The 60,262-nt window shown below is 46.0% G+C and overlaps 1 protein-coding gene across 1 annotated transcript; it reads right to left on the bottom strand.

The window, feature by feature from the left end:
* Positions 1–14,978: 14,978 nt before the first annotated feature.
* Positions 14,979–53,248, bottom strand: SLC6A12 (solute carrier family 6 member 12). The gene is made up of 15 exons (XM_021535073.3): positions 52,985–53,248; positions 45,098–45,294; positions 41,359–41,493; positions 39,891–40,031; positions 38,420–38,507; positions 36,718–36,850; positions 33,719–33,853; positions 32,249–32,352; positions 30,664–30,788; positions 30,333–30,445; positions 29,483–29,620; positions 28,078–28,180; positions 21,848–21,948; positions 20,613–20,783; positions 14,979–18,006 (listed from the first exon to the last, which is right to left on the bottom strand). The coding sequence occupies exons 2-15, from the start codon at positions 45,288–45,290 to the stop codon at positions 17,860–17,862; spliced, it is 1,827 nt and encodes a 608-aa protein (XP_021390748.1). The 5' UTR covers positions 45,291–45,294; positions 52,985–53,248; the 3' UTR covers positions 14,979–17,859.
* Between the last annotated feature and the right edge of the window lie 7,014 nt (positions 53,249–60,262).

Raw genomic sequence — 60,262 nt, forward strand, 5'->3', positions numbered from 1 at the left:
GTGCCACTGCAGTCACCTAACATTTCATGTCCTTTCCCCTGAAGACAGATGATTGCTTGGTTGGAGAAGTCAGCACTCACAGAGGATGTGAGAAAAAAGTAAATTACATCTCCTAGGTGATGCAGCTTCTGAGTGGCCTGCAGTTCCACCCCCTTTCCATCTTCTTGCATATGATTTGGGTTGCTGATACCTGGGTCTGACCTGCAGCTGCTCTCCAATATGCCTCTTCCACCAGCAGCCCACATCACTCTTAATAATGTGGCAGGTGAGGTTGGCACAACACCACAACTTTATCCAGATGAGAAGAAGGGGCAATCGGGGCATGAGCCGCATTTCATAAACCATGTGACTTTCACATGAAGCAAGGACACATCTTTCAACCCCCAGCTATGATCCCAGGAGGGCTATGTGAGTACCTTACAGCCCTTGAAAAGTTTTTGGAGCTGCTGGGACTGACTGCATCCTGCCATGCCATTGCTTTGCCATGGGGCACCTTCATTTTTGTGTTATACATGCAGGAGGAATGCAGCCAACTATTGCAACAACCTGTCTTCAGATGCCCACTTGAATTTCCTCTGGCTCCTCACCCCACAGGGGAAGGCAAGGTTAGGTCCTGCTCCTGGCCACAGGCTGTGCTTCACTCACCACTTCTGCCATCACCTTAACACTGTCCCTAAGGAAAGCAGGGGTTCATGCCTTTTTCAGAAAATGCAAATGATGCAGCCTCTGAACCATTTAATTCTCTCACTTAAAACTCATCCTGATCCCTGAGAAGCTTCTTCAGGAAGCAGAGAGATGGCAGGACTCTTTTTTGGTCCTATCAGACTGTCCTGACCCAGTCTGAGCCACCACAGTACCACAAGGATCAAGGCCAGGCCACATCCTGCTCCCTTATGGCAGCATCTGAGCAGACTGCACATTTCCAAATAGGGAGGCATCCCTGTCTCCATCCTCCTCAGTGACAGTACAGCATTAAAAAGATTAAAGGCCTATTTCTGCTTATTTTAAATGTCTTGATTAAATTTAAAAGTGGTTTTCTTTTCTTCTATAGTGCAACCTGTTACGCTGGGGTGCCAGTTTCATGACATTGGTAGTTTTTGATGCATTACTCCTTTGCCCTGCCTGAAGAAACACGGACATTTTTAGCCCAGCTTTATTCTGCAAAGACCCATCTGTCTGATTCCAACCCCAGTTACTTTTTTGGTTCACTGTCGACTTTCACCTGTGCATGCAAAAAGAGCACAGTTCTCACAGAAGTTCCTTAGGAAGTAGGGAATGGAGGGAAAGAAGAGCTGCAGGTTAGTGCTCCTCCAGAAGAAGGGTGTTGGGGTGACTTGCTTTGTTCCTTGGTAAGGCACAGTCCCATTCCAGAGAGGCTGATGGAAAAAACCTTCCCAGAGCCTTCAATGAGAACATCAGTGGGGCAGAAATGCCTAGAATGGACACAGAGAAGGCAGTTTCAGATGGAATTTCTCGCTTGCTTTATACCTCCTGTGCCTGTTCGTGACAGCCCAGAGTGGTGTCCAGGCACGGCCACCAGAATGTGGACAGGCATCCACATTGATCCCTTCTCTCTTTTCTCCAGAGAGGTTGCACGGTCACAGCTTGGTCAATGGGGCCTGAGTTACTGTTCACTGGCTACTACCTCACCAAAACTCTGCCTCTGAGCCAAGATTTTAGCTTAAATCCTGATCTGAAGCAACATCCTGGGTGAGACTTTGGCATTCCCAGGGGTAAACTGACCTGTCTTACAAGGACTCATCAGTGCTGTGCAAAAGCCATGGCTGTGCAGTGCATGAGGGGGAAGAAATCATAACTTCATACACATAAAGCTGGATTTGATGCAGCTCCAGAGATACTGCAAGTGATGTCAGTGGTTATTTGCTGTATTTGTCTTAGTATGCTTTGGGGGTTTTTTGTGTCTTTTTGTTGTTTGGTTGGTTGTTTTTTTTGGGGGGGGGTTGGTTTGTTTGTTTGTTGTTTGGGGTTTTTTGTTTGTTTGGGTTTTATTTAGTTTTTGCTCCTTTTTTTAAATGAAGTCATTGAACAAAGCAGATTGGGCAAAATTTTGTTGCAAAGAAAAGTAATGGCAGACACACTAAAGTCACCTTGGACTTCATTGCCACAATTTAATAAAGATAAAATTGAATAAGGAAAAGAATTGTGCAGGAAAGATCGGAAACAAGCATGACAGTGATCCAGGGTCTGCTTTAAGTTGCCAGGGAGCAATCTCTTCTCACCTTGTGTGGCAGAAGAGTAAAGGACTGGCTGTCCCTGGGGCTGAGAAGCTCAGACTGGGAAATGACCCATCCACATGGCACAGACAAGTTCAGCCTGCTCCACACTGACCAGCACCTGCTGGCCTTGGAGTAAGGCAAGCAGGGCAGGTGAAAACCCTGCACTGCCCCAACAAATTTCTGCTACTGCATTCAGATGACAGCACAAGAAGGAAGGTAGATAGGAAAAGAATGAGAAAATCTAAGACCTTCCCCCTGCTCCTTCTGGGCAGGGTCACAGCAGCTACCAAGCATCTCATTCAGAACATGGCACCTGTGAATGTGCCTGTCACGACTCTGGCACAAGTATACCACTCCAAAAAGACTAGAGCCTCACCATGGAGACCACAACATTGTTTGCCTGCTGCAGCATGGCCAAGCAAGAGAAAATCTGTGTTCATTCTCAGATGCCAAACTCTTTGTTCTTCTCATGAAACCAGAGAGATAATCATGCTCCAGAACCCTCAGGCTGCTACAAGGCTCCCTTTGATCACATGGCTTCTTTGGGGGTGAAAAATAGAGAACAGCAGTGCCAACTGCCTTAGCAGGAGCCTTGCAAGAGCATTGGTAGCCTCCAGGTCCTTGGCTGAGGTTTTCCTCAAAACAACCTGGAGAACATGCTCATTACCCAGAGCACCATCCCCTGCTCTCCAGGATCAACCTGCAACTAGCTGGGCATTATCTCTACCAATTTAACATTCAGATCTTCTCCTAGCCTCACTTCTTTTGTTAAGCTCCATAGAGCAGTGGAAAAGGAGCAGCTCTTCTGCCAGGACTTGTGATCAGGAGATAAAGTGGAGGAAGGAAAGGTTGTTGTCCCTGTCCCTGTTGCCTTGGCTGAAGACTCAAGTCACATCCCACACAGCCAGACCATACCAGGATGCAGACCCTGGCCCTCCAGCACCAGGAACAGCCACATGAGCATCTCCACAGGGGCCAGACACAACACCCACTTGCTCTATCCCCAGCAAACAGGACTCAGTGTCGTAGGGGTGTTCACCTGCAGTATAAGGACATTAGTTGCTTGTTCCATGTGCCCATTAAGTTTCTTCATAAGAAGATGCATTTCCAGCTGCATGTCTTCAACCTGGCTTTTGTTCTCCACACAACAAAATCCCAAACTCTTGCAGAGCTTCTCTTGGAGGGGAGAGAACCAAAATTAAATGTACTGGAGGTCTCTACCAGGTGCTGGCAGAATCACAGCAAGGTCACCAGCAAACTGAGGAGACTTTGGTATCCAGACTGCAGCTGAAGAAGTACTTATGGGAGATAGGGAGCAGGGAGAGTGTAGGAGAAGAGGGAGGAAGGGATGGGTGAGTTTGTCCAGGTCTCCAGTGCTGTGGAGACAGAGGAGAGATAGGAGGGCTTCACTGAAGGAGTGAGTTACCTCCTACAGAGTCTCTTGCAGATAAATAGGAAGGAAGGGCATGGACATAGGTCCCAGAAACATCCCAGCAGCTATACAGGCAAGGCAGCTGAGCTCCACTGCCACAGACCATCAGAGCTTGCAGGACCTTTGTGAAGGGTCACAGAGAACTTAGAACACTGTGCATCATATCTTGATCCTTGGGGCTGAAACATATAAGGCTGGGGAGGGCTAACCCACCCCCAGGGAGGGGCAGCTGAGCCCATGCCTCTTGTGTGCATATCACCTAACCCATTCCCAGAGTTCTGCCCACTGGAGACCCTCCCCAGAGAATCTTGCCCAAGGTTTTCACATAAGTGATGATACAGCATTTTTACGGAGCAATCGTTTGCACTCACTACATTTTTTTCCCAGCCCACAGGCACTGTGAGAAGCTTCCCAATATTAGGGACCCCAGTACCATTTTCAGGTCATGCTCTGGGACAGTCATCTCCCCTCATGCTCTGACAGCTCCCTGGATGGAAGCAGGGGGTTGCTCATGCAGCAGGGCAGGGAGCAGCACCTGCAGGTCCTTCCCAGGCACCCCCACTGCAGCACAGGGGAGAGATGGTTCATGCCCCGCCTCTCTACTGCAGCAGAAAGAACTTCTTCAGCCCAGGATTTTGCTCAGTGAACAGGTTTTGGAGGCTGGTTGCTGCAGCTGCCTGTTAACACCAATGGGAATCTAGTTAGCTCTGCATGGGAGTGACAGATGGGAAAGTTGCTGCCTTCTCAGCAACTGGTGTCTTTCTTGACCAAGGGGACATTGCAATGGCAACTGACAGAAGAAATTTAGGCATTGTGGTGGTGCAGCTGTAGGTAAAGCTGGACAAAACCTGCTCCACTTCATACTGCTCCAGTTGAGCACCAGGCAGGGCTGTCCTCATTTGCTCAGCCCTCCATCACCTTTTGGAAGACAGGAACAATCCTACAACCTGCCATGTCCTCAGGGTGCTGTGCCACTCAGCCTGACATCCAACCCATTATGGATGGAGGAGAGCCCAGTACCTGCACCACTCTTTCCCAGGGATGCTAGTGCCACCACTGCTTTGACATTCCTTTCTCTGCCCCCAGTCCTCACACCCCAAAACCAGACACTGCTGACCCAATGGACTCACCTGCCTCTCGGTGCCAGCCGGTGGCGGGTCCCTTGGGCACGCAGAGCTGCTCACCAGCCCAGGGATGCACATACAGACCTGCTCCCACACGCAGAGGGGAGCTGTGAGCCCCTCCTGTCACAGGGCCCTTCTCCCTCTGCCTCACCCCACACTGCTTCTCATTGCACTATCGACAAGTCCTTAATGAGCTTTGCGCTCATGTCCAGTCAAATCAACACCCTGCATGTCGCGGGTGTCAGGGGGGGTCCCACAGCCACTGGAAAATCACAGTCATTGAGAGAGAAGAGGCTCCAAGGTCATGGGCATGAGGGAGGACAAAGCAAAAAGGCCTGATGCCAAAGAACAGGGGAGCCATCAAGCAAGTGGTTTGCAAGGGGTTAGTTGAACCCATATTGCTGCAGCAGTTCCTGCAAGGATGAATTGCATTCCTGACTATAGGTCAGGCTTTTGGGATGGAGGGGCCATCTGCAGGAAAATGGATACTTTCATTTGAAGTGGCAGGTACCAACCATCATCCAAGGAAAGGAGCCATGTATGAATAACCAGTTGTTAAGTGCGTAAATCTTGTCATTGTCTCTAAAACAACTTGTGTGGAACCTTTCTTTTCTTTCTTCTTGGACCTTTCTGGGACCCAAGATAATTTCCATCCACTGGGATTAGAGAGAAGTCGCTCTCAAAAGTACCATGGGAGAGCTGCTGATGCTGTGAGCATCACCTTGTAAGAGGCAGCATTGACAGAGTGGCAGGGGAAGGAACCCAAGTGAGCTAAAAAATAATTCTCCCCAGAGATGACACCTTAGTACTTCACCAGCTCTTCTCTTTGTGTTAAAACAGAGGTAGGGACACTTAAAATGACAGAACTACATTTAGCAACTTTCAGTGCTGAGGAGACAACACTCAGGGTGACTTGTCTCCCCTCCTGCCCCCACATGCAAACAAAGGCTGGCTTCATCCCATTCATGACAATGCACCAGCTCCATGGAGGCTCAGGTGGGCTGAAGGCATCAAGGTAATACTACAGTTTTTATTCCTTGCTATCAAAACTCTCCTTCTTTAAAGGTCCCCCCTGCCCCCTTGGATCAGGCAATAGCCCATCCAATAACCCAAAACCTGACACAGCTCATGAGCCAAAGCCCTTGCCTCATAGGGGTGGGAGGGAAAACCTGCTGTCTTGTAGCTTTGCTGAGGCTGCTGCTTGTGCTGCCACCTACATCTGTGCTATTATCCTGCCAACAGACTATGTTTAAAGATCACATTTCTGACTAAATGGTCACTAGAGGAGCATGGAGTAGGCAGTAAGACTCCCATCAGATTTTTTTTGGCCCTTAAAGGAGAAAGACAGTTGTCCTAGGAAGGCTGGCAGGAGGGAAATTGGAGAAAGAAAAACATTTTCACTGGGTAAACCCAAGGGGCTTTGAGAGCTGAGTGGCTCTCCAGCACACACGCTGGAGGCATCCCGACAAAAAGGCATCCTCTCTGACCTGATGCAAAGTGCAGTGAGTGGCAATCCCTTCTGGAAGAAAGCTATGGGTCTGACAGAGCACTCCCATCCCTCTCATTCTCAGGGAGTCTGTGCCCCCCACTACTCTGGGAGCTTGAGTACCTCTTATCTAGCAGCTTATGGAGTTAAAAGAGAAATAAACCACATCTGTCTCAGAAATCTTTCCTTTAGGCTCTTAGCCAGGATAAAAAATTAGTGAATATGTGCTGCCTTTGCTCCATTCTGTGTTTCTGCAGTTGAACACTGCTTTCACTGGCCAGACCTGCAAGCACAGAGAGCATGTAGTGCAGAACAGGGAAATCATTATTGCCCACCATGCCATGGAACACTGCTGGGATTGCTGCCAGCTCAGCCCCACAGGTACAAGATCAAAGCACTTCTTGGTGAACTAAGGTTCACATTGTCTTGGAGAGCTTTTTCTGTGGTGGTGGGGTTGGAACCAGAAGACCTTTAAGACCTTTCCAGCCCAAACCATTCTATGATTCTATGAAGCAACTCTTGGTGAAAGCAGAGCTGGCAGAGGCATGTTTCCCTGTCTCCTGGGAAGCGTGCAGGCAAAGCCCTGCATGTTCTGGGCCATGTAGTAGGCTCAGCTCTCCCTCGTCTGCCCAGCTTGCATTGCAGTTCCCACAGAACTTAAGCAGGTTGGGAACTTTTTCAGTTTAATCCTGTGTTACTGGGAGATAGAGATTTGCTTCGGCCAAACCAACCAAATAAAAGTAGGTACCTATAGGTAGTTTCAGAGGGCACCCAGCAGCAAAGCCCCTGGCCCCCTTTTGTCAGAAAGAGTGAAGCTTCAGCTATCAAGATATCATAGCTCACTCTTTCCTGATGCATTAGTCCATCCATCACTGCTCTCTCTCAGTCTTCAATCTCTCCTCAAGACCAACTGCTGATGTGACATCTCCTAAAATAAAAAGATAGAGACAGACAGTAGCAATTTACTTGCAGAGCAGGTGAGCTCTCAGGTCTGAGGGAACCAGCCTGTGATATGTGTTTTAACAGCTCTCCACAGAGTCCTGGCTGAGGAACAGCTGAGAACTGCAGTGGGTCCATTGGAAACACCAGTTTCCACCACAGGCAGACTCCCTTCAAAGGAAGCACAGCAAACCACCTCCCTGCGTCACACACTTCTAGTCTGGAAAGAAAACAGGACAGAAAGTGATCTTTCCACTGAAGGGTAAAAACTAAATTTGAAAGCCACAAGTGTTTTCTGTATCACATTTGTTGTGCGAGTTATAGGCAGAAGAAGGCTGTTGAGTATAAAAGGTGCTGGAGAGAAATAATCTCTCTCAGCACCACTCTGAGCAACCCCTGCTTTTCCAGAAAAAAATGGAAGTTGGACCACAAAAAGAAGATAGCACATGGATATTTCATACTTGGCAAGAGCTAGGCACAGATTGGTAAACCCAAATTAATTTGGGAACATGCCTTAGAAGAGAAGCAGACTTCATTTGAAAGGATGGGATTTGGAGCTGTTCTCTTGGTTGTTTTCCATAAATGTTCATGAGATTAAATTTTGATTCACCAGTGTGTTCCCAGAAAATGAGAGCTTGGCAGATACTCAGACAAATACTCACTGGCTTCAGTACTTGTGTTCAAAGCACTTGGGCTGCCACCTCCAAAGCTTTTGGTGTTTTGGGAAATATCCAGCAAAAGAGCCCAATCCCACTGTATAATCTGTGTGAGTAAACACAAGTGCAAAGAGTGTTTTCTAAATAACAGCTATTGGATGTGATGACAGTGGTGAAAGCAGCCAAATAATCAGGCTAGACATCTCTTGGTTTAAAATTCATTTGCAAAAATCATTAACACAATCATTGCAAAATAAGCAAAAGTATAATCATTCAGGGATAATTTGCAGAGGAATAGGGCTATACTCACTGAAAAGAGCTGTTATGAGATATGAGGCTGCCTGGCTCTGGTGACTAAACCCACCAAGTCCACCACCTCCAAAGGGAAGCAAAGCTGGCCAGCAGAGCAGAGCTGGCAGGCACTGCTTTTTAGAGCCCAGTCTAAAGCATGGCCTCCTCCTCAGCAACCCTGCCAACCTGCAGTGGGGGCCAAGCTGGCTGGCCCCCTTCCTCCCTGAGCAGGCTCAGAGCTCAGGTCTGCTCTGACTCCTAATACCCAAGCCATCCTATCCTAAAAGGTGGCCAGTAGGGAATAGACAGGGAAAAGGTGTGAGACCAGGGCAGGTAATTCCTGTGCTCAATCCTCCCAGCTTCCACTCACTCTGTGTGATTGGTACACTATGTGACTCCCATCCCAGGCGGCCTTTTGAAGACTCTCCTCATGGTGTCCAGAGTTGCTTTGTCACCAGTGGCTGGACTGTTAATACCTGGTAATATAATCACCTGCCATCCTCACTGACCCCTTCTCCCCAGGAAAACTGCTAGAATCTACACTCCTCATCTTGGGCATTCCCGGTCAAGCTGGGATGAGCTAGTCCTACAGCACAGGGAAAGGTCTTGCCTCACGTATTTATAGCTCTCCACAGGCTGCCAGTCATGTTTCCAGGGTACACAGCTTCTTTGAAATATTATTCATCTGGAAACCTGTCCAATACTTTTCACAGAGAGTACTTTTATATACAATTACCTTCAGCCACTGGCATTAAATCTGTATTTATGCCACTTGTCCCTGCAGCTGCTAGGAGCCCTTAGGAACAATTTCATCTGTAGATGACTGGCTTCAAAGTCTGGGCATTTTTAAATCTCTCCTGCTGTCAACAGCACAAACAAACAAAACAGAACACGGTGAAGGAATGTAAAAGAAATATGGCAAGAACAAAACTGAAAATAAATACAAGGAAAAAAAAGGAATTTCCACCACTGGAGGAGAATAAAAGTGACCTGTCAATGAAAAATAGATTGGGTTGGAGTGCTTTATTTCGGTGTATGCCTATTCATTTTCTTTCCTCTGGAGACAGGGAGAACTAGTGAGATAATGTCACTGGATATTCTGGCAGTATGATTTTGTCAGGTGTGAAACAGCCAAGTTCTGTTAAGCTCAGTATTCCTTGTGTTGTTTGTCCTATGCACCTTACCATAACTCATGTGGTTGAGAAACACCTGGGAGAAAAACTTCCTCTGCTAAAGATTTATCAGCACTGAGCTTTCAGTCAGCAAGTAAGACCTGAAGGACCAGGAGTCCCCCAGCACAAAATTAAGATCAATATAAGTCCTGAGATGTCTTATGGGAGGAGAGAGATATAGGTAGAAAAAAAAGAAAAGGCCACTAAAATAAAATCCATACATTTAAAGATGTCTCTATGGCATTTTCTGTATTCTTTCTTTCAATGAAGAGCCTTCACTTCCAGTTTGTGTGGGTAAAGCATTTCTAGATGTGTAACCATTTTTTCCACTTGATTGAAATAAATAAGGATGTACATGGATGTTTCTGAGAGAAGAGAAGCGCACTGCTACTCACGTTATCATGTCTGTGGCTTTTGTCAACAGCCACAGCACAGTGAAAGCTCAGCCCTCTGCACCATCACATCTCCCTCCCCAGGCACAGCACAGCTAGTGTTGGTTCCTGTGGCTAACCCAGCCCACTCTTCTGGTGGGGCTGACACCTGCAGCCTCTCACTGTGACACAGATTCAGTTTCCTGGTGGGCAAAGCCAGACCTGAGTTGCCCTTCCAAAGCATGAGGTTTAATTACCAGTACCTGCCTCCCAGCAGCAGCCAGCAAGCTCCCAAGCTGGTTGCTGGTTAGTCCCTAAGCTCTGGTGAGAGTAAAGCACCTGCTTTCAGCTTTCTCCAGACATGCTCCAAGGGCTGTAGTCCTCAGAGTGCCAGCATGCCTGAGGTCCAGGTGACACAGGGACACTGAGGTTCCCGGGTGGCCCTAGAGGCTGCATACCACTGGTGTCCCTGATTTGAGAACAGATTTTAAGTGTGCCAGAGTCTTCCCTTATCCCCTTCTTCCCAGCTATCTTCTCTGCCAAAGGGGTGTTTGAGTGACACTGGGTGTGCTATGTCCCTGTGATATGCCCAGCACAGAAACAAGGAGCACAAGACCCTGGGAACCAGAAAGTGAGAGCTATCATGGATACCAGCCGTGGGATTTCTGGATGGAAGATTCCTGGCAGGATTTGAGTAAGAGCAGTACCTACCTGCAGGGTGTTCTCTTAGGTCTGTCTACTTCTTGTCCTCTTGTCTAGGTCTTGTCTATGGGCTAGTGTTGCCCATCTAAATCAAAACAAATTAGGCTAAATTAAACCAGACCAACCCACTTTGAGGCCTGATTTTTCCAGCTTAAAGACCATTTGGATAATAAGTGGACATAGTCACATTGATGAAAGTGTGCCTGTGCCTGCAGGCTGTTTTGATAAATGTAGCTAAAAAACCTGATCATCTTTTTGTCAGTGAAATTGCAAGGGACTCACAAGGGACTGGAAAGATTTAGCTCTATTGCTTGTAATCCATCAAAAACAGTGTGAGCAGTAACACTGCATTCAACTTGGCTCAAACTTGATCCTGATGGACTTAATATAAATTTAAATTAGCATGAAAGGAACATAAATAGAAGTATCCTCACATATATTGGAAGATTTAACTGAAATCACATACTCTGAGAAACCAACCTAATTTTAAAGTAAATGTGTCCACTAAATGTGTCTAGTTACATCATTGGTGTAGCTCTTATGATTTTTTTTCCCTCTTTATTAAGCTTTATTAAGAGGCTTATGCTAATAAAAGCTCTGAGGTAGATGCTTTAAATCAGCATAAGCACAGTTATACTGATAGAGCTTATGTCACTTCCCAAACCTTATGGCAATGCCTTCCTACAGGGAGAAGCCTTATTGCATGGCTGTGTTTGACCTCAAAAGCACAGGAGTGTGAGAAAAATGTGACAGATGCAGAGGGAAAAGAGGATAGATTTGGGTATGAGATTCAAATGAGGGTTACTGACTGAGGCAGTATAAGCACTGTCCACCACAGGTGCTCCATCATGATAAGTACACAGGCCTTGAGGATAAGGAAGAGCAAAGGCCTGGCTCCTCTGTGAAGTGCCACACAGGGACAACCTCATTTATTACCACATCAGAAGGGACAGAGCCTCCACCGTGAGAAGAAATATCTGCAGCCTGCAGCCTTGCTGCTGCTTGGCCGTGTGATGCACACAACCAGAACCAGCCCCTGTCTGCAGCAATTGAGTTTCACACACTCCCACCCTCCAGGGAAATTGTATTTATTGATAGGATTGGATGATGGGAAATTGCTTTGCCATCACTCGATGTCTCCTATGTCAGCCTGCCCAAGGGACTCCGGCCAGAACAACCAGAAGGTGCTCCTGACACCTCTGCCTACAGTCACTAAAACACCCTTCCCTTCCTTCCAGAGAGGGAAAAATTTTTGGAACATTTTAGCAAGATTAAAAATTACCTCTATTTATAGTGTAAGTCCAGAGCCTCACAAACTCAAAATGCTTACAGCAATACATTTACCCACCAGCCTCTGTTACAAAGTCACTGTAGTGATGTCATTAAGGCAAGACCTACTGAAGCACAATTCTCCTCCAGATGCCGTAAAACACACACACACACACACACACATGGAGACACTGATCTGAGATGTTCTGAACCTCCAACTTTCCAAAAGGCATCAGCCCCCTTTCACTTTTTTCCTCTTCATATGAAGCCTCACAGGTACCCCAAGGCCAAATAGCAAAGGTTTTGCTGCTGTCTCCCTTGACCACAGAAACAGGAAAGTGAGAGAGCTCAAAAATTCCCAAATGCCAGGGAAATGCCACCCCCTGTCTTGTACTGCAAAAAAGGCTGGAATGGTTGTCATATTAAAAAAAAAAAAAAAAAAAAAAAAAAAAAAAAAAAAAAAAAAGCACCAAATAACTTTTTGAAATCTGATTACAGCAGGTAAATAATAAATTTTTTTTTTAATAATTCCTATTATTTTCTCAGACTAAATACTGTAAAATGAATATGCTCTGAAAATGTTCAAATATCCTCCACCCAGAGGTTCTGAAAATCTAACTGTGCCTGACCATATTGCTTGCCTATGTGGAGACAGACTCTCATGCTTGGGCTCCTGGACAAGGAGGTTTATGGGACAGGAAAAATGGAGGCTCTTCCTGAGCCTCAGTTTTACTTGGCTGGTAATTTATGCTTTAGCTAATGTGTAAAGCAGCTGTAAAGCAGGTGTAAAGCTGAGCCCTGCAAAAGCATTTTCAGGGTGGGAGAGCCCAGTGTTGGTGATGAAAGATAGACACACACAAGACAGGATCACCTGGAGCATAAAGAGAGAACCCCATACATCAGTTCCATGACTGATGTATGCATTACACCAATGCCAAGGGGAGCCACAGCCACCTAGCCTGTCTGGGGAATTAATACCTCATCCAAAAGCACCGTACAAAAAACTAACACTGCCTGGGCATGATTTCCCCTGTTCTGAGCCCCAGCACCAGCCAGTTCCCATTGCCAGGCTGCCTCCCACTATCCCAGTTAATCCACGGTTACTGATTTACATTGCTGTGCCCTGCCATTGACAGAGTTCTCTTCAGCAGCTCCTGGACCTACGTGCATGCTGCTTGGAGCATTCCAGCATAAAGATCTCTCCTTCTGGAGAGCTGATCAAAAAACCCCAGTTCCAGCTCTCAGGTCATCCTCACTTTAAAGCTAGAACGTGGGCAGGAAGCTCATGTTACAGTGATGGCCCTTCTCCAGGATATGTGAAAGTGACAGGTTGCTTTTATGCTTGAGGATGGGTTTATTTTCTCCATGAGAAAAATAAGCTTATTTAATGTCCTGTTGAAATACAAGGTCCAGAAAGGCACCAGATGGCCTGTAATCTCCTGTCCTCCTCCAGAGATCACTACCTATACTGTGGTACAACAAAAGCTGCACACTCGATAAAGCATGTTTTGGAAAAGTGGCCACTAGCAAATAATAATTGAGCATAAGCATGCTTCTGGTCCAAACTAGCCATCCTAGTCCACAGTTCCCATCCTGGCTGCAACCCAGGCTGGGCAGGAGTCTATTCTACAGCCTGTTAAAAAAAAAACCAAAACAAAACAGGAGAAAAAAAAAATCAAAAAGCCATTTAACAGAATGGTCTTGGCATATCACCAAAACCAAGACAGGATGGAATTGCCCACACCAGGATTTGCACAGACATTGAAAGCATTTCTCCCTAGGAATCCCTTTTCTTTCCACATAGCTTTCCAAGCTCAGACTTGACTAAGCAGAACAGACTGCTTTGAAAATACATGTCCTCGTTTGCAGTTGTGGCTCAGGGATTCAAACCAGAGCCAGGATCATGGTCCACAAGCAGCTGAGGGGGCAAGAGCTTATTGTGGGTTTAAAAAACAATAGAAAGAAAAACAACCTCTGCACTGCCATCCATGAACTGTTAGGTGCATTTCTTCTCTTCCCTTGGCAGATTGAGGAGTAAATTCTTTCACTTTAACACCTCAAGCTTATTCCTGCAACCCTGCACAGGGAACCAGATAGCACATATGCACATCTCCTCAGCCTCTCAAGTCTTTAAAATTTAATCTTTAATTTTTGAAATAAGTTATTATTTTATCTTCTCCTTCAATGAACATTACTCCCCTCTTACCCCGTTCAAATACAATTTAGCTAATTAGTAAGAGGTTACCATATGCAAGCACATGCAACCTGATAAAGCAAAAGGCCTGCAAAAAGACCTGATGTGTTCTATATGCCCTCATGACTGCTGACTGTCTTTCCCAGACCTCATTTACTGTGCAACTAAGTCATTTGACTCGTGCCTCTTACTTCCACCACTGGAAGGCTCAGCTCTCCTCATGACGGGGAAAACGCCTGAGCAAACCCCTCTTGCCACACACCAGGGAAGCAAAATCTCAGGGAAGTCGCGAGGTTCCAGCACAAACCACACAGCCACTGCAGAATACCCATAACTCACACAACATAAACACAGCCTAAGATCTGAGAAACCCCTGCTCTTCTAAGAGATTTTAATTCCTCGGTTCATCCCTACTGCCCGTTTTCATCTTCCGACCCTTGGCAAACTGCAATAACCGCACAGGGGAAATCAAGAGTTTTACTCAGATGGAGCTGGGGTTCCAGTCCTTGGTAGTTTACCCCTGCACTAGGGCTATGGTGGGCATGGTTTCTCTCCAGCCCAAAAGCTAAGATGAGGGCTGGAGGAAGGGCGTGGCTGCACCTCCTGCTCATTGGAAGCTACAGCAGGTCATCGTCCTTTGCCTGAGTGCTCCCATGATCACCTGGGACAGAAGAACATTTGAGAGCCGAGAAGAATTCCCACTGCAATTCTTCTTCCCCTAAAAAACTGTGCTGAGGTTTGGAGTCACAAAAGTTGAAGATATCCTGGTGACATTTGATAGTTTTATCTATCTTTCTTCAAATTTTGTCCAGTACAAGTTTTCAATGACCATTTCCTTCTTTTTTGCCATTTGTCACTGTCAAAGGAAGAAGGAAGGGAAGGCTGAAGTGGGGGCAGGGGGGGAGGGAACAGGAATAACAGGATGGAGAAGGATAATACAAGACCTTTTGGCTTGATTTCTTTTTTAACAAACTCTGTTCCTGTCTTTTCCTTCTGTAGAGAGGGGTGAAAAGGGCCTTTTTATGAAGAAAAAACAAAACAACACAAAACAAAAAACCACCCAAAAAACAAAACCAGAACAACAAACAAACTGGAAACCCAGAAGTGGTAGTTAGGCATTTACAGGTGTATGTCCTTTCTTCTTTATAGAGTGTTTTAATTTTAGCTTGGAGGAGCAGCACAGTATGAAAACCTCATACCTTCTCTTAGACTTCAGCTTCAAGTGCATTGTTTCTTGACACCTTATCAACATTTACAGGGGAAAAAAAAAAAAAAATCTCTCTCCTCTCCATACCAATCCTTCAGTAGTGCATTCCTGGTGGTGTGCAGGACAGGAGCAGTTTCAGACTCAGAGTTCTCCAGAGGTCCCAGTTCCAGGGGTTGATGGAGACCTGTCAGATCTGTCACATGCATGCAGCAGTGCCTGAGACATTTGTATAAATTTAACAAACCACTACTCAGTTTGTAATTGTGCTGGGGGTCGCACAGCAAAACACAGCCACTGATGGCATATCCCCATGTTTCCCCAGCTGGGTGTATGTGGGTGTTTAATTTTTAAAGGAAAGAGAATTAAATGACACTGGGTCACTGAGCTTTGACTTTAAATTCCTGGACTTGATTTTGTCAATTCCATCCAAAGAAACTGGATTAATTTCCTGATCCTGGGAATTTTATGATTGCTTTCAATGGGCACACCAGTACCTCCTCTAGCTTTATTAAAATAAGTTGCTTCCGGGCAGAGGTGGGATGATATTTTCAGATTATACATAAGCAATAAGTTCATGCAGAGAATTACACAGCACCACACTTGTGTTCCAAACTGAAGAGTTACTTGTTTGTATCTAGGATTTTTGCAGCATTACTCAACTGCCTCAGAAAAAGAAGTGAACAGATCTCCATGATTTCTCTGACAGCACAACACTACCTCACATCTTAAAGGCATGGCAGCAGGAGCAAAGGGGCTTAATGTCTTACCAAGGATTGTAGAGGAATCAAGATTGGGGGGAGCTGTTTTCCCCACCAAATTATGAGTAACATTGGTGGCAGGAGAGGAAAAATCACCAAACTGCTTACCATGAGGCCTGACTTCAAGCCTCTGGGTGCTATGCTCTTCTCACAGCTATTTGTATCATGACATTTAGCTCTTCAAAAAATAAAAATACAATAAATAATGTCTTATGTGGTGCAGCAGTCCCTTGCAGGGAACGTGAATGAGGTTTACCAGCCTTCTCCATCTTCCACAGTAAAACATCTTAAATTATAATGTGTGAGAGGTACAAATTCTCGCACTTGACTTTCAGTGTTCACTTCAGCAGCAGTTTGTAGTTTTTAGTTTTTAAAGGAAATTAAATGGGGGAAAGATTGTCCTATGCTAATTCTCCAGCTAAACTCAGAGAAAACTGCAGCAGATAAGGTTCCCATAGCAATTGGAATAGGTACCGAGGCGCACAGATGAGGACCGATTCCTGCGCTTACTTTTGGTGTCGGTGGTTTATCTCCATACAGCACAGGGAAAGGCAATTACTTGGAACAAGAAACAAGGGAAAGGAGCCTGTGATATCTGTGATTCATTTTGATGGCCATTCTCTGGCGTGGTTAGATGCAACAATATTGCAGCACAGCCATGCAGCAGTGCATGTACCCTTGACCACAGCAAAGCTCCCAGGTGCATCATGCCACTGGCTTTTCTCGTGGGTTTAAATGTGAATTTCTGATAGGTATTGAAGCAGGATTTGGCAGGTATCTTTACAACCCCAGCCTCCACAGGACAGAGTCGTCTGGCACTGCGCCAAACCCGGCAGCAGAGCATATTTCCTCCCACCCATTGCCTCGCATTTTTGACTACCCTGCCAAAAACCAACCCTGCATTCGACACAATCTGCTTCCAATGAGCCATATTACCTATTAATTTTGCTTTATCTTGCCTGAGCTGATGATTATTGCACCTGACTATGTCTTCCTTATCCCCTGAGCAGTCATCCACAGCAAAGCCAAGGAAGCGTAATCATTCTCCCACCCTCTTCCCAAAGCTACTCTGCAGCACAGGATCAGTCCCATCAACTTCTTCTATAATTCCTCTACAAAATGCCCCAGCAGTGCAGTTAAATTTGTGGGCATGCAGTCCTCAGGGTCTCGTTTTCCAAGCTGTGCTGCAGCTTTTTTTCTTGTTCTTACCAACTGCTCTGGGACTTTTCCTGCACTCCATGAATTTTCTGAAAGAATTTTCAAATATTTATTGTTTTCACTCATGGATGTGTTTTCACTGGGCTGTGTAGTTTTGACCAAGAGCAAGTTCCCTTAGATAGTCATTCCTCACCCCCTTTTCCAGACTGAGACTGCCTTGAGATCCATCATCAACAACTACTATTGCGTCGAGCACCCTGTCACTCCTTTCCCTTCCAGTGACAGCTGAAGATGTAACTAGTGACAGTGCAGCCTCCTTTTGTCGTTGGCTATGATACATTCCTGCTCTCTCTCCCTTGTACAGAGGTGACCTAGTAATGCACTTTCCTTTGTCACCCTCCAGCTTCTTATGTATTTCTGAACCAACTTATTTATTTCCCGTGATAGCACCTCATTGTTTCCTGCTTTTGCATCCTTCACTTGGCTCCTTTACACCTTTAATCTCTGCTCTCTTTCACCACCCTCACCACTGTGGTTTCTTTTCCTCCTCCCAACAAGAATGCACCTTTTTTTTTTTTTTACTGTTTTTTGCTGCAATGTTGTTTTTCTCTTCCCAAACAGTGTCAGTAATGAAGGGCGCTTCTGACAAAAGCCTGCTACAGTCTCCACAGCTGCTGGCTGGAAGAGTTGTCCCCAGGGTGTAAAAGAAATGCTGTTGCCAGTGGGTGCAACCAGCTGGCTGGAAGGAGAGGAATTGTCCCAGATGCTTCCATTGCAGACATGAAGGAGAGAAGGGAAAAGAAACCACTTTGGGAAGGAGAGAGCAAATCAGTCTGGGTTATGGAGGAAACATCCCAGGTGCCTTAGAAGTGGGTTTCTCTCTCTGTGATGCTGAGCAGCTCCTGGGCTGGAGGAGACCATCCCTCACGCCTCAGATCGGATGGCCCTGCCATGTGCTTCTTCTTTGGCTGTGGTAGATCCTCCGCTGGGGAAATCAGCTGCATCAGTCGCTGCAGAGAGGAAGTTGCTGTTAATTAAGCTGATGAACAAACTGACAACCAATAGTGATCCACAACCATTGCTGTGGGCAAAGGCACATAGACAGCACACATCCCAGCTCCCTCTTCCTCTCCTGCTGAACAGCCATGAAACAGAGGAGGAGAGCAGGTTCGCTTCAGCTGCTCTCAGTGACAATTATTCTGACTCTGTGCTCAAATCTGAGTTTTGGATTGATAATCTGATGTACAGCACTTCTCACAGACCTGCTACTGTGAGGGAGCATGCCAGCAATTATTACCACAGACATTTTCTGTGGCAATGGAAAAAACACCATAAACCTTTTATTTTCCTATACCAACTAGCTTTCAATTGATTTTTGTGGGAGCTGCAAAGACTTTCAAATGGGCTGATCTTCAGATGCTGGGCTTCTCCTGCCGTGATCCAAAACAGGGTGGTAGGCAATACCTACCTCAATGGCATTTCCCAGGTAAAGCAGTCCCTCTGCAGACTGGTTTCTGCCCCAAACCATCCTCAGCTCCCCTCTTCCAGTCATCCAGACTGTGATAGTGAAGGCAGGGTTTGTGAGGCAGCAGTCTGCCCTTAGCTCCCTCTGTCATGTGCTGTGCAGGGTGCTACAGGCTGTTCCACACATATGTATGCAGTGTTGGGAAAACTTAGAGGAGTTTATTCTTAAAAGCAAAAATATCTTGAGCTCTTCAGCAAAAAGTGCTGGCTCACAGGGACTCTGCAGTGAATTTCTGGTCTTTTCAATCCCATTTTTTAAGTCTCTCTGGTGCCACATGACTTCCTGAGTTCCCGGTTTCGTTTCCCTTTCTGTCCTGCAGTTGATGTCCTGCAGCTACCTGCCAGCTCCATGGGACAGCCTATCATTTCCCAGCTGAAACCTGACTTTCACTGTTACTAACTTTTTCCATCACGAGCTGTTCAGGACAGTGCATGCCCACTCCCATGAAGAGTGCATTACAAGCAGAACAGGCAATTCATCTATGACTCCTTGGATTAATTTTAGTGCACCCACTACTTGTGAAGTGCCTGCCAGAATCACATATTTTGTTCATTTATTCAAAACTATTTGCCCCGTGATTTTCAAAACTGACCTTGGTCTGCAGCTGCTCTGTGGGTACTTCATTGTAAGTTTTTAGTCTTTGGCGCTTGAGCTGTCTTAATCAGGGACATTAGGAAACAACATTTTTGTTTCTTGATCAGTCAAGTGTAATAAGAGCTCTCAGTTTGCAGCAGTGACTGATCATAAATACCAATTACAAACTTGCTTTCAGTGAATGGTTTGCAATATTCAATGACTGTTCCTGGAAATTTGTGTCAGGAAATCAATTCACTACAATTCTGACTGGAAAAAGATAACAGGTATATTTTGAGAAATTTTGTTTTAAAAACAGGTGCAACTACCCTAGAAGGTATTTCATGGTTGGCTTTGATTCTGCCTTGTATCAACCCAGGTTTAGCAGCCAATTCCTCCCCCTACACTTAAACCGCATCCTTGGAAATTTCTTCATACTAAGATAGCTGAGGAGTCCCTGGAAATTTCAATCAATATAATGTAAACCAGGACAAACAGAAAACCCCTTGATCTGAAATGGGCCACTCCTCAGGTGCGCTCTACAACGAGCATTAACACTATTCCCAGCAGCATTTCAGTCCAAGGGCTTGAAGCACTTTACCCCCAGTAAGAGATATTGCACGTTTAACAGGTGGGCAACTAACATGTGGGCAATTACTTCTCTGGCAGCTCCAAGCCCTCATTCAGACATCAAAAGCTTCTGAGCTGTGGGGAGTCAGACATGTCAGCCATGGATTCACCTTCCCTGAGGCAAGGAGCAAATAAAGATTTCCTGTACCCAGCTCATCACTGGATGTGTTGGCAATGCAGGGTCCTCCTCTCCATAAGCCCACAATGTGGCTGTCACACCTACACTACAGCCACAGGGATGCTCCTGTTTACCTGCTCCCTCTGCCCACCCCACTCTCAACCAGCTGCAGTGGGGATAGGGAAGGACCTGCAGAGAAACTGTGCAGAAATTTAAATGTACTGTATGTCACTCAGATCTTTCTTCATGGGTCAGATGAGGTGTCATCTCCATGACTCCATCTCCCTAGACAGAGTTCTTCCTAGGACAAGGACAAAGATGTCTACAGTGAAAGAGGACAGGCTCAGGCATGGCACAGGATAGGCCTTTAAACGTCTGTGAGCAAGTCCTCTTTAATAACTATTACTTTTTTTGAAAAGAACATGATCATAACCTAGGACTACAAGGCACAAGAAGTAAAGGAAAAACAGATCTTGGTTTTGTACTTGGTTTGCATTGGTATCTACTGCATATATGCCATATATATGTCTGTGATAATGATGGTGCAACACTGCATGGAAGATGGGACATTTGATGATCAGCCTGGGAGCTGTGCTGAAACCCTCCAAGATCTCCAAATTGCCAGCAAGAGCTACAGAGCATTCTGGGGAAAGGTGACTCTCGTTAGCCCTTGCCTTCTCAGAAATGTGCCATGTACCTCCTCCCTGGGGCCCATCCTGAACCATTTTGGGGAGCAACAGCAACACACCCAGTGACCACAATCCCAGTACCTGTTTCAGTGATCCTTTGGTTTTCAGGAGGATGAAGATGGCATAGAGAGGAATACAGACCATGGAGGAGAGTGCCATCAGCCAGCCTAGCACGTAGCCCCAGGATGGGTACTCGTAGGAATTGTTGTATTTCAAGGGTGTGTACTTGATCAGGGAAAACAGGAAGACACCCTGGAGAGCACAAAACATAAACATAAAGAAAGCCAAGGGGCAGCCAAGGCCAGCAGCCTGGCCACTCTGCAAGGACTGGCTGCTCTGCAAGGGTGGCAATGGGTGTTCTGTCTTGCATGAGCCAGCAGGGACCTTGCTTGCTGCAGCGAGCATAGGCTGGTGTGTGCTGGCTGCACAAAGAGTTCTCAGAGCCAGGGCCAGGCATCTTGGCAGTGTAAAGCCTTCAGGCTTCTTGAAGAGTCATAAGCAAAGTTGGCAGCATCTTTGAGGGTCCAGCAACACTGAGGCAGCAATTTATTCATATCAAAGACAAGAATTGTTGTTCTGCCTGGCAGGAATACTCTGGAGGAGCTACACAGGCAAATATTTAGCCTCCTGGGGCTCTCTAGCTACAAAACTCTCAGACAATTTGGGTTGGTTTGAAAATTTCCCAGATCTTCAAGTCCTGCTGAAGCCTGGGGACAAAGAACTAGGAATCTTTTGTAAGTTGTAGCTATAGATCTCATCTGTGTTCCCACTGAGGTCAAAGAAAACAATTCCCAACATCAGATACAAAAACAGAATTTGGCTGATAAAGCATGTAAAAGTCAGTGGAGCAAAACTACATAAATTCAAAACAGGCAAGAACTTGCTTGAATTTGGGTGAATTTATTTAAACATGGTCACAGAAGTTTTGGAAGAGATTTGATAACACAGAAAGCAAATGGCTATATAAAGATACTTCTGAACCATAGGTAGTCCCAGGAACACAGACTGAAGCCAGTATTTCAGAACAGGGTAGTTTTCACTGGTCTTCTATTCATAGGTAATTTGACCAAACCTCTCCAAGCTTTGAGGGCACATTTCCTTTTGCCTTCACAATAAACAACTGGATTTTCAGGCTCAATTAATTTTCCAGGCAAAACATAAGGCTTTGCAAAGGAAATAAATAGCTACCTCAGCTACCTTCTGCTTCTCCATACAGTTTGAAAAATTTACAGCAGCACCTTGGAGATAAATCAGCCTTTTCTACTGAGAATTTGGGGATCCAGAGTGATATGTCATGGTGTCATAATTGCACTTACCATGCACAGACCCGGGGTGAACACCAGCCAGCATATCTTGATCAAGGGCCACGGCCGGAAACCAATCATGTCTTCAATGTTGTCATAGAAACGGTTGGCACCTTGGCCATCAACCAGCACAGAGACAAAGTTGTAAGTCAGATGGGTTTTGTTTTTTTCAACCACGACTCACATCAGATCCCAAACTTTCTTTATCCTTGGTGTTTACTTCTGGTGAAAACATGGCTATCTTAATAACAGAGCAGCAGGGGATGGGGTTTTCTGGCATTGAAAAGGCCCATCTGTGGCTAAGTAGAGATGAAGGGGTTCAATTTCACTCATACGTGTCAGAAAGATTGAAGAAAAGCATAGTCCCTCAGACAGCAGCAGCTGTGAGAGGATGCCCCCATGCACTGGTAATGACTGCACAGGGAAAAGAGGTGCCTGGTTTACACAGCAGCAAAGGAAAGCTATTGCATGTTAAGCATATGGGATCATGTAAGTCCAGAGTGCTAAAAGGAGCAAAGAATGTGGGGAATACCTCACAAAACGTTCTCTTTGTAAATAAACATGCTGGTATACCAAGGATGTCATGTCAAGAATCACCACTGAGTTGGGCAGGACCCCTGTCATCTCAAGAGCCTGTCTTCCACAGAATATTTTATTATTGACATAAACTCAGAAAACCTGGCAATTAAAACTCTTCTGAAAATCAAACTTTCCATCTGCAAGTGCTGCTGTACTGTCCAGTGAGAGCTATCTGGTAGGGTTTGAGCTCTTCCTTCTCTTCTCATTAGTTTCACTTACTGGATTGTTTTGTTCACAGTGTGTGGGACCCACCTAAATCTCATGGTGACCTGGAATGGGATATACTTCAGAAAAGCACCTAGAAGTCCTGCCACCAGCCAGACTCTAACCACTGACTCTTCCCAACCAAAAGTACAAAGAGCAAACTTATGCAGTGGCATAGAGGGAAACAACAAAATGCAGATGGATTTCAGCAGACCTTGCAATAAATTCTGGGATGTCTTCAAGTATCAGGAGCCTAATGTTGGCCAGAAAGAGAGGTAAAATGAAGAAAAATCAAAAAGTCATTTATAAGGTGCCCTAGCATCTTTCTAACCAAAACTGACCAGATATACCAGACTGCCTCAGGCAAAATAAGACAATAATATTAGACAAAAAAAAAGTGAGCTAGTCTGTCCAGAAAAGGGGTTACCAGTTAAGCATCACTGGGATGAAATAATACTGTATTTGCTTTATTAAAACTCTGTCATGGTGCTTAAAGGATTCTGCTTTTGGGGATGTTCATCCATCTGTGAGCTCATGGTCAGGCCACAGTTCCCGGCTGCAAACATGGTAAGAATTTGCTTCTTTACATTTCAACACCAGAGTGCTGGACTAGGCAAAATAAATGCCTAGAGAGCTGGCCACACTTCTGAGTGCTTGGAGTTTGGTGAGTTGTATTTTGGTTTGTGGTTTTTTGCCTCAGAATTAAATTCTAATATTATGTTTCCCTCAAATATAGTAGTTCTACAAAAGTACATTATGTATGGTCTTTTTTTTTAAATTCTTTGCATTATTTTCTATATCCCATGACTAATGCTTGCAGAAAATCTCTTTTAAACCCAGCTTTTTGAAGTATTTGCAGGGAGGATAATAGTGTTTTGAACACCTCTTGACGTTGAGTTGGCAAGTTAACAAGTAGCCTCAAGCAAAGACAACAAACTGTGGTATATCAAGAGACATGCATATATATTGTGTGGGAGCCCAGCCTATACCAGAGAACTTCCAAGCTGTAATTATCATGAGGATTCAGATAGCATTTCTGAAAATATATAACAGATGAAAGGAGTTGGTATATAAAATTAATTTTGCCAAAAAGCCAAAATCTTCCGCAGGGTGAAAAAAGAAAAGACAGCTATACATCATGTGAATTGCAATTTAGAGTATGAGCACAGCACAGTATCTTCCACAGAAACACAATTCCATGTCAGATATATGACAGATTAATTCATAATACAACTTCATGGTAGATAGTTTCTCTGCCAATTTGGATCTAGGATCTAGTCAAAGAGACATATCAGTTAAAGAAATACAAAAATGCCAAACAAAAAGAACACACATCCATCTATCCATCAAGAAAAAGAAAACCCCACAACTTGTGTTGTTAATTACAATGTGCCTCCATCTATCCTTATCCCTTTTCTCTGTAAAACTACCTCCACGTCCTAAATTTCCATAGCCACTGTAGCAGTCAGTGGGTGATGTGATGATATACAATAGGGACTGACATGAACATCCTCAGAGAGTATATGAACAGGACATATTCTACATTTCACAGGCAGATGAAAAAGTAATCAAGCTTAAGAAGTCATCAGTTCAAATACTCAACACAGACATTTTGAGCAAATTATAAGCTGAAGGACACATACTGGAGTAATGTGCCCTTCCTTCCCAACACATCAGAAGGATTAGATAAAGCTCCTGCAGAGAAAACCATAAAAACATCCCCAAAGAGATTTTTGTTGGAGTGAACAAAGATGTTTGCTTTTACCTCCAATATTTCAAGTCAAGGAAAAATGGGATGCAGTCATCGGATGGTTAACCATGAATGTTGGTACCACTTCCCTTGTGCTGATCAATCCTATATACCTTCAAAGTGGTTGTGTGCTCCTCTTACAAATCATTTAGCCATGTAAATTCACAGGAATAAATTTCACACAAACCTAACTAGAGATTTACTTACATCCTTATCTCTTGTCCTTACAGAGCTTTTCTCATTTTATGCAGCTTATAAAAACAGCAAATGAGACCCCAATTAAAAGGGGCAAAGATTTAATTTTACCTTTACCACATTCAAAAAACAGTGAGTTTCACAGTTCTGCTAGTTTGTAATATATTAAAAAAAAAATCTACCTGTCTTTTCTCCCAAGTTACATTTATTTGCATTCATCTATACCAAATGTCATCCACAACACTGCAATAGGTGATGACCGTGGCTCCATGCCACAGTACCAGGCTTGTATCTGCTCCCTCTCTGTCTCAAACCTGCAGCATCAACACCTGCACCAAGCATGTGCAAAGAGCCAGCAATGGAGGCATGGTGGCACCACAACTGCATATCCTGGCACCACAACTGCACATCTTCTGGGTACCAGGCACATAGAGCAGGCCCTTTATATGGCCTGTAAAGAAGTACGTAAGGTTGCTCCTAGCCAGGGCATCTGAGAGCATTCAGCACACAGAGATAGAGCAAGCCCAACAGGCAGGATCCAGGCAGGAGGAGGCTGCTACACCATGCTGGTAGTCACACTGCATGTGAGCAACAGAACCAGAGACAGATTTATCATTAAACAACACAGGTTTACCCCAGGGCCACCCGCAAGTACCCTCTGGCATCAGTTTGCTTTAGCTGTGTAGAGTCCTAATGATTTCAGCCCTAGCTCTCCTGTAGTGATGGAGATCCTTTCTTTCTCCTGGAGCAGCTAATCATAATGTGCATGCTGTGACTGCCTGGAAAATATCCTCTGCAGCACATTTCAGTGGCACCATATTGTGACTCTCAGTATTCAAACCCCATGCCTGCTTATAGAAGGGCTGCCTGTCCCAAAGTGGAAGGAGAGCAGAGAAGAGGAAGTGGGACACCAGAATCCCTCCAGCACTCTCCTCTAGGGAACATGATCTGCAAGTCCTGTGCCATGCGATCCTTCCACAGGCAGGGAGCAGTACAGAGGAAATCCTCAGGTCTCTGGGAGAACAACTGCCTGGCAGCAGGGTGAAGCTGCCAAGTGGTAGGTGGTTGGCATATGTGCTGGGAGAGAGGAAACTCAGAACACATATTTGTGCTAGCAGAAATGTTGTAATTCTTCACAGTGTAAGCAAGAGGCTCAGCTCTGCCAATTCCAAGGCTGGGGGAAAAAAACTTTAATTAGCACTAGTCACTTTTTTCCCCTACTGTAACACCTCACCTTGGCCCTCTGACTACGTTTTGGACCAGAACCATCCCAATGGATGCAAAGCAGAAGATCAAGAGGGTAAAATCATACTGTATGGAGTGTCACAAATGAATCCATGGTGGTGAGGAAAAGGGCCCTTTCTCTGTCCCCAACTACTCCATCTCCCTTTGAGGCTGCTGGGGCAGAATCACCTCTCCTGTTACTCATGGCCAGCAATTGCTCCTTTCCATGGGTCATCAGAAAAGGCCTGTGTGATTGTAAAAATGGCATTAAACATCAAAGCATAATTCAGTTTAATGAATTTACCTAGAATGGTGATCCCCATCCTGTCACAGATGGATGGGGATCTCCACATCCCTTTAAATCCCAAAAGGACTGACCAGAAGGTGACTCAAAATTAAAATCTGGACAGGGTCTGTTACTGCAAGCTGTAAGGTGAGCTTCCCTTGAAGGACATCTTGCTAAAATAAATCTCTCTTACAGATCTACTTCTCTTGTATTCTCTGGAGCCCAAGACCAAGCAGCTGGACTGGTTATGCTTTCAGTAAGAGAGGAGTTTATCCAAACTAGCAATTGGCTCCTGCTATACATAAAACATTTGGAGAAACTAGTAAGCCCTTCATCAACAACTGCACGACAGCCAATGCAACCTCTATAAAACCATAAGCACCAAAAGGAGCACACAGGGACTGACTGCATATAAGGCAAAGGTGGCACCAAATGGAATTGGCAGGTGGTAAAATCAGAACAAGGAAAAGAAACTGACTCCTCACACAATACCTGAGAAAGCCATGGAACTCCTTGCTGCAGTATTTGGTGGATGACAAATGGTTAGCAAGTCAATTGGAAAAATAACTGAAGAGAAATAAATAGATTTCACTTCTGGCACTGGAAATTCCTGTGCAACAAGCTGAGAACTGCATCTGGTTCTAGGAACCCCAGAATAAGAGAGACATGTAGCTGTGGGTCCAGAGAAGGACCATGAAAACTAAGAGAGGACTGAAGCACCTGTCCTGTGAATACAGACTGAGAGAGTTTGGACTGTCCATCCAGGAAAAAAGGAAGCTTCAAGAAGACCTTGTTGCAGCCTTTTAATAAAGGGGGCTTGTAGTGACATGACAAGGACTAGCAGTTGTAAATTGAAAGAAGAGAGGTTTAGAGTGGATACAAGGCAGAAATTTTTAACTCTGAAGATCCTGAGACAGTGGAACTGGCTGCCCAGAGTGTCTTTGAGCAACCTGGTCAAGTGGAAAGTGGCCAGGAGCATGGACTAGATGACCTTTAAAGGTTTGTTCCAAACCAATCCATTCTATGGTTCTATTATAAGTTGTGAAAACCTGGAAGTACATTCACAGAAAGTACCACTCCTAATTTTTCTTCTACTGTATTCCTTCATGAGCATCCACTCCTCACCATTGAGACCCAACATGATGCTGTGTTTGCAATCTTTCTCTGAGGCTATGATGGCAATGCTGCTTGAAGTAGTTGGGACCAGCAGATGTGTGACTATGGGATGTTGAGGTCTGGTCTAAGCTGTCATCTACTACAGCTGTGCACAATCCTTACTGGTATGAGGCTCATGTAGCTCCATGAAGCAATGAGAGGGAGCAGATGCTCTGCGTCACACACAAGATGCTTTGCCCAAAAATCATCAGCCTTGACACAAGCTTCAGGAAGAAGAACCAAAGCCTTTGTGGTCTGGAAAAGATCTCCTTTAGCATATCAGAGGAGACCTTTCTTACTGCACAGACTGACAGTTGGTTTCCTCCTGATACTTCATGAAGTTCAGTTTTATCCTGCTTCTGAGTAATTCACTTACAGACTTCACTGAGAGCCAAAGCAGTCCCTCCTATTTATTTTCTGAGTGCCATCACAGCCTGAGTAAATCAGAAGCAGGAATCACTACAGAAGTAACACATAGCAAGTCTGCATCACAGAATTTTGTGTTAAATTAACTAGTAGGACTAAACTAAAGGCACAATGTAAGTAGACAGGGACAGACACCAAAGAACAACAGTCACTCCTCAATAGCTGATTTTCTAATTCAAGGGGCAGATGGGAAAAACAGCAAGATACTCAATATGAGGCACCTACAGAGAAAGAAGAAACATTCCTAGACTAAATGTGGAGCAATTAGGGAATGTTGCATGGAAACACAGTGAAAACTAGACAAGAAAGAACGTAATTACAGCACTTCTTTACCTCCTGAGGATCTTTTCTATTGACTCTCACTTCTCAAGCCCCCATTCTTGCCTTGATAAAGAATAAGACAGGATTTTGTCCTCCACTTACCATACACCCATCCGATGCAGATTACTTCAAAAACAGCCAGGAAGAGCAGGCATGTGCCACTGGCAGCATAGTAGTCAAAGAGCTGGAAGATGTACATGCCACCCTGTTGAAGAGGTAGAGAAAACAGAGCCGTTGCAAGAGTGTTCCATGTCAGGGAAAAATGAGTGGGGCAAGCAAAATAATAACTTCAGAAATACTGAACCTAGAGCACGTGGGAGAAGAGCTTCCTCTTGGGGCTGCCATCACTCTGTTCCAAAAACACAGTAAAGCCTGGTGGCAGGAGCGTTTTTCATGACCATTTTATGACGCTACTGGGCTAGGCTGGCTTTCTATGTGCATTAGGAGCAGGAGCTGGTTTGTTTGGTTGTTTTAAAACAGTTAGGGAGTTCCCAGAATCATTTTTTAAATACTATGTAGCAGTGCAGAACTTTACACCCAAAAAATTGTGATCTTGAGCAAGGATATTCAAGATGCCTTGTTTTACCCTCATCCAACCTTACATACTGCACAAGTCCCAAGCTCTGCAGTGGCAGAGGCATGTGGCTTTCCTGCTGCTTCTGACTTCAAGCTAACCCCTGCAGAGTTGCCATCAGCTACCTGTACAGGCCTGTGGATGATTTTCATGTGATTTCTCCAAGACAAAGCCTCTCCACATCAAGGAGATCCTTTCAAATAATGCTCTAGACACAGTGTCACTCAAATTGACAGGTGTGTGTTGCTTTTAGCAGGTCCTTAGCCAGGATCCTGCTGGAGGATTATTCATCTGTGCCTCAGGGGTTTAACAGGAATTAGTTGTCACTTCAGAGGTCATGGAGGCAGCACAGGAGTGCTAAGACCCCCACCCAAGTTTGTGGTACACACAGAGCACAGCACAGCATCATGCAGGAAGAGGTGCAGCTGTCAGCTGCAGAGCAGTGCAAATACCGTGTGCATGGCATCACACCAGCACAGCTCTGCTCCTGCTGGTCCTGAGATCACAGACTTCCCATGGCTCCAGCAGGGTTATGGCACAGCCATTACTCCCAGGCTCCTCTCCTGCTGCTCTGCTTTGTGTGGAAAGCAGCCAGCAAATGATCATTGCCCTCAGAAGAGCTTGTTTTCAAACAACTCAGCTTGTTTTAGTTCCCAGGTCTGGTATTTGCACAAAGCCGTGTGTTATGCAGCCTCTCTGGGCTGTGGGACCAGCATCTCTGGAAGGCTCACTGATACAGTGAGAACACCAGTGTCACAGGGTCAAAGCAGCACCAGCTGTGAGAGACACCACCTAATGGGTTAGAAATAAGAGACAATTAATAGCATTGAAGACAAGCTTGCTGTCTCTGCCCAGGCCTCCAGAACTGTGTAGCAGGGGGTTTGGTGCTCAGCTGTACAACCCTTGCTCCTTGCTCCTGTACTCCTTGCTCACCTCAGTGACTAGCAATAAGCCCAGCAAGTAGCTTATGACTGCAATGGCCAGAATCAGCAGCTCCCGACGCCCCTTCTTCCGAAACACTCCTGGGAACATGTCAATAATAGCTGTCACCATGCTTTCCACACAGACAAACTGCAGGAGAAAATAGGTCAGAGAAATCAGTGTCTCTCCTTCCCCAAGCATGCACTTCCCCTTAGTGTTCTTTTTGTCTTCCCACCACCCAAATCCACATTTTTTCATTTTTTCTTTTAATCTGTCTTGCTTCTATCAAAGGCCAGCAGAAACAGAGGGAAAAGGCCTGATTATCCAGGCACAAGGGCTTGGGTATAACAGAGCAGAGCCTGAGCAAAATATCTGCCTGGTGGACGTGCAGGACAGCCTCTGCTCCCCTCATGCCAACAGCAGTTTCACACTGCACTCTGCAGGGTTTGTTCCTGGTATAACAGGGATATGGGATGTAAGACATGGGTACATCAGTGAGAAGAGGACACAGGGATTGCTCTGGTGGGACACAGCTGGGACAAAACAGCCCAGTTTCCTATCCCAGACTGTCCTGCTCTGTGCTCTGCCTCACTCTGCAGGGTACACAGTTTTGAAGGGATGTAGCTGGGGCATCCTCACATAAACACAGGGAATAGATGCCAGCAGAGATGCCAGCCCACATAACCACTGTCCTGTCATTGGCCCTGACTCTGAGTTCTCACAATGTCAAAGTGCTGCATACAATGTAGAGAACTTATTTAAGGTACCACCAAACACAGACCCACCTTATCCTTTCCAATGACCATGGGGAATGCTCAGGGTGGGGACAGGCACGTTAGACGAGGAGAGGGGTTTGTTGTACCTGGCTGTCCAGTCCCAAGAAGATCAACATGAGGAAGAAGAGGCAGGACCAGAGTTGAGACACAGGCATCATTGTTACTGCTGTTGGATATGCTATGAAAGCCAGGCCAGGACCTGCCAACAGACCACAGGATGACCATGTGTGCTCCTATTGCCACAGCTCCTTGACCATCCAGGGCTGAAAGCTGTGTTGAGGAGTACTGGTCCTGCAGACTTCTCGGCAGACACTCATAGTAATAGAGGATGTAGAGAACATCCTGGGTTTCACCTTTGAACCTCCCCTTCAGGCTCTTTGTTCTCCCTTGGCTCTGAAATTTCCCAGAAAAACTTACCTGATTCGGCCACTTCTGAAATAGGTACGCCCTGCTCTCGAGCCATGAAGCCCAGCACAGAGAAAATGGCAAAGCCAGCAACAAAGCTGGTGGCACTGTTCAGGGAGCAGAGCATGATGCAGTCCCTGCAGGAAGGAGACCAGAGAGAAATGGGGGTTTCCTGCTGCAGAATGGATCCACTTAGGATCATGTCTGTGCTTCCCTAGCTGGACAGCACTACCAAAAAACAGTAATGTTGTTCTTGAACCCTTCAGAACTAAGATGCTCAGGGCAGAGCCAAGAGTTCAAGAGTTACAGGACTACACATGGCACAGTGGGGAAATGGGGCACAACCACACATAACTATAAAAAAAAAAGACAAGAGTCCAGAGAAAAGGAAAAAAACAGAGAAAATGAGGAAAACAGAAAATTAGAAGGGGAAAGAGGTTGCAAAAGGAAACATAGTCAAGAAAGAGTAGTATCTGAAAGCATGAAGACATACAGGTTCAGCAGGTCTCGTAAAACAAGGGTAATAGGATAATAAAAATCTTCACTGACAAGGGTGGTGTCTACACTGTCTTTATTAGCTATGCTCTGATGGAGGCTGAGATGTGCTATGCTACTTGTCCTGAAACTTCTGTGCTCTTGGTCCTTGCAAAAATTGGGCACCATTCTGAGCTGGCTTGGCTGGAAACCCCACACCCCTGGATCCTGCCTAGGCATCTGCCAGAGCTGACCCACAGCATCAGTTGCTATGGGGCAGGCACTGTGGACACATTTGGGACACTCAGATGTAAGCTGCCAGCACAAAGCATCTTAGAAATTAGAGGAAGGTGTCAGCACACCACTTCATTGGTGACTGAAAATATTTTGGGAGAGCCGGGAGAAAGTATTAACTGCCCAACCAACAGCCATGGCAGCACCTATCAGACAACAAGAAAGATGATTGTTGTCTCCCAAGCACAATTCCATTTTACAATCTGTGCTGGAGCAATATGTGAAAGCATAGCAAAGTCCCTGCTTCTCAGGGCTCTGTAGATGGTGTCAAAAATGGTCCTGATGGCTCTGCTGAGCTCCATGTCAGGTCATGGATAAAATAGATCTGTAAACCAAGGGCAAGGAGAAGGCCAGACAAACTTGATTAATCTCCTTGATAAGATCAAAAGGCCACTGGCAGTACATTACTCTGGTGGTAGTAAAGCACTGGAGACAGGAGGCTCCATCATCTTTTGTACCACCTCCCCTGCCTAGCAAGTGATGACAGAGCTGGCCATGTCACCCCTGCCCACTCACTCTGTCAAAATAGGGTGTGCTGTCTACACAGTGGCTGGAGGCACTCTCCATTTTCATTCCTCCCCCTCCTCCAGTCTCTCATTTCCACACTGGCTCGTGAAGGAGAGCACTATTAAAGCCATTTTCGGGACTCCTCTCTTCCCTCAGCCATTCTCAAGCCCTGTGCTGAGTCCTCTGCAGCTTCTGCACTTTGAACAGCTCATTAGTCACAGCAACATGACCCAAGGTTTCCCCAGGGACAGAGCCTGTCTCTGATGCCGTTTATGCTATTTGAGAAAACTTCCAGAAGGAAATGAGTTCAGGCTTTTCCTACCTGTAACAGTTATTGGTGTATTTGTTGTAGCTGCCCAAAGCTGTCAGGCACCCCTCACAGATGGCGTAAGAGAAGAGGATTTGAGTGCCTGCATCCATCCAGACCTGGAACAGAGAAGGTCACTGGTCTTCAGACGTGGCAACAAAATAAACAAATGGCTGTGCCCTGTCAACAATAACTCCTCCAATCATGGAGAACAAACCCTGTGAGATAGAAAGGGGATCTACATTGAATGGAGAATCTGGGATACCTATCTGGAAAAACCGAGCTATAGAACAGGAAGCCTTTTAGGAAAAAGCTCTAGAGGAGACCATATTCTCACACCCCATTTAAGGGGACACCATTTCTCCACCCCACACCTTTGCATTCAGGGTAGAGATGGCATCCCCGATAGCATGACTCCTTCTGAAACTCTCACTACAGATATCTGTGGTCCCTACATGGCCCAGATGATTAATCTCCTTGCAGAGCCACTGGTGAGTCACCCCAAATAACAGTGTGATCAACAATCTGTGTACTTCTTTCCCTGCTCCCAGATCTAGTTTTCCACCTCTCTGAGGCCACAGTGTACAGTGAAGGGCAGAAAATTGCTGAGATGAGAGATAGCAGGCCAGGGGGGTGTCACATACCCAGGTTCCACTTTGCTCTGGCATTCCATGGGGAACGCTGAGTGGGGTTTCTTACCACTGCTCCAGCCCTCTCCTCCATGGAGAGCTGAGCTGCAACTCTGCTCTCACACAGACCCAGGGAAAGCCCTGAGCTGGGAGTTTTAGGCAGGCAAGGAAACAGCCCACCTTTCTGAGGGTCTCCAGGTTCCCCAGTCATTCTCTTTTTCCTCTAAGCAGGCCCCAGCTGCAAACATCCAGGCTGGAATTTGGTAGCCTTCAAAGAATCCCTGGGATGCCAGGCACTGCTGCCTAAGTTCACACTGATTTCTCACAGATAGGCATGTACACAGGAGCCCTTCAGGCACGGACAGCGATTGACCCTTTGGCCAGCCCTTGCCCAGGGACCAGCTCCCAGGACAAGTGAAGGGAACCCAGCTGGTCACAGCCCATGTTACATGCATGCCTTTGGTCTCTTCTGCAAGCACAGGGACCCCTTATGTCGTGGGAGGGTGTTGATGGAGTCAAAGTGCTAACCAGGCCAGAAAATATTAAAAGTGATGGATAATATAACCTCTCCCTTAATTATCTGCATTAAACAGCCAGAATAACTGTTACATGCTAAATATTTCATATACTCTTCTGGTTTTGCTGAGCCCATGACTGGAAATGACCTAATATACCCACATGCTGCAGACCACAAGCAAAAAGGATGTGCTGTGTAGGGGGACTAGACCCCTCTCAGAAGTTTTAAGGACCCTGGTTACCTGAGCTCCTTTCATAGATGACAGCTAGATGCTCACTCCAAATGCCAGAGCACTGAGAATATTCTTGTGGCCAGCATTTGCCTGACACCACCCCTCACCTGTGGGTCTGCCAGCCTGGACATGTCTGGCTTCAGGTAGAAAATGATCCCCTCAGCAGCCCCCGGCAGCATCACCCCTCGAACCAGCAGGATGAAGAGCATCACATATGGGAAGGTGGCAGTGAAGTAAACGACCTGCAGGGGCAGGGAAACAAGAGGATAGAGGGTCAGCAGGGAGGGGGGGCAGGCATCACTTCACCTCTGCAGGCCCCCACCCCAGCAAACCTCCTTGACTCTGCTGTTGGCTTTAGCTGCTGCTGCTAACGCGGAAGAGGGGTGGGAAAGAAAGTAATCAGGGTTACATCTCACTGGTGATTTAGTTAATCTGCATTTTGTTCTTCATCCAAAACTCTGCCACTGGTTGTTCTGCTTTGTTTTCTCTTTCCAGTCAGTGTAATTTCCCTGCTGTGCAGCTGTTCCCTTCATCTTTCAAGAGCTGCAGAAAACCCAGATCTCTTCCCATCACTGAGTTTTAATGAGTTATTAAAATGGTCCTATGCACAGCAAGAGCGTTCTAAATTAAATACCAACTTTTGCTGTCCAATTTGACACCTATGAGGCATCTCATTTCCAGAAGTGCTCATGCGTCACTCTCATCCCTTCAATGCCTCTGAGCTCACAGGTAAAAAATGAGGGCAACTCAACGCATTTAAAGAAAACGTAGACCATTATTTTTGTAATACCTATTTTTACTTCTTTTTTTGTGTGTGATATAAATAAACATTACAGTAGAATTAATCATCTCTAAACCGTTTCTCTAATATAGCATGTTCTTTTTTCCTAGTTGCAAAATATTTGTGAGCAAGTTGCAACTTCCTAACATTTATTCATTACTAAAATTCATCCAAGTAATGTGGAGGCTAGTTTACTCCATGGATTCATAGTGATAGGCCTGAAATGACTTTTTTCTTTTTGTGCTTAGTGATAATTGGTCAAATAAGTCACAGTACATGGTACTTTTGCTGTTCCCTGATTGAATGAGAATGACACTCCTTTGGGCACAAGTATTAAAATCTACCATCAGAAATCAGTTTTAAGAAACATTTATGCATAAGGGAGAGAAACATAGGGGAGGAAAAAAGGGGCTTTTAAAAGAAAATTAGTCTTTATGGCATTATTTGAAATTACTGTCCTGAGGTCACTATGGTTTCTTTAAATTTGGATTCCTTAAATCACAGAAGCAGAAACATAGGGATCTGGCAGGGTTATATGATTAGAGCAGCCTTTTAGGCAAATATAACCTCCTGTTTAATCTGGAGCTGTTGTACAAAGTTATGCACCTACTCAGAATTCTTGGGTCTTTTCCCTAATGCTTGTCTTAGTATATTGTCAGCAAAAAGAGGGAAGCCATTGAATTTTTTTACAGTGCCCCCGTAATACTCAAAATTGCAGCTTGCAGAGAAGACAACTGGCCTGTTTGACTTGTAGTATATTTGAGAACAGAAAACTCCTCTCTTATTGTTGCACCATGTCCATAACACCTGGCTAGTAAATAGCCAATAGCCCTGTACCCTAAAAATTGTGACGGAAAAATCTTCTGTAATTTCAGGAAGACCATTCCATTTACTATATGTAGTCACTGTTTTCTCTCACTTTCTGGTCTGGTTTTGCCAAACCTAGTCAGCTAAACCAGCCTGACTGAAATACTTTAGCTTTCTCCTTGTGCAGGTAACTCGTGCACACTGGGGAAGCAGTGTGCATCAGGAGAACCATGCAAAGGAGAAACTCAGTGGAGAAGGCTGAGAGCTAAAGAGAACCTTGGGTAACAATTATTCTTCTATGCAGATCACACAGCCTCTCAGACCCAATTTCTTGCAAAGATGGCACTGTGGTATTCAAATTAGGGGGCATCAAAGATTCAAGGTTTAAAATGCCATCATTTATCATCCATCCCCTCTTCCCCATTAAGGTGGAGCCTGGATCTCCTTCCTTCAGAAATGGTGGACAACAAGTCTGCACCAGCAAGAAACAGTCATCAGCAAAACCTGGGAAAAATCTAGTCAGGGGAGTAAGCTGTTATCTCATTCTGTTGCAATGGGTGCCCAGTGAAGTTTTAAGTTAGGAGATAGAATTTAACACTGAAACACAGGTGGCAAGTATGAAAGGGAACACTCGTGAAGAGTAGACAGTGATTTGAAGGAAGAAATCTGTTGCAGAAATTGGTTCCCCCCCCCCTTTGCTATTGGGACATTCCCTGGACACCCACAAGGCTAATCATTAATCATCAAGCATCATTAATGATCCACCCATCTCATGGCAGTTCCAGGAAAGAAAGAGGTCCTGAGCAAGTCAAGGCCATGGCAGTGTCCCTAGTACCCAGTCCAAGGCATCAAACACTCATTCACTCCAAAAGGAAAACCAGTCCATCTGCTCTATGGGATAAACATCAGGATGAAGCATTGGCTCCACCTTCATTAGCAAAATGCAGAAAGTTAAGAACTGACCCAAAACCTGCAGATTTAGAAAGAGCACCAAAGAGAGAACAAGGACACTTCTCCCACCCCAAGTGTTTTGCAGGATAAAGAAGCAGGAGAGATTCATTATCTATTCTCTGAGCTGGTTACAGGCAGCAGCTTGTCTGTTTTGCTCAAGTGTTTAATAATTGCAAGGGATGGGAAGTCTGCCACTGCAAAGGATTTTGTTGAAAACACCCTCAAGACACAGCAGGACAACACATTGGTGAGTGGATGATTCCCAACGGCACTTGGGGAGAGTCCATCAGCCACTGCGGGTATTTGCAAGTGAAAATATGCCTCAAAACTCCCCGCAGTTCCCAATTCTTTCCCCACTCTCCCCTCCCTGATGGACCTACTAATTTATTCTTCCTCTTAGGTTTCAAACACAACTGGTGTACATCAGTATGGCCACAACAGATTTTAAGTTTTACTTTGGTGCTGTGTCTTCTGCCTCTACTTCATGAAGAAGGAAAAGAGATTGAGGAAGAAATATAAGATGGGTAAAGGAGGCTTATGGACTGGGAGGATAATCTCCATTCCTACTTTGCCTGTGGACTTGACCCCTTTCCAGATGCAGAAGTAGCAGACGATCCATGCCAGCAGAAGACACAGAGCCAGCTCCCAGCGCACAGTGCCCAGTTTGTGAATACCATCCGTGAGCCCCAGGACTCGCTTCCTGCCGGTGTCCAGGGACAGGGAGAGAAGCATTAACACTCCAGACCCCACTCACCCACACAGACCTTTCCCATATTACTCCATCCAAAGACTTTACAGCCTATCTACACCACATCTGCCCAGGGCTCCCAGACATGCAAATTGTCCCAGCTCTGCTCCACCATGTCCTGTGGCTCATCCAATCCCTCCCACTCTCCAAACCCATTGTGCCATGCCTGTCCCTGCACAAAATGTGCCATGCCACACTACACAAAATCAATACCTGCTACCCATTGCTCCCTGAGCCTGGCAGCTTCCCAGCAGAGACAACTCAAGCCAAAGCAGGCCACCAAAGCCACTATCCGCCCATGGCCACCATTCTTCCTCCCCATATCCTACAGGCACCCATATGTAAGCATAAATTATCTTTAAGATTCCCATGCCCTTCCCTCTGCCTCCTTCCTTGGAGATTCGTCATCAAGAAGGTAGGCTACCCAAGAGCCCAGCAGTGCAACTCTTGCAGTTCCCAGAAGCCTAAGCCCAAACTTACAACTCCTCTGCACATTTTGCTCAAAATCACTTCCCTCAGTGTCCCCTTTCCCTCTCTACAGAAAACCCAAACAACTGTTTCAGAGGGGCCGCAGCTCTCACTAAATAGGATGTGCAAGGAGCAGGGCAGGAGAAGGGGGCCACAACTGTGCAGACTCTTTTTGCAACCATGGGCACGTATCATCTTCTATGTGCCCTGTGGTGGCTGCAACAGACAAAAGACAGTCAACCCTTTCAAATGTACATTAAGAGACAGAAATGGGGAAAAAACCCAAACCCAACTGCTGAAGGTGAGTCCGTGACACCCCTTCTTTGTAAGACTTTCCTCTGTAACATGTAGAATGGTAGGGTAGCACAAGCAGTCATTTCAACCTCTCCAGGCTGCACTAATGACCCTATCTGGGACATTGTCTGGCCTGCTGTAAGACCCCTCACTCACACTGTATTTTAGTGCCTCCAGCCCCAAATTCCTCAAAATTCTCCACCTTCCTCAAATTATTCTCTGGCATCTCATGCATGCATCTTGGATCCCTGCTCTCCAGGGATGATCCTGAGCAGCATGATGAATCACTTCCCTTAGACAGCAATCAGGACTGAGTCAAACAAAGGTAAAAGGACGTTCTTCCCCTTTGTGTTCCACTGTGGAGGGCTTTTCCATCTGCCATGGCCTCTCATGCTTGCCTGCCAACCTGCAACACTCAGCACATGTACTCCTGCTAGCAGCAAGCCCTCACCTGCTTTTGGTGTCTCTCTCAGTGGCCACACTCACCCAGGTACCCCAGTGCCAGAAAGGGGAACACACCCTCAAGGTGCACATGAGCGCTCCTGGGCAGGCACACCATGAGCTGCCATTGGAGTGTGCCCAGTCCTCACACCCTGAGCTTGTGCCCATCTCCTTGGCATCTCATTGTGCTCCCCGTGTTGGATCTGACACGTGGCACCTCACTTGCTCCTACAGACATGCAGCCCCCTGCCCAGGAACTCCTGCAACTGCAGCCTTTGGATGAGAAGGAGCCTGAACAGAGGGAAAGCAAGCACATACTCCCAAAACTCAATCATTGAGGACGTGGCATTCGAAGGCAAGGTCCTGTTGTCCAGGCTGGATCTATTCAGAATGTCCACACAGAGATCTACCAAAAGAAAAGAAGCTGATGAGGTGAGAAATTCTTTAGGGCTCCTCCAAGAGGGATGTTCCTTCCCCTCTGGACCTTAACCCTCACTCTGGCAGCACACAGATCCTTCATCTTGTGCTATAGAGCATCTCATTAAACTCTGGCTCTCTCCAGGTATGAATCCCAATCCAGCAGCCACCCGAGGGGCTTCAGGAAAGGAAGAGGGGAAGGAGAGAACAATTCCCTGCCAAATTGAAAACAGATGACTGCAAAACATAGATTATCAAGGGATAGCGACTATGAGTAGTCAGAATAGAAAATCTCATTCTCTTTCCACATCATGCACCATTCCCTGTCCATATATGCACACACCACAGAAGCCTTCATGCTCTCCTTTGTCATCCCCAACCCTATTACCAAACATGAAATAACTAAAAACAGAGGAGATGCCACACATCCAATGAACCTCATCTTACATTTTGACAGCAAAAGACAATCCACTGGAAAACCAAGGAAACCCAGCTGTTGCTGGGATGCTTCTCTCCGTTAAGAGAACATATGTGGCTTTCCTTGTAAACAAATCCATTCTAGGGGAGCTGAAGGAATTGGATCAGCTCTTTAAAATGTTGGTTACTTCTGCTGGGATGAAAGGGCAGAGGGAACTGTGAGTAAAAGGCCCACAGGGTAGAGAAATTTAACTAATTGCAGAAATTAATCATCTGATGCAAAAGAAAATGGGAGGGAACCAAGCTGCTGCCAAGAAAAACCTGCTCAACATGTTAAAATAGTCCTGACAAGGACATTAATGAAGATTACTTCACATCTACCCCATCTTCCCAAGATCAGCACAAGTGCCTTGAGTAAAGTCAAAGCCAGGTCTTCTCTGCAGAGCAGAGTTAACTGAACTATGAGCACAAAGCAATGAGAACCCTTGTGAATGTAATGGTATGGAGGCTGTATGGATGTGATTAACCAGGAAAACAGTGCCCTGAGAGTTTTGTGTTACTGGTTCCTTCCCTGGCAGACCTGAACTGCCAAAATCCTACAATACAAGCTTGGCCTGATTTACCCAAAAGCTGAGTGCACAGAGGAAACTGTTCAGGCATTGGCAGCAGCAGCAACTGCCCCTCTTAACTCCACAGGAATGGGATAGAGTAAGGGAACTGTAAGATACACTGCTGCACCAGCACTAACAAAAAGATCCTGCCACATGAGGAGGGCTCTAGATTGGCTTGCAAACTCCACCACCCGCCTCTCCTGCTTGCCAGAAAATGCCTATTTTTTGGTGGCATCACATGCTAGCTCATAAAAGCTTTTTATCCAAACAAAAACAATTATTTTCAACAAAAATAACTCCTGGGTATTGGAAAGAAGCTAGAAGCCAACCAAGGGAAGGTATACCTGAGTTCCAGGGGTTATTGCAGTTGGCCCATGGTAGCACTGAAGTGAAGGAGCTGAACAGGTAGAAGAGTGCCCAGGACAAGATGACAATGTAGTAGATATTCAGATATCCCACAATGACTTGGGAAGCATATCCAATTCCTGTGAAGAAAAGCAAAGGAGGTGAGGATGGGACTGGCAACCAACTCCCAACACATGAGGCTTAACCCCAAACAAGACACTGGTCATGCTGTGGTAAGAAGGATGCAACACCTACACATGGCTCTCCAGAGGATACTGCGAGATCTGCCTAAGGGAAAGAGGAAGGATTTTGTGACTGTGCACACAGACAGGAAACATTGTTGGTAACTCTAGACAGGTCTGTGGTGAAACAAAAAACCTTATGATGATTTGAAAAAAAAAAATTCTGATGGCTACCACGGCACAGCATCATAGTGCCTCCTCTTCAGAAAAATACAGCTCTGGCCTTTGAAGAAAAGAAATGCAGCTGAGTCTCTTACTTCTGGAAAGAATGAGGCAGAAAATATTCTTACAGTTGATATACACCATGCTCAGCTTTGGTCTCTGGGTCCTGATTGTGCCCATTGCACACTGAGACCTCAGAACACTAATCAGACCAGAAAGCCCAATTCATTTATTTAAAACTGGTTGTCAGTGTCCTTTGAGATGCCCCTGCTGTCAGCTTCAGATCTGTGCCAGAGCACAGGGGTCTCCAGCACAGGATGTCCCAGACTCCCCAAGGAGTTTCAAATAGCACTACATGCCCATGCTCAAGCAAACTAACCAGGCTCCACTCTGCTGAGCACAGGTTTCTCCATCTTCAAAACATGGTTAATAAGCTCTCCTCTGGAGAGAATTGAGGAAATTATATTCACTAATATATTCATCCCGTTAAACAACCTTCCCTAGGGCCCCAGAAGTCCTGGTTCTTATCCCTGTGGCTTAACCTCATCCCCATCCCATCTCTGGACTGTCAGACCCAGTGCACATAGCCTGATTCCCCTATTTTGAAGGATGCCAGCCTGCAAATGCTGCCACAGAAGTTGTGGGCATGGGAGCAGGCAGGGAAAGCATGATAAACCATACAGTTTTCCTCAATCTTTTCTCCTCTCACTATTTGTCCTGCACTACACACAGGTGTTTGTACACTGATACTTCCATCCTTCCTTCAAGCTGGCCATCCTGCTTCTCCTCTCTCCCAGGTTCTGAGCTCCACAAAACAGAGACCATGGTTCAGATGGACCAGCATAGCCCCCAGCCAGCACCACACACCCTCACTCACATCAAGAGGGGTCAAGGAACTGCCTCTGCACACACAGCAGGCAGCAGAAGGAATAACAAGGCTGGGAGAGAGATAAAAGTAGGGAGAATAAAGGAGAAAGGAACAAAAAAATTAATAATACATCAAAAAGAGGATCTCAATCACTGATTGTCAGCAAGTGTCAGTAAATACTGTAACTTGACTCACCTTCAAAGATGGGACAGATCTTCCTCCAAGCAGTCACCCCTCCCTGGCTCGTGAACTGCCCCAGTGCTGTCTCTAGGAAGAACAGGGGGATCCCACAGGTGAAGAGGAAGATGAGGTAAGGGATGAGGAAGGCTCCTGCAGAGAAGGGTAAAATGCTGCCTCAGAAACCTCTTCAAAAACCTATCCTTAAAACCTCTTGCAAGGTACCTAGGACCACAGCTGGAATCAGCTACATAAACATAAATATTTCACTGAACTAAATGTGCAACCTCTGCTAAAGAAACAAGGTCTCCACCACCATAATTTCTTAGAAAAAAATACAAGGGTGATCTATCTTGTGCTACTGCAGCACTTCTACATATGGTGTAGGCCAAAACCCAGAGGTAAGGAGTAACCAGGCAAGGAGCTAAAAAAATATAGTGCTGAAGAAATTCTCCCCGTTTCATGCTCCTGACCTCATTCCAGCTTTCAGCAGGAATGGGACGAACAAAATAAGTCCTTGTTTCACATAACCACATTTGTTCTGCCTTTCATGACAGTCACAGCAAAACTCCCACTTGCCCAGAGGATACAAACCTGGAGGTTAGTAACGTTTCTTGGTAAGTAAAAAGTTTGCCAGGATATAAATTTACTTGAGACATATTTCACGTCAAATTTGGAAAGCAGGTTGCACCATAAAAATGGAAATAGGGGAAGAATATCTTTCCAGCATTTTCAAAATGAAGAAGTTTAACTTCTACCTTCAAAATCCATTTTTTGCTAATATATAGAGAAATGTCTAAAGAGAAATCAGCCTGAAATGGCCCTCAATTAACCCTTGTCAAAATGGAAGAGGAAGGAGAAAAGGCCAAGGCTTTTTCACAGAAACAACAATCAACATAAACTAAACATAAGAAAAGACAAACAAAAATAACAATAAAATTTAATGCCCTGAAAAAATTGCTTAGTGCTCTGTTCAGCTGTCTGAAACTTTTTTGCACCTTTTCAGTTATGCTGTCAAACCAAAACACCAAATACATTCATTGCTCTGCTCAAAACTGCACCCGAGATCTCATTTTTACAGCTGACCTTCCTTCTGTCACCTCACTCTCTCTACATCCTTAGTGTAGATGTTCACACTTTTGCTCCCCTCCAAACAAGATTAGGTGACTGCCTTCCTCGCTGAAACAATGGTGGCTGTCTTCCCATTCCATACAATAAAATTTGGTCATGAACACCTCTCTTGCCAGGGCCTGGAGAGCATCTCAGATGTTTGTAACCAAGACTAGGGTGCCTGTTTCAGCCACTGTCCCCCCTGACCCCCTCCTCCCCTGCCAGCACAGGCATTCACACTGACATTCCTTCCAGTGACAATGAGCAACTAGGAACACTTGCCCTTGTTTTTAAGCCAGCAATGTTACAGTAACAAAGAACATCCAAATTTCCACTAAACACAGCTGTGTGTAGCTGCAGGAGACCTGGGGCCAGAGGGAAGGAGGCTGGTTCTCAGAGTCAGTCCATGTTTGCAGCGTAGGAAGTGAGAAGTGCAGACCCTGAACAAGAGGCAGCTGCTGCTTTTGGGGTTGCAAGACATTTATGCCAAATCTGCAAGACAGCTTTATTATGCTGCACATAGATGAGCTTTTCAGCAGATTCCAGACCCTCTCCTCTGATACAATTTGTCCCAGAGGTCAGCCCACTTTGGTCTCTGAGCAGTGATGGTTTTCTTCCACCTCTATTGTCTTCTCTCTTAACTCTCCCATAGCAATTACCAGCTGAAACTCCAGCTGTGATCCCCTCCTCAATTTGCTGCTCTACTGAAGGAGCCCCAGCCTTGAGTGGGACCCTCAGAAACAGATTCTCTTTCCTTATGAGTCAATCATAATTTCAGGATGCTAAGCAATTAGATCAAATTTGACAGTGCAGCAATAGATAAGGTTGCAGTTGGTCGCTTTACAGAAAACTAGCACTATTGTTTCTATGGCATCTGTCTTCATAGCTGTATAACCATTTCAATACATTCAAAGGTGGAGAAAGGTGATAGGACAGCAACCTCAAATCTGGGGGGTAAAGGTGGGATAGGGATGTAGCATTTTTAGGTGGAAAATGCCTTTTTTGCAATTTCAAGAACTTTTCCAATGATGAGAATGTCTTTGAGTGTCATGGGAAATATATTCCTTGTCCTATATCAGTCTTCTGGTTCCCTTGATCCCTGGAGAGAGAAAAGGACCTTCTACAGCAGTAGCATGCTTTCTGCAAGGGCAGTGTGGGGAGCTGTGAGGATGAGAGAACTCTCCCATCCTAACCTTTCCCAAGCCTAGCCTCCTTGTCCTCTGAATCACAGCCTTAGCTATTCCAGAGCAGTTTAATTAAAAGTAAAAATGTTATTCAATAGATATTTAAAGTGAACAAAAGTAGCCTTTTCACTTACTCTAATTAGCATACAAATTGCAAGGACTGCTGAACCGGGTACCAGAGGCACAAACTATGCAAAGATATTATCTGAGCTCAGGGAGAAATTTTCCATGCAAAACCCATGACTCCTCTCTCAAAGCATCACTGCAGAACAGGCTGTTCAGTCAGATGCACCTCCAGTGTTTCCTAACCTGTGCCCATTTTGACTTGCTCTTGGCGCCTCCCATCAAAATACTGGAGAAGAAAACTGGAGAATCTGCTAAAAATCATCTCAGGTTCAAGAAAAACTTAATTCCATCTTCTTCAACCATTTCTTACCCTGCCTCTCACTAATTTTGAGGATGTGTTTAATTGTCTCTTGTTTAATTTGGATAAACTCCAGCAACAGCAGAGAGGACAGGAATTTGGAAGCCCTGGGAAAAATTACAGTGGAACTACTCAGCTATTGGTGAAAGGTCATGGCACCTTGGAAAAGAAAGGCCTCTGGGACATGGTGTGCAGAGAAAGGAAGCTCAAAGTAGTGGGGGGTGGAGTAAGAAGCAAGTCCCAGACCATTATTTCAAGGTGTTTTTAGAGAACAAGAACAAAAGAGAAGTTATTGCTGGATTTGACATGTAATTTGTTATTCCTCCTTTTCTTTTATAAAGTTAGATTTTTTATTCACTGAGAAAAGTTAGTGACAGTCAATTATTCCCTTACATTTCGTTTTATTATTATGAGAAATTTTAACTTTTAACCATGTAATGATCTTATTGCAGTGTTACTATAAGAGAAAAGGAGAGCCACAGGAAGAAACAAAGGGGAAGGTGAATTAACCTGTTTTGGGGGTGAATTTTTCTTATAGTGGTTTGATCACTGTGAAAATTGCTCCAAGGGAAGAGGCAGAAATCTCCTTATAACGTGTATCAGGTCTTGGCTAGGATATCAGCACTATCTAAGCCTTGCCTCCTCTATAACAAGAGCCTGACAAAGATGGATTTGACATCGGGAGTAGGAAAAGGGAATATGTAGGAGGAGGTTGATGTTGGCTTTCTGATCACTCACAGCATCTGATATTTTTTTAAAGACCAATAATTTCTTGAGATGCCCAACAGCCTTAAGTTGTTCCTGGGGTTCAATTTTTTAGGAGTCCAGATTTGAGAATGCTGCTTTAAGGAAGAGTACCCACTGGAGAGCTAGATTCATCCCTGAGTTTTATTCCTCCTGGTTTTGGCAGGAACTAACTTGTTGAAGGAATGAATAAGGGAGTACCTTAGGGCATACATAGGAGAAATGGGTGCAGGCATGTACATGTCTCTCATCATACCTACAAATCCAGAACAACTCATGTGAGCTGTGAACTCACCACCACCATTCTTGTAGCAGAGGTATGGGAACCTCCACACGTTACCCAGGCCAATGATCTCCCCAGCCACAGACAGCACAAATTCCATTTTGTTCCGCCACTGGCCTCTCTCTTCCATTTCCTCCATTTGTATCTCTTCAGGAGATGTGGTGGCCCCATTGGGTTCTCCTTCCTTAGATATGGCTCTTGTCATGGCTCTGTAGGACAGAAGAGAAAGAGAGCATGGGATGTAAGAGCTGCTGCAGGACATGCTTGTGGGAAGAGGAGTGTGGGGACCAGACACCACAATAAGATGTAGTTTCAGTATCAGTATGTAAATTAAGTACATCTAACTGGTTGCATTACTGAGCAGAAGTTGGCCTTTCTAGAAGTGATTTGCTTTAGCAAGGGATACACATTCCCTTGCTAAGATTAGGAAAATACACTGGAAACAAGTCTCTCCAAAGCAGCAGCATCTCTGCTTCCATTCCCACCAGGCTGGAACTGCAAAAAAATAAGGGTTTTGTTCCCTTGTATCAACTCACAAATTAATTTTGCTGGTGGTTCAATATGTTTTTTAATAGCACATCTTTTAATCCTTCTGTGCCACCTAAAGGAACGTTCCCATCTTCACAGAGCAACAGAGACAGAAATCTGCATCACCCACAACACTCAACAATTCCACTGCCCCTGGATCTGCTCTGGACTATTCAAACTTGCTCTCTCCCTTGGCTCTGGAGGCAGCTCAGGCCAAGGACCTCTCCCAGTCAGCAGCTCAATGGTGAGCAGGACTTCATCACTTTTAATATCATTTACCTCATAGGACCACCAAATCTTCTATTGACTCTTTGCACCAGGATGGTGCACCAGAACCATGATGCCAAACTATTCCCTCCCTCCTTGTGCCTGGTGTCTCTCCAGTCATGTTCCTCTGGACAAACACCGGGTATGAGCCATCTCATGGTGAATAGGGACTACCAGGAACCTGACTTAACTGGAAAAAAGAGCAAATGTAAACATTTAACTGATAACTAACTGTCCCAGCAGCCAATGAACACTGTGGCACTTGTTTTGGTGTAGTTTTCAATGAGGCAAGGAGGAAGCAGGAGCAGAAGTTGGTGGGCCATGCTCGTACTTACCCACACAAGATAGCATCATTATCAGTGTCTCATTTACTTCTGTAAAGGAAATAATTTCCTAAATGCTAACCCACTGTATATATCAGGCCCTGGGGCAAAGAAAGATGCTTGTGTGTGAAAAGACAACTTCTAATGAATGCTCACAGCAGAACAAGTAGTTCTTTGACACAGGCATGTTTCCTGCCTGTTATTCAAGTAATTAAAGGAAATCAGATCTCACAGTGTAACACACCAATTGCTCTCTAAATGCCCTAGGCAACAAAAGGCTTTGTTCCCCCATCTGCTTTCCTGAAGGGATAATCCTTTTTCCTTTGCTATCAGCAGCAGATTTCCATGGATGCTGAATGGAGGACTGAGTCTCATGCGAGATATCAACCAGTGTAAGAGGGGCTGCAACAAGATCAGGGGAACATAAACCATAGAGGAGAGCAGACAAGGGCTGGTGAAGATCATCCTCCAGGCTAATATTGCTTCCTTTTCAAAAACAAGGCAGAAAGATCCTGGTCCCTGTTAAATTTGAGAGGTTTTTAGAACTATTGCCAGTAAGAGCTTATGTATGGGTAGTTCTACAGTGGGCACAACCAGTTTTGGTGTTCAATGCAGATGCATGAGAGCACTGAGGAAGCAACCTCTGTTTTATCTCCAGCCCTAGCCCTTTATGGTCCATATGCTGGAAAGCAACTATTTACTGGTATGGCTTGCACTTATCCAAGGGCTATGACACCTGTGGATCTACATGAGTGGGAAGATGAATCAGCCCTCTAACAGGCTCCTAAAAACCTCTAACCCCACATTTAAAGAAGGTGGTGGAACCTAGGAATCAAGGCACACACCCTTAAATGCTGGCTTGCAGCTGCAGCTCTGCTGCTCCCCAGCAGCTCAGCAGTCCCAGATTTGCCCTCTTCACTTAGCCCTTCTGCTGGGATGGACTGGGAGATGGAATCATCAGGTCCTCCTGCCAGCCATTTCTCAGCTTCTGAAGCCCAGGCAGGGCCCTTCTCCCCACTGTCTGCCTGCAGCAAGGTCTGCTAGCTGGCTAATCAGTTTATTCCAATGCTGCAGCACAGCCTCCTCATCTCAGAGAAGCAGAGCTCTCTGCACTGCCAAATGTGAGAGAAAAAGTAACACGTACTTAATGAAACACGTTTGATCTGTCACAGTCCTTGGCACATTCCAATTTGCTGCAGTCCAGGGCACGTTATCAAGTACAGCAATGTTTAAGCCTGAGTTTATTGAGGATGTCCCAGGAAGCTGGCAGGACAAGACTAGCTAATTCTTTGTTTTTATTTTTTTAATGTAAGGTGGATCCAAGAGCCAGCCTATTTCTATGAATATTTGTGGTTTTATTTTATTTTTGCTAGACCTGTTTCACACATGGGTGCAGAGGAAGGTCACAATCAGAGAATCACCTCACCTCACATAGCCCTGAGAAGGGAATGTATGAGTGCCAGCCTACAGCTCCAATCCTGTCACCAGCCTCCAGCTCAGGGACACCTGGACCAGGACATTTTATCTGTCCCTGACTCCTTAATAGGTGAATATGAAGGATAGAATTTGGGATGCTGCAATAAGGAATACGGCTGGGAGAAACACAGAGCAGCAGGGGAGACACAGCACTTCTATCTTCATTTTCCTATTTTAAGGAGGGTGAAAGAACCCCAGCTTTGAAATCAAACCTTTTCAAGTGGGAACAGATGACAGATTAAACTAGTGCTCAAAGTCCTGGCCCTTCATGGCATGAAATACAACTTCTTTCCCAGACAAAGCCATGCACATAACACATCCCCACTTCTTCCCTCTCTGCTTTGCCTACTGTTTCTATGAGAAAGCCTATTCATACACCTCCTGGCTCTTTTCCTAGACATTTAATCCTACTGTGTCCCTGCTCTATATGTTCTTAGGCCAGATGGGGATTCAAATAACTTCTTGTTTCCAGCTAGGAACAATTTGGTTCTCCCACAGCAGTCACAGCCACCTATTGGGTTACATCCTCCCCAAGAGGCAAACATTTTCCTCTTCCTTTGGTTGCCCCCTTCTTAATTCATGAGTTTGGTGTAAAGACTGTGCCCCTCACTGCTTGCCTGCACTTTTTCTGCTGTTCCTTCACCAAAGTTTGAAGAAAAATCCTATGACTACTTCATTCCCAGACTCTTTTTTCCTCTGCCACAAAGTTTTCCCAACTGCTAAAATGCCATCTTGATGCAATCCACAGTCTACCTCGTCCCTGGACCCTCTCCCCACCACCTTCCCTCCTTGGCTCCCTCTGACCCCCCCTGTCACTTCTAGAGGTGCTCTGCTATATTTTCAGCCCTCAGCACTTGGAGGAGATGGTTTTTTTTGCTCTTCACAGAAATGGCCTGTAGTCTGTCATCTTCCCACAGAGAGTAGTGAGCTTCCTCTATGTAGCTCCATAGGAAAGGGTACAGTATTTGATACTGGGATTGATGCATGGAGATAGCCACAATTTTTTCCCCAAAAGATTTATTGCTGTGCTGGGAAAACAAGAATACACCTGGATTCCTGCAGGACCTGGAAAGAGAGAAGGCAGCATGCAGGCAGCCATTGACCCAGAGCAACAAGTTCCATTCTTGAACATTCAATGAAGCAACACAGTCTCCCTTTGGTCACAAATTTCGGACTATGTCCCACACCTACCACCATGGGATCCTTCAAGTATGGTCACAAAAGCCAAGGAAAACCAAGGACATCTCTGAAGCATTGTGGTCACTCAGCAGTTGCCTATAATGTGCTGAACACGCAATGCAGATATTCAGGAGAATGGCATTTTTTGGCTTTGTTTGGAAACAAGATGCCAGTGAAGGGGAGAGGCGGTAATAGGAAAAAGAGGAGAAAGAAAGCATCATATGAAGCAAAATATGGTGCTATCCTCAGCCTCTCTCAGGGTAAAAAAAGGGCTTTTTCAAAGTTCCTCAGGTGAGACAAGGAACAAAAGTGAGCCAAGATGAGAGAGAAGCCACCTGGAGTTTTGGCATCAGAGGAAGAAGCCAATAGCAATTCTCCTAAAGCTTTTCTTTCTGCAAACTTACTGCCTGCTCCCAACTGCTGTCAGACAGGAGTTCCTACTGCTGGGAAGTTAACATCCTCCGTTTGACCTATTTTGCTGTTTTATCATAAGGCAAATGAGATGAGGACAATCTCCAGAGGGAATAGTGAAACAGAGGGAACAGCAGACATAAATGTCTCTTAAAAGTAGCCAATAACATTTATGAAAGGAAGCACAGCGTTAAAGCTCCCTTGGACACTCGAAGGTACTGCCTGAACTGCAGAATCACAGGTGACAATGCAGACAGCTGCAGTGCATTTATATTTCTTGGTTTCATTTTGAAACAAGCAGCAACCAAGCACATAAACTGCAATTTAAGATGGGGAGGGAGAAATCAGGAAGCAAGAAGACTGGGCTGTGTTACAAAAGGAGGAGCAGGAGGACACATAAAATTCTCCGGTTGCGCAACCAGAGCCAGCAGTTAGTCAGCAGCTGAAATCCTGCACTGCATTTTGATGGCAGGAGGCAGGGGAGGCTGGAGGAGTAGAGACAGAAAATCAGGGCTCAGCAAGGAACAGCAGTGCCAAGGTACAGCTTAAGGAACCAACCCAGTTAAATTAGTGCATAGGGGCTGCTACTGGAATCGGTCATCTCTGCAAGATGGACAAGAAAATATTAGCATGGAAGCAAGTACTTTCCAGCCAATCTAAGAGCAGCTACATGAGCACAGACAGCTGCTTCCAAACAAGAATGCTGCTGGAGAATGGCTCACTCCAGCTGCATAACAGAAAAAGGCAAGGAAAGATGTAGAAAGAAAAAAACTGATCAACTCCAGGACAGCAGGTGAAATTAAAATGCCTTTTATTTCAAGCAATTGAAAGTTAGTTGGCTTCTTTATACTTTCTAATTAACTTCCAGGTTCTGTGGGCTGCAGGGTATTCTCAAAGCATCTGTTCAGCAACGTTCATGAGGCACAGGAGACCGTTACAAGAATCAGATCCTACCTATGTTTTCTCCAGTGTGAAATAAGAGCAATGCTTGTACAGTCAGTAAGTTTGCTACTTACTGACACCATAAAGAGTGAGATAAGGAACTCGGTGATTTCCTTATGAGTGAGTTCACTGATGGCATGGACATCTGTAATACAAGATGCAAGGATTATAGAGCATCACCCTTCAGACCACACACCCCCAGTGCAGGAGGGTGCCAAATGGGTCCTGCTCTGTCTTCTGCTGCTGGACAGGAGACCCTCTGAAGCCTCTAACAGTGGCTGGACTTTTCTGAGGATCAGTGGCAAATCTCTTACTAAAAGCAATGTAGGCTGTTGTTCCCACCCAGATGAATCTCTGTTGGTGTCCATGGATCACCATCCCTGCTCTGAGCTACAGATACACAGAGTTGGTTTCTTTCTCTAGCCTAGAAAAAAAACCAAGACTAACTGATGAAGTCCATAAATGTTCTCTAAGTAGAACTAGAAACCAGCCCTTCCACCAAACCAGATAATCTCAAGACCTCCACTCAGCCCATAATATGGCTACATCCAGTGCAACACAGAAGGGCCAGCCACAGCATGATCCATTCTTCTTACAGAGCACCAGCAACAGGTCTGATACAGCCACAGATCCAGCCAGGCCCCGGTGGAGCCCCTAGAGCCACCCACCCGATGGCTGAAGCTGTCTGACCGAAATCCTGGGGCTGCATCCGGCTGCCTCAAAGGTCCTTGTGTGCAGCCAAAGCATGTGGCCAGCATGGTTCCTGTCACTGGCTGGAGAGCAGAGAAGGTGAATGCCACAGAGGGTGAAAGCCACGCTGCTCCAGCACCCACTCTGCAAACAGGTCCCTGCACAATAGGGCAGCGACCTGTGGTGCAGCCCAGAGGTGCTCCACAGGGACAAGATAGAGTCTGCAGGATGCCTGCAGGGCTGCCACCTCTCTGGAGCAGCAACTTCATGGAGCAAGATGACAGCCAGCAGCCCTGAGCAGGTCAGATGAAGACATGGAGGCTGCCAGCCCCCAACCTGCTGCTGCCATCCTTGCAGCTGGGGGTGAGGGCTGAGGGAAGAGTGGGAAGCAAAGTTGCTAGAGCAGGAGAGCAGAGAAACCAGCACTGCGGCCAGTGGTTCAGAGGTGGGAGAGCAGCACAGGGAATTTTGCATCACACTGCTCTAGGCACTTGTATCTAAACTCTTCCAGGTAGGTACACCCAGCCTGACCTCCCAAAAGCACAGCCTGGGGACACTTGCTGTCAGTAATGAGAATACAGGAAGCACAGGGGAAGAGCACTCAAGCAAGACTCTTCCAAAAGCCATGCAAGTTTAAGGCATAACACATTGCATTATGCTTCCCAGCAGGGAGGATGAGGGGAGCCAACAGCATGTGTGGCAGAACCTGGTCCCTCAGCACAGACACGTGTGTGGCCAGCACAGAGCAGGACCACAGGATTCCCTGCCATGATTGCTCCCACACTGTGCTTCCTGTTCAGCCCTGCATAAGTCCAGCACCCCATGTCAGACCCTGGGCAGGCTCAGCCAACTCCAGTTGGTGCTCAGGACGAGTCACATAAGGTGAAATCAGCACAGGTAGAGGTACATGTAGACCATGACTCCAGCAGTGCCTTAAGTGTTTTCCAGCAGTTCCTGCCATAATGCCACATTGTAATGTGGTGGAACTGCATCCCACCTGCACCCTCCAAGGGGCCAGGTACCTGTTCTCCAGGCTGGGGCACCCAAGTTTTCCTCTAGCCCTGCCCAGGACCACAGGTAGAGATACGGCACAGGCTCTTTAGCCTCTGCAAGAACCACATCTGCAACCATGAATCCAGAAAAGCTGAGCTGTTGCAGAGCTGCAAAAGTCAGGTCCAAGGTTCAGTCTCTCATATCACCAGCTGTCAAAGAGGGAAAACTAGGGCAATGGCATTTCCACTGGCATGAGATGAAAGCCCTGATTAGTAGTGATTACTTTAAAAGCACTGTTGATTTAAGAAGACACAGATCAGGTGTTATGAAACCCTCATGTGTCCTGCCTGCACTTGCTCACAAATATGCCCACAGATCCTGAGAGTTTAGCACATGCAGAAACTGTGCTGTCTCCCTGCCTCACCCCTACAGGAACAAATTTGATGACAACTCCAGGGCAAGAGGAACAAGAAGTGCACTCCCAGGCTCATCTTTTAAAACTGCAGCTCCTAAGTAAATGCACTGGGGTCAGCACCTCTGCAGGGCAGCACAGGAGGAGAGGACTCATTCTGGCAGTAGCTGAAATGCCTACAGACTACTCCACTCCTAGTGCCTTGTCTCCTGTACCTATTATCAACCATTCAGTTCTACCCTTCATCCCTGTCCCTGTCTTGCTCACTGTTGTCTCTCTTCTCAATATTTCTGCTGAGTACTTACCTGTCACTCTCTCCATTTTTCTCTGCTGCCACAGCCTTCAGTATCAATTACCCATCCTTCAGGCATCTCTTTGCTCTCAGCTTCCTGGTCCCCCCTGTGCAGTATCTCAGCCTGTCCTTTCTTTTTCCAAAGGAACCATTGAAAGAACAACCTCTTCCCTCAGTTGATCCAAACTGACTATTTGCTCCTTATTTTCCATCTCACTCTTGCTTTACTTAACCCTGGGAAGATTTTGCCCTTGCAGATTTGCTGGCCCACTCTCCAGAGCACAGCAAGCAACTGGTGTGCAGCAGCTGGCTGCGGAGTCACCGGCACTCCCAGGGTGACACAAACATCCAGCCAGATCTGCTCAACAAGAAAACACCCAACTCACCTGAACCCAGTGCAGGTCTCCCCCAGGCAAGCCCCTCCTGTCCTATCCTTTTCTGTCCCACTGGAGGCCAGGCAGGGAATCCACTGACTGCCAAACAGATACAGCAAGAGTTAAGGCAGAGACTACTCTCTCTCCTCCTCCTGTCCCACCCCTTCCACCAGCTCCCCCCCCACAAATTATCACCCAGCTCATGCGTGGGTGGTGGGACGTAGGGAAGGGAGGTGCATCAGGGCAGAAGAACTTTCTCCCCTATTCCCTTACAACATGTACCTCTCCAAACCTTGAACTGTGGCCCTAACAAGAAAGCAAGATGAGAAAGCAGCCACAGGCAGGCAGGGTAAAGGCCCAGAGTTTGTAAATATCAACTACAGCAGTCAGAGAGTAACTCCATGTCCTCTTGACCTCTGCAAAGCAGGAACTCTCCCTTGGCAGACCCCACAGCATGGCCCAGGCTGGCTGACACATAATTCCCACTGTTCTAGAGCTCCACCACTTTAGTGGGATAGGGGCATCCCTCAATGTCATCCTCCAAACATGCAGAATGAATCTCCACAGAGCATTACATCAAACCTTCTGTGGCTAAGCTCAAGTCTCACCAACACCATTAGGTAGGTGGAGCAAAAGGCAGAGTGTGGGTGAAGAAGGAACATTTGCTCTGGGGTCACACAGCCCCCTCCATGCCTGCGCCATATGCTGAAAATACAAACACAGCTCATGGGACAGAGCTCTGTCAGCAAGGCACTGCTGGAGTCTTTATAGTGTACGGGTGCTCACTAGAAGTGGGTAATCCCTCTGTGGTTTTGCCCTGGCAGCTTTCTTTGTATCCATCTCAGCTTTGAGGCACTTTTGCAGAGCTTCTCACAACCAACATCAGTAGCAGGCATTCCAGTACCATTTTCCCTCAAGATACTTCAGCTCAGCTTTTCTCTTTTTTTAATGGTTGTGTTTAATGCTAGGCACTCTTTTGTGTTTTGCTTAGTCTGCTTATGTGCCTGCCAAAGTCCTATTGACTTTTTCATGCTCCCATGTGGTCAAACCGAAGCGGCATGCAGGAAGGAACGTGGGATATATCCAGCACATGCTCGGCTATGTCTGGACTCACCAGAGGAGCATTTCTCAGCTCCTCAGTGAGAAGCTGACAGGAGTTGACAAAAGTCCTCAATGCCACAGTATGGGGAAGAAGTAGGTTTATCTGCCTGCACACTCTATAGAGGTTGTTTATAATGCTGTCTCTAGAAAATCCTCCACAGGTGCTAGAAGCCAGTGAATCAGATCCCATTAGAGCATGTTGGATTGTCCTGGGGACAAATTATGCTGGAGAGATTGGGATCCTCAGGATGAACCATTGAGGCCAGTTCTGGAGGCAGTAAGGGAAAACATCTCCATTTACATGGGGCTTTTTCTGGGATTAAACTTTCCAAGCATGTAATTTTCAAATCTCTTAGCTTTCACCTACTCCACAGCCTGGTTGAGTGGATTGGTCCCATACCCAAAGAAATACAGGCTGATTCTTCCCTTGTGAGATCTGGTATCAATATCAGACAGGATAGGCTCCATCTTCTGCCTTTTAGGGGCTGTCTCCAAAGGCCTGAAAAACTGGAAGGTGAAAGAGCATGTGCTGGCTCTGCATTGCCTCTACTCATGGAGGACAATGCCACTGCCTGTCCTGTCACAGAGGACTGGCATGACCCAGCACAACTGAGGAAAGGGTGCAATAGAGGTTATCCAGATATGAAAAGGGGATTAAGATAAGCCTAGGTAAGCAGAGCTAACCTAAAAACTTGATTTATCTATACTGAAGTGTTTCACAGGAACATGGCAAGGGTTTTGCAGAGCTGTAGATGGGAAATGACCTGTGACATTAAGGTAAAACAAGAAGAAAGTCAACCTAAATGAAAACTTTATCCAGCAACGTAATTCTCTAGGAGAGGGGGAAAAAGGCTATTTCTGTTTGCCAGCCTGGAGGTACCAGAAGTTACACTTAGACTTCAGTTTCCCAACAGGCAATAATTCACAGGGTTTTTAAATCCTGCTATGGGCAGGGGCATATTTATCTACCACATCAGCTTCCATGTGAGCGATTTTACTGGTGTGATGACCCAGACAAAAAATAATAAAAAAAAACACATTCTGAGCAGCTCAGCTGAGGGCGGGTACAAACTGTGCTCAGACCCATCCCAGGAGAGGGCAAGGAAAGGGGTGATGCACTCCCTGATCACCAGTTGCCACCTTTGCTGGCAGAGTCAGCCCTGAACAGGCACTCTGGGCTGAGCAGCTGTGTAGATAGGACAGGTCTGCTAAAGGATCTGACAATCTGACCACAAGTCACCCTACGGTGTGGGCTCCTCCTCCATAAGTGTGGGTGAGGTTGCTCTTAGACACTCATCCTCAAAAGAGCAGCACTGCTTGCAATAAATCCTGGAAATGTCCAAAGCACCCCCGTCCCCAGGCAGCATGAACCTCTTGCAGCCCTGGACCCCCTGTTGTGAGCAGCTCACACACCAGCAGCACTCAGATCTCCACAGCTCTCCCACGGCGCATCCTGAGGAAGCACCACCACTGCACCCAAGGGTGCATAGGAGAACTGGGAAAGTACTGCTGTCCAGTCACACAGAGGTGCTCACTCCCTCTGCAGTTGCCAGCTCAGAGCCAGCCACACAGGTTTCCATCCCCTCTTATGAGCAGAGGAGGAAAACCCTCTTTGAAAGGACCAGACACCCCTCAAACTGCTAGGGTCAGGGCAGCTGGAGACCAGGACTCAGCCTTTGCCCTAAAGGACGGCTGACCCCAACCTCAGATCTGTCCTGTACCTCCTCAAAGGTGTCCTCCTCCCCACCCTGCTCACCACCTGCCAGCTGGCAGTGCCCTCTTGCCTCTCTTTCTACCATTTCTTTTCTCAGAACAGCTGGCTTTTCCCGTCATCTGGGTGTCCCCACCCTTTCCTCCAGCTCTGACATGCCTGCTGATAGAGCCAACCCAGAGGAGCAGGCTGCCAACCTCAGCCCACGCCAGGGCCATGTTTCCTGGAAGCAGGGAGTCCTGGGCCCCTGAGCCCATAAGATACAAGGCTTCAAGCCAAAATGAGTCAAACCTCCCCATAGCCCAGATTTTGGGAGAGGTCTGTCAGCATGACACCCTATGGGTGAATCCAAACTATGCTTTACAAACATTAGAGGCTGCAGAGGCAGTTGCTGGGATAGTTGTTGGACACAGTGGAGCCTGCAGCCCTGGCTGCCCCGTCACTGAGTCACCTGCAGGAGAAACTACCGCTGCCCTCATTTGTCCAGACTAATTCCATCTTTTAACACTTTTACTAACAAAATCGGAGAAATGCTGATTGCCCCATGGGCACAGTGCTGCTGCTTCTTTGGCTGAGAACATGCCTTTCTGACTGAACACCATGTTTCCAGGGGATTTTCCCCTAGGCATTGGCATGATTTATTTTTCATGTTTATGGCTAATTTTTGCTTGACTAAGCCTGTGACTCCTAACAGTTTCACTGTAACTAATCACAAGTGAACATAACCAAAGCAACAAGAGCTAATGAGGCTCCCCAGAACCCTGATAGGCTCCAGCAGCCACAGCACCACCCCTTTGCCAGGCTCCTATGGAGGAGGAGGCTGCCAGAAGCTTTTATCTGTGAAAGTATAGGCGGGATGAGACATCCCCTGTTTCACAGCATCCCTGGTATGGGAGAGGATGAGGCAAGGACAAATGGCTTAGAAGCCCAGAGTCAGCCATAAAGGTGCTCAGGGGGAAGGACTGGCAATGCTGGGGATCTGTAGTCTAACAGCTTCTCTGAGGTGCCCAGCAATGCTTGCTCTTGATCAGAGACCAAGAGGCTCACAGAACAAAGGCAAGCAGAGGACACATGAGTGTGTGCCTGTTTGCTCCTGCTTTCCCTCCCTGCTCCCTCAGGGCAGCCGAGCCTGGTGTTGTGGGACATGTGACAGCAAACACCTCCAATGCACAGGGCACAAGGACACAAAGGACAAGGTCAGATGGAGACACAGAGAGGCACGTGTTGCTGCTGCCCAAGGTGTTGCAACGCTGGCCAGGTCAGACAGGGCTAACAAAACCACTGGCAATTTCTTGAAAGTAACATCTTCTCCAGTGTGCCTTTGTGCTCCCCCATGCATGCGTCCCTTATCTGTGCCACACAATCCCCCTCCTGCAGGCTGCTAACCACTAGCACACAAGGGCTCAGCCAAACGCCCCGCTCTGTGGGGCATGCTCATTTGCACCCGCCTGTAGGACCCACTTAACCACTTAACATATTATTTGGGAATCTCTACTTCACAGGATTATGTATCCCATGAGTTAATATGTTCATGATCATTCTCTCCATTTATGCACCATGGCATCCAAGACATACACTTTTCTTGTCACCAAAATGTGGAACACAGCTCACAATACATCACTCTGCAATAGCTGTGGAAAACTGCCTTGTAGTTACGACTAAAGGCAAAAGGAAAAGGCGTCTCAAGTATGTGTTGAAACATCCCAGGATTTGGGATGCTCTCCGTGACAGTAGATGCGTCCTCATCTATGTGTCTGTCCCTGAGAACTGAAGTCTCACCCCTGCCCTATGTGAGCACCTCCATCCATGGACAAAGAAAGCTGAGTTTTCTCCCCAGGCACCACTGACACAAAAAGGGAAAAGCAGAGCCTGGTTTTCATGGATGGATGGATGGACATCCTTTCGAAGCACCAATGACCTGAGGCAGAACCACTGGGACTTCTCCATTTTTAGGTTAGTTTTTCATTTGAAAAAAAGAAAAAAGAAATGCCAAAAAACAAAACCAAACCAAATTTAAATAAAACCAAAATAAAACTCAAAACACCAAAAAAAAAAAAAAAATCAAACCCAACCAAAAAATCAACATAACCAACCAAACAAAAAGACCCAAATCAAAACCAAACAAACAAAACTGAAAAACCACTATTATCACCACAAAACAGTCCATGAAAAAAAAAGGCTCTTTAATGTCATGCCCATTATCTAGTAAGAAATGGGTTGAATTCTCAGGCTAATTGGTAGGTTTTGGATTCTGAAGGTGGGAAATATCCAGTGACCACACATCTCTTGTCTAAAGGGAAATCAGCATCTCCCCAGCTGGCAAATCTATTGTGCAAATTCCACAGACTGCAAGGCTTATCTTGGAGGCAATTAAAATTGCTTTCACCATATTCTAAATCATAAACGCCATATGCTGAAATCGCTATATTCCAAATTTCACAAAAAAATCCTTTTAAGCATGGGGTCTTAAAAGTGCTGTGAAAAAAAGTCACATCTGGAAATTTCTAAATTAATTTCAAGTTTAGTCCATCAACATTTTCAATGAGCAAGACAGAATATACTTGATTCATATTTCAAGCCAGGTGTCATCAAGTCTAATACATTGCCTAAAGTCATGTCAGAAATAAGACACTTATTTAAGAGTATTCAGCAAAACCTTTGGTTCTCTTGCTTATCTGACCTACCTAGCTCATCCACAGCTTTACAGCAATTAGGTCATGTGAGAGAACACAGGCTTGGGAGATTTCCTGGGTCATATATAACCAGATCAATAAACCACATGCCCAATTCACTGGACATCAGTCTATTTTGAAACAAAGCAAGTCACAAGCCTTTCAGCAAACTCACACTTTGCCTACATGCAGCCAAGCAGGCTTTTACATCAGCCAGATTTTAGAGATAGCTGCAATTCTTGTTTTCTATTATGGTTAAATATTTTTCTCAGTGGGACAAATCTCTTACAGATATTATTGGAAAATGAAGGTATAATTCTGTTTAAGGTTAACATTACATGAATAAAAATATCTGTTGCTAGAACTTCTGTATTGAACTCGGTCCTCTCATATCAAAAAGTATTTTTTACCAGCCAGTTCTGTTTCCAAGTGTCAGGGCAACTTGTTGGCATCATCTTCCCTCGCATTGTGGGTGTCTGCCAAAAGGGGCTTTCCCTGGATTTCTCTGTTCTTTACTACCCTTAGCACATGCATAAGCACCATGAAATACAGTGGCAGCAGGGGAATCTGAGCACTGAGGCTTTGAGGTTGCCCATGAAAATAGTGGCAACCAGTTGAGCTCCCAACTTCCCGGTGATCTCCAGAGGGGGGGAGGGAGGCATGCAGAAACTTGAGATTTGATGCCAGAGATGCAGATCTACTAAAGGGGGCAGTCCATGGTTGTGCATGCAGCCTAATGAAAGGAACCCATCCACCTCACAGTCCATGTGGAAAATAGTCTGGGAAAAGGGAAGACAGGCTGGCAATGAGATGAAGTTTCCACAGCCACGCTGGAATAGAGCCGATGGCCTCAGCTCAGCGGTGCTCCCTCCTGCGGGTGGAATCCGCCCCCCACAGAGCAGCAAACCCCCTCAGCGCCCGCCGCTCCTCGGAGCTCCACAGCCTCCATCAGCCTCCATCCGTGACTCCTGTCCACACAGCCCTGTGTCCCATGTCAGCTTTACAAGCTCCAAGTACGCTAAGCTAGGGGAAACTAAGTCCAGGAAAACTAAACTCGGGAACTTGCCGTTGCCTAGAGGCACCGTTCTGAGCCCACCGTTCCCTGTGGGAAGCAGATGTCCCCAGAGAAAAGCTCCACGGGGAGCCCGGCAGGAAGGGCGAGGAGGATGGCGGGGTCACCCCGGTGTCCCTCGGGGCCCGTCCCGCGCCAAGGCTGAGGGCCTGGGGCCCCCTTGTGGCTAATGCCGCGGACTGCGCTAATTCGCTTTAACTCGCTTTAATTCGCTTTAACTCGCGCCTGCCTCTGCAGAAGCCTTTGGCCGTAGCGTGGGGCCCACCGGCGTCCTTGTGTGCTTCAGGAAGCCGAGCGCCTCGGCTGCTGGCTCAGCTCTGTCCACGCTCCAGCTTCCTCAGGGTTTCCTGGGAGCCATCCAGCTTCCCGGGGTTACGTGTCCTCTGGGTGCCGTCCTCACATGCTGGCGCTACAGCACTTAAAACACAAGCTCTTCGAGTTTTATTTCTTTTACCCAGACAGCCTTGAAACTAGGGGCCCTGTTTGTTGGCATAACATGCAGATTCTGTTTCCACCGCTCAGCCCTTCTTCCATTCGCAGGAAAACCAAAATTACTGGCTCCAGAGCACCTGGAAGGTAGTCAGCACTGAAAAAGACACAGATCTGCAAAGGCAAGGGAGAGCTTCCTATGATCCCTCACTTGCAAGAAGAAAACACAAATCCACATGCTGCTCTCAGACCCCAGGAACAGCCTGGTGACTCATCAGACAGATGACACTTCTGTCTGACATCTG

This window comes from Lonchura striata, chromosome 5, assembly GCF_046129695.1.
Source record: "Lonchura striata isolate bLonStr1 chromosome 5, bLonStr1.mat, whole genome shotgun sequence".
Lineage (NCBI taxonomy): Eukaryota > Metazoa > Chordata > Aves > Passeriformes > Estrildidae > Lonchura > Lonchura striata.

Coding starts and splice junctions, on each gene's coding strand:
- SLC6A12 (XM_021535073.3), bottom strand. CDS start 45,290: ATGACAAGAGCCATATCTAAGGAAGGAGAACCCAATGGGGCCACCACA. Junction 41,494..45,097: donor CTGCTACAAGAATGGTGGTG/GTGAGTTCACAG, acceptor CCTTCTCTGCAG/GAGCCTTCCTCATCCCTTAC. Junction 38,508..39,890: donor CAATAACCCCTGGAACTCAG/GTATACCTTCCC, acceptor TTCTTTTGGTAG/ATCTCTGTGTGGACATTCTG.